At 33.4% G+C, this 62,825-nt stretch overlaps 3 protein-coding genes across 8 annotated transcripts; all 3 read right to left on the bottom strand.

Moving 5' to 3' along the window:
• Positions 1-13,389: 13,389 nt before the first annotated feature.
• On the bottom strand, positions 13,390-16,592 carry LOC109818102 (uncharacterized). 6 transcript variants are annotated; one of them, XM_020383501.3, is made up of 5 exons: positions 16,129-16,592; positions 14,741-14,844; positions 13,964-14,215; positions 13,791-13,817; positions 13,390-13,633 (listed from the first exon to the last, which is right to left on the bottom strand). In XM_020383501.3, the coding sequence occupies exons 2-5, from the start codon at positions 14,804-14,806 to the stop codon at positions 13,580-13,582; spliced, it is 399 nt and encodes a 132-aa protein (XP_020239090.1). In that variant the 5' UTR covers positions 14,807-14,844; positions 16,129-16,592; the 3' UTR covers positions 13,390-13,579. The 6 variants fall into 6 exon arrangements, 4 of the variants coding, with proteins under 4 accessions (XP_020239090.1, XP_020239093.1, XP_020239089.1 ...); XR_002241408.3 differs by lacking the exon at positions 14,741-14,844 and having other exon boundaries at positions 13,707-13,817; positions 16,129-16,591; XM_020383504.3 differs by lacking the exon at positions 14,741-14,844 and having other exon boundaries at positions 13,776-13,817; positions 16,129-16,591.
• An 11,416-nt stretch (positions 16,593-28,008) lies between these two features.
• On the bottom strand, positions 28,009-28,565 carry LOC145959160 (uncharacterized). The gene is made up of 2 exons (XM_083077733.1): positions 28,480-28,565; positions 28,009-28,357 (listed from the first exon to the last, which is right to left on the bottom strand). Exons 1-2 carry the CDS (start codon positions 28,563-28,565, stop codon positions 28,009-28,011), a joined length of 435 nt encoding a protein of 144 aa, XP_082933859.1.
• A 6,860-nt stretch (positions 28,566-35,425) lies between these two features.
• On the bottom strand, positions 35,426-42,201 carry LOC109818105 (putative terpene synthase 2). The gene is made up of 7 exons (XM_020383506.3): positions 41,931-42,201; positions 37,557-37,839; positions 37,060-37,432; positions 36,720-36,938; positions 36,477-36,618; positions 36,136-36,381; positions 35,426-36,037 (listed from the first exon to the last, which is right to left on the bottom strand). Exons 1-7 carry the CDS (start codon positions 42,066-42,068, stop codon positions 35,735-35,737), a joined length of 1,704 nt encoding a protein of 567 aa, XP_020239095.1. The 5' UTR covers positions 42,069-42,201; the 3' UTR covers positions 35,426-35,734.
• Between the last annotated feature and the right edge of the window lie 20,624 nt (positions 42,202-62,825).

Genomic DNA, 62,825 nt, shown 5'->3' with positions numbered 1-62,825 from the left:
TTAGTCCCTGCAAATATATATTCATTGATTTTCATCCCTTTTAAATTTGAAAGTATTATTTTAAATCCTTCAATTGAACCTAGATAAATCAGGGTCATTTTTGGGATTCCAAAAGAAAATAGATGCATCAAATATTAGATTAATTTTTAATTATTATATTTTATGAATTATCATTAATCAATTATTATGAATTATTTTTTAATGTATTAATATACTAAGCTATGGTCAATAATTATTTTAACACCTAATTATATGATGAATATTATATTGGACTTGTGCTCTAAATGACCTATGATAGGTTGAACTATTCAATTTATATTCAATGAGAAGTGTATACTCGCAAACGATAGGTTACTTAATCATTGTCCTATTAGACAATTAATATGAATTGATCTATTAACATTGTCCTATTAGACAATTAATATGATTTGATCTATTAATCGTGATTGAAGAAAATCTTCTCTCATTTTAGTTCTCCTCATATTTCATACAAAACTTAAATCTGGTGCACAATTCCTTATTTTCTATACTCATTAACAACATGTTGTGATTTGTATCTACTTGATTTCAAGGTTAATAAATTTTACCAATTGGTATCAAAGTCATAGAGATACATGTAACAATTGTTGTCTTTAATTTTATGATTATCTTTCGATTTGAATTAATAAAACAAAATATAAAATGATTCAATTTTTTTAAAAAATTTGTAGATTTCATTTATATATTAAAAACTTTCAATTCAACAATTGAATCATTAAAAGTTTATATAAATAATGGATTATTGAATAAAGTAAGTTTAGGTAAACTTACTCCTAAAATAAACGAATCCACGCACACACAGAAATAATTCAAAAATTGACATTTTAAAATATTATATATTCTGTTTACAAGTTATCAACTTGTACTATACGAGTAACATAATTTAAGAGCCAAATTAAACAATCGTTAAATACTCATATTCAATATTCATATGATAACCTAAATAATCAACAAAGAAATATGATTTATTCTTGTGCCAAATACTAAAATAACAAACATTTTATTTTAATTTTCCATATAAAACTTTTTTTTATTAAATAAAGTATTTCAATGATGATAATACTGTTAAGTGAATCCTACAAATTATAGTTATCGTATAGAACTGCTTAAATGACAATTTTATTTTTTGAGAAAATTAATAAAACTTTTTTATCTAAACTTTAAGTAATTTACAACGAAAAATGTAATCAAAGTTGACCTAATTAGTCTTCAGATTTAACTATTATTTAAACCAATCCTTTCGTTGAATTGACGTGTTCAATAAACAACAATATTCCTGCATTATTAAATTTAGGTCTTCTACTTTAAGTCATATGAACTCATAACTTATTTTAATTTATCAATTTTCATTATTCAAAATAAAAATAAAAATACTTTTAAACAAAATTGTCTCCTAGGCAAACCAAAGACCACTCCACTAGATCCATATTAACGTGCTCTCTCTCTCTCTCATTTTTTTTTTTTTTTTTATAACTTAGTAAGCCACTCCATCATATCCATGTCATTGATGTCAGTCTTCCATATTTGTATCTTGAACACCTTAGGACACTCCATATTATCCAGCTTGTTTAGGTCTCTATCTTCTTTGACTTGAACCGTAGGCCATTCTACTAAGTCTATGCCCACTTATGTAATAATTAATTAACCATAATTTTTCCTATTACAATTCTTGGTCCAAATTCCACCATCATCTGTAGTAAAATATTTATTCACTAAAAGCAAATTAGAGAGTCCTACAAAGTGTGGGAAGCTTTTTAAATTATATATTCATGATGGTCCATCGTACTTTTAGATCATAATTAATCTTTCCTTTTAAAAGTTTTCATCTAAATTTTATTTAAAAAATAAATTAGAGGGATTGTAAAAAAAGTGTGGAATGCTTTTAAATTATACATCTATAGTTTTAGCTATATGTCTGAATTATACTTTGTTTACTTATTATAATAATACTTTAAGAATAGTGATAGAAGAGAAGATAAACTATACAAAATTTTGAAATACCCAACTTATTAATATTAACAATTTTGTTGTATATTTTGTTTAGTCTTTATTATCATCACATGTAAAGTTTGTTGCTTTGTCTATTTTGAATTGAACTTTAACTTGAATAGTAAAAAAATGGCTTAATTACCCTTTCTATCTCAAAATTTCATTATTTTATGTAGAGATAAACATAATTAACTGTATTGAACTGAATTATCAGTTAACTATACTATATTGAACTAAAAATACTAAACTTTTAATTAAAAACCAAACTAAACTGGTTTACGGTTCAGTTTTTTAAAACTAAACTTCTAAAAATATAGTTAAGTGCATTGGAAACTAACTTAATGATAATTTGCTCTTTTTCACTTTGCTCGCTTCATATCAGTTGGCCCTATCTTTTTATTTTATTTTTTTTTTGCCTTCTCTGTCTCTCTTTTGTTTTTTTTTTTTGCCTTCTCTGTCTCTCTTTTTTTTTTTGTTTTTTTTGTTTTTTTTGAATTTCATTGTATGGTCTACACTGGTAACTTTATAATCCTAATGATAATATGCTTTTGTGGTTTATGATGCACCTTGCGAACATATTTTGTACCAGGATTATTAAAAAAGTTTATGCTTCTAGATGCCAAATTCATGTACTAATATTTGTTAATGTCGTGATTAAAATCAGCAAAGTAGAAATTCCAATTCTTGACAGTGATTTTGGAAGTGTTGAAAACTAAAAAGAATGTTTTTTTTTTTTTTTTGTTTAAAAAGTTTTTTGCAGTTATATTTAGAACCAGAATGCATATGCTTTTATTCATAATTAATTGTAGCATAGTGTAGTTCGGTAGGACTAAGAAAATTTCAGTTTAATTCGTATTTATGGAGAAAGATATAGAAAGTTTATTTCTAATCATAACTAAATCTTCTATTTTTGTATAGAGATTGAAGCAAAATAGCTCTTAAAAGATTATTTTAGTTTACTAGAGACATTAACATTTTTTTTAGCTCGACAAAATTTTTATTCTTTTCCTAAAGATTATCTTAAATAGAAATAGAGAACAAAGTAATTAGAAAAACCATAGATTGTTATAAAAGTGTTCTTCTATAGGGATAATCTAAAAAGCAAGGTGTTTAAAAAACATATTCATACAAAACAAAAAGGTTGACATAGATGTTATGTGTCAATTTTTTTCTCGTCTCGAAATTTCTTCCATAAAGGAGCCGAATGAAACAAAAGTTTTGAACTAATTTCCAATTCAGTTTAGTTTAGACAATTTTTTTTTTGGTTTAGTGTAGTTTAATTTTAATAGTTTAGTATAATACAATTCATTTTGCCTATCCCTAATTTTACGAATTTTGTTATGAAGTTTTCTTTATCACAAATTATGCTCTCAAACATTTAGATTTTGGTGATTTGTGTCATTTCATCAATTACGCGTTAAAATACTAATGAAATGCTCACATGACATAGACAAACTTATGATGTGACATGTTTGATCGAGGCTTAATTGCATTTTGTGTCCCAAACTTTTGATTTCTAGTGAATTTTGTCCCCAAGTAATTTTTTCGCAATTTATGTCCTCACTTTGTGCTCTATAGGAGAAATCTCATTTTGATATGTAACTTGTGAAATTGTGCTTCGTATGCTTTCTTTTCATTGGTAATTGTGTTATATATTCCATGAATTGTGAACTGTGAATTGATAGGATTATTTGTGAATCTGAGTGTCTATAATTCTAGTAGGAAACCATTGATTTATAAAACATAGTGAAGATTGACGTTAATTGCATGAATATGTGAAATTGATGTTTCATTTGAGTAATTAACAATATAATAGAGTAGTTTTAGCCATTGATTTATAATCTTACTGTTTGGTTTGGAGTTTTAGGGTTTGGGTTTTGTAATGCGTAGTTTTTGCACATTCTAAAGTTTTTTTTTTTGCAAACTAGTGTTGCGTTGGGCACAAATTTATGATGTTGGACATGATAATTCGTAGTGATCTATGTCTCCTTTGTGTTGGGCACAAATAGGCCTTAATGGACATTGTTTGACGTTGTTTCTATGTAAGATTCTTGTCGGAGGGTTCTAACCTCTCTGCATTAGGCACAAAAAATGTCTTACTAGGCATTATAAAGTCAACATTAGGTTTTGTGATCTTCATAAAAGTTGTATCCATGAATGTTAGCTTTCCAATGACATTGGAATCATACAAAAAGAATGTCTACAACTTAAGTTATGATGAACTTAATGAGCGAAGGTCAAACTATCAAATTTAGACTAAAATGTTGTGATTTTGTAATTTTTAAGCATAATAGATAGTAAAATCAACTCTTAAGAACAACACAAAAGTTGTAGATAATTGTCTTAACTTCTTTTTCTAACTTGCCCAAGTGATCCATTTTTTCAAATTTCTCTTTTCCAACAACCTTTCCTTCCTTTTCAACCATCGTGGCCAATTAAACCATTTCCTCCTTTTTTAGCCATATAGGACGACGTTCAAGCTAAAAAGCTCGAATAAATATCCTTATGTTGGGAATCGCAAACGCACTCACATGCACAATTGCAAGAGAGAAAGTAAATTAACAAGACATAGAGATTTACGTGGTTCGGTCAGAATAACCTACGTCCATGGCTGCACTAAATGGTATTTTCTATTTCATAATTAGGTTTACAATTACATGAGTATTTATAAAAAGGAAAGAAAGCAAATGGGCCAAGCCTAATAAATCCTTCAGACTCCATATACTCAACAATCTCCCACTTGGAGGTTGATCACATCAAATGCACTCCAAAGTAAAAATCTAGTAAACCTTAAAACCATAACACCTCCAAACTAGTGCAACGCCTTCTCAACAATTAACCATGAAGGTCAGTTGAAACTATGCAAAGTTTTAAGTTCTCAATAGTAACCACCTTGGTCAACATATCTGTAGGATTCTCTAACCCAAGGATCTTCTTCAAGAGCAAAGTACCATCATTGATTAGCCCTCTAATGAAATGGTATCTTAACTGAATGTGTTTTGTGTTCGCATGAAACATAGGATTCTTTGCAAGATGAATGGCGCTTTGATTATCACTATAAAGAGCACTATCACACTGTTTCTTGCCCAACTCTTCAAGAAAATTCTTCAACCAAATCATTTCTTTACTAGCTTTTGAAATAGCCATATACTTTACTTTTATGGTTGAAAGTGCAATATGTTTTTATGAAGTTGAGACATCCAACTAACTGTTGTGCCACCTATTGTGAAAAACAAATCCTGTAGTACTCTTCCTTGTGTCTAAACAACCTCCAAAATCTGCATCAAAATATCCTTCCAAAATAACATCATTCTTACTAAAACATAATGCAATCTTAGAAGTACCTTTCAAGTAGCGTAACAACCACTTAATAGCTTTCCAATGCTTCCTTCCTGGATTAGACATGAATCTGCTAACAACTCCCACTGCATGAGCAATGTTTGGTCTAGTGCATACCATTGCATACATTAAGCTACCAACTATAGATGCATAAGAAACCTTAGCCATTGTTGCCTTGTCTTCATCCGTCTTAGGTGAATGCTCCTTTGAGAGATTGAAGCGAACCCCCAAAGGTGTACTTACGATCTTGGCATCTTGCATTCTGAATTTCTCTAATAATTTCCCAATATACTTCTTTTGAGATAATATTAAGGAACCTTCAAATCTGTTTCTACTAATGTTCATGCACAAAATTTGCTTTGCAGCACCCAAATCCTTCATTTCAAACTCTTCAGACAGTTATGCCTTCAATCTATTGATTTCATCCATATTAGATCATGCAACTAACATGTCATGAACATATAATAGTAATATGATATAGGATGGAACAAAATTTTTCAAATAACAACACTGATCCATGGAACACTTCTTGTACCTCTTCCTAGTCATAAAGCTGTCAAACTTCAAGTACCACTGCCTTGGTGCTTGCTTCAGCCCATACAAGCTCTTAGTCAACTTACAGACCAAGTTCTCCTTTCTTGCTATTTGGAAACCCTCTGGTTGCACCATGTATATGTTCTCATCAAGGTCACCATGTAAGAATGTTGTCTTAACATCTAACTGCTCTATATATAAACCCTTTGCAGACACAATGCTCAACACAAGTCTAATATTAGTCATTTTAACTATAGGAGAGAAAATCTCATTATAGTCAATACCTTTTTTCTATTGAAAACCTTTTACCACTAACCTTGCCTTGTATCTCTTGTTGCCATCATGTTCTTCCTTGACCCTAAACACCCACTTGTTCTACAATGCCCTCTTTCCTGCTGGTAGGTTAGTTAAACACCAAGTTTTATTCTTCTCAAGTGACTTCATCTCCTCTTGCATGGCTAATTCCCATTAGGTTGTGTCATCCATCTGCGATGCCTCATGACAACATAGAGGTTCTCCATCATCAGTCAACAACAAATAATTTGCTGAAAGAGAGAATTTATGAAGAGGCCTAATAACTCTGCTAGATCTCCTCAACTATCCTATTTTTTGAGCTCTCACCTTTTCTTGCAATGTCATCTTTTGTGATGTCATCTAACACTGCCTCTTTTTTCTTTGTTGGTTTCTTTTCAGCTTGAACATTTTTCTCAAGTCTGTTCTTGTACACGACATTTTCATTGAAAGTAACATCTCTACTTCTAATGATCTTTCTATTTTGATCATCCCAAAAGCGATATCCCATATCATTTTCTCCATAGCCAATAAAAATGCACTTTCTTGCTTTTAGGTCAAGTTTGTCTTTGTCAACATCTCTAACACGAACATAAGAAACACAACCAAATACTTTCAAATGAGGTATGTTGCTATTCTCACTGCATCTGCCCATAATGTCTTCGGTAACCCTACATGAACTCTTATACTCTTTGCCCTCTCATTCAAGGTCCTGTTTATTTTTTCAGCAACACCACTTTACTAAGGTGTCTCAGGAATAGTTTTAAGCATTCTAATTCCATTCTCAGCACAGTAATTAATAAATTCAGTACTACTATATTCACCACCATTATCAGACTTTAAATATTTAACTTTTAATCCTATCTCATTCTCAACAAAGACTTTCCACTTCTTAAAGGTATTAAATACTTCTGATTTTTGTTTCAAAAAATAAACCCATACCTTTCTGGTGGAATCATCAATGAAAGTGACATAATATCATGATCTTCCCAATGATGAGACTGATGTTGGTCCGTACACATCTGTATGAACAATATCCAACTTCTCAACCTTGGGCATCCTCCCTGACTTGGAAAAAGTAACTCTCTTCTACTTTCCAAACGCACATGGTTCACAGAAACCAACTTCTACCTCTTTTAGTTCTGGAATCTTCCTCTTTGAGACTAGTATCTTCATACCCTTTTTGCTCATATGACCAAGTCTCTAGTGACAGAGTCGAAGAGTGACCAACATCATCACTAACTAAATTTGCTTCTTTTGCAGGAAATTCTACCATGTAAAGGGTTCCTTTCTTCTAGCCGCGAGCAACAACTAGATTACCCTTCACCACCTTCCACTGACCATCTTCAAATGTAACTCAATATCCCTAAACATCCAGCATACCCATAGAGATTAACATTCTCCAGTCCTGGAATATATCTAATGTCTTTCAGTGTTCATACTATACCCGTAGAAGTTCTAAGATTTATGTCTCCCATGCCTGGAATGTCTAAAGCTTCATCATCTACTAGACGAACTTTGCCAAAATTTCCAGTTTTGAAATTTTTCATCAAGTCCTTGTAAGGAGAAGCATGGAAAGATATACCATAATCCATGATCCAAGATTCAAACTTAGTCTCAACACAACAAATCAATGCATCATCAATGTCTTCTTGTGTTGCATTCACTGTGTTGTCATGCCTCTTTTCTCTAGGGGCAAAAGGAGCAGTACACTGGTTTCTAAAGTGGCTATTTTGCTTACAATTTCAACAGATTAGTTTCTTGTGAGGTTTGGACTATGCTCGCTTCTTGGATTTTGATCTATCACGCCTAGAACCTTGCCCCCTTTCAGGCCTTTTATCTCTACCTTCTATGCTCAATAAAGAACCTGCTGACTCTCCGGTGTTTATCCTATGAACATCCTCACCAAGGGTTAAATCCTTAATTCCTTCGAAGGTCAATTTCGTAGTCCCAGATGTATTAGCGACTGTTGTGACAATTTTTGACCAACTATCAAGCAATGAGGATAACAACAATAGGGCTTGTACTTCATCATCAAATTTAATATCCATTGATGCTAATCTCGACAGTAGAGAATTAAATTCATTCACATGATCTGTAACACTAGCACCTTCTCCCATCTTCGTATTAACTAGTTGATGAATAAGAAATACCTTGTTTGATGCTGATGGTTTCTCGTACATGTTTGATAATTCGTTTATCAAACCATATGTTGTCTTCTCATTGACAATGTTGTAGGCGACATTCTTTGCCTATGTCAATCTGACGACCCTTAGAGCTTGTCGATCTAGCAAATTCCAATCTTCCTGAGACATCATTTTTGGTTTATTCTCAGACAGAGGCTGGTATAGCTTCTTTGGATACAAATAATCTTCAATCTGCATCTTCCAAAATCTGAAATCACTCCCATCGAACTTGCCAATCTTCATTTTCCCGTCTTCTGCCATTACTCTCACTCGCGTGAAACCCTAGGCTCTTGATACCAGTTGTTGGGAATCGCAACCGCACTCACACGCACAATTGCAAGAGAGAAAGTAAATTAACAAGATACAAAGATTTACGTGGTTCAATTAGAATAACCTACTTCCACGACTGCACTAGATAGTATTTTCTATTACATAATTAGGTTTACAATTACATGAGTATTTATAAAAAAGAAAGAAAGCAAATGGGTCAAGCCCAATAAACCCTTCAGACACTACATACTCAACACCTTATTCATTTAATTCTTGTTTCGAGCCGATCCAACATTGACTCTCTTAATAAAAAAAACCTCTTTTATATTCCAACAAAAAGATTTCACTATACCTTCTTCCTCCTTAAAAATGTATGGATCATCAACCTTGAATGGTTTAGTTTGAGAAAAAATAGTGTTTTTCTAATTTGCATAATAAGCTCCAACTTCATAATGTTTTTGATCAGCATCAACTACCTTTAAATTTCCTTCTTCATTCCAAAAGAAAATTTTCTAATGAAGGGTTGAAGGTACACACTTGCAAAAATCACTTTTAAAATCATAATTTTAAGATTAGTTAAGACATAATTGATTTTAAAAGCGATATAGTGATAATTTTGTAAATAATGTCACTAATTTTAAAAATTGATTAAATTCTAACCAATTTTAAAAGTTCTTTTAAAATCAATTAACCTTTAAGATCGATTACTTTTAAGAACTAATTTATTATATAGTATACAAAACCGGTTCTTAAATACTCAATTTTAAAAGGTCTCTCTTAGTAATACTTTTAAGATTGATTATTTAAAAATCAATTTTGTAGATGATATATAAAATCAGTTCTTAGATAACTAATCTTAAATAACCTTTTGTAAAATATTGTCACCAATTTTAAAATCAATTAAAAGTTAATTAATTTTAAAAGTTCTTTTAAAATCAATTTTGTAAATAATATCATCACAAGATCATAAATAAGACAAATATGTGATTGTGAATTGAAACTGTGGTGAAAAAACAATTTTTTCATGGTCTTTTGTGTTTGATAAAAATAAAAATAAAATGCAATTAGTGAGGATAAATGTTAATCCTTGTAGTGTGCCAATAATTATATGTTTTCTTGTTGGTTGCTACTTGTTCATACTAAATATGATTATGTTACTAACTCTTTCTTTCTTTCGTTTATTTTGGGGCTGTGACATGTTAGAGATTTTATGAGCATGGAGAAGAGATGTAGGTGGCACAAGAAACTCCCTTAAAATCCTATATGGATATATTTGTTGTCGGGTGAGCATTCTTTGTTGCAAGTATCTTAATCTTGAGTAGAGAGGAGGGGTGATAAGAAGTTTGAAGGTGTCTTGAGGGTTGAGAATGCAACAAAATGCTAGAGATATATATTTACTACCTCATATTTTTTATGAGTTTTGTTCACGTGTTTTTGGAAAGTCGAAACTATGTCTTGTGCCATTAATTTGAGGATTAGAAGCTTATAGAGAAACTTAAAACAATTGAGAGGTTAAGATAGTAAAAGGAGCTTGTGAGGAGGGTAACTGTTGATAAATTAGAAGGTAAGTTGAGATTTGAAGGGTAAAGGGTATGATTAATTCTAAACTAAACTAAGAGAGCACTATATAGTAATGACAAAAAAAACCTATGTTAATGGAAGTGATTTGGAGTGTAAAGCTAATATCTTCACACTAAAAGAAAGTATTATATATTATAATCATATCATACCTAAATTAATGAATATAGATCACCAAAACAAAAACAAGCATGTTTCTGTTTCTAGTTAAACTATGAAATTTAGGTACCAAAACCATGACCCGAAAATGGTAAAAAGACCAACTTTACAACTGCACCATTTTCAACAGAGGTCTTGTTTTGAGACAAAACCTTTTTCTATAATTTTTATTGGTAAATCTTAACTCTATACAAGATTTTAAAGTCATTGCACTTTCGTAGCTCAATTCGGACCATATGTTCTTTTTTTCCAAAACTAGTCCTATATGGAACCCAAAAGCTCATCTTTTGACACAAGATGAATTTTGGAGTGAAACCCGTCCCTACTATCCTATTTTTAGGTGTATAAAGTCTGTTTTGAGGTCTTTTAAGGTTTCTCCCAATGGATTTTAAATGTATCCTTGAAAACCCCTTGTTTCTAAAGTTGTTTTTGACTTGAAACTTGAAACGTACGTTATATTTAATCCATTTAAGTTTTTTGAGTGAGACCAAAGCCCACAACTTTGGATTATTACCCTCCAAAATTCTTTTAAGGTCTCACATAAATTTGGAATGTGTAGCATGAGTTTGGTAGGAAAAACCCATTTTCTAGGATTGTGCATTTTACAATCTTCCAACGCATGCTATTTTCAAACTGCTTGACATTTTTAGTCAAACCAAACTTAATAAACCACATTTAGCCCATATGAAATTTGTTTTGAGGTTCGATAATGATTAGAGTTCGGTACTTTAATTTGTGTAGAAATTCTTGAAACTGTAAACCTTTGATGTGCATAACTTTCAAACCATAACTCCTTTTTTTTTGGGTGAAATCAAGGCTCAAAATCCTATTTTAGCCATACTAAATCTATTTTGAGAATTTAGGATTAGGGAGCATAGCTTGATAATATTGTTTCTTAAACCCACTTCTTATAGGGGTGCAAAATACAAGGGAACTTTAGTTAAATAACCCATTCTTGACCTTAAACTTATCCAAGTACTTGACCTTAACACTAATTCGGGGTTCGGGGTTTTAAGAATTACCCAAGTACTTGACCTTAACAGTAATTCTTATACCTAAACCCTAATAAATACAAAAATAAATAATAATTAAACTTTCGGGGTGTTATAGTTTGTGTTTGACTAACCAATTTGTATTCTTGCATTGTGAGTTAGAGCAAAATGTTTCTTACTCTTTTTTCTTTTGTGTTGTCTTTTGGTTTTTGTAGGTAATCATCAACATGATGCTGAGAATGTCGATGATGAGGCTTAGTCCTCAACATTGGATCTTGCTCTGATAGGACACCTAACACTGGAGAATTAGTTAGGATTTGAGTAGTTTAATTTTAATTCCTTCATAATTTAATACTTTCACTAAGTATAGTTTATGTTAAAATGTGATTCTCTCTACCCAAGTGAACTTTAAGTTTTATTTATTATATTGAGTTTATTCAATTTATTTTATATTATGACATGCGAGGTAGAGGGTGTCACATTTAGTATTAGTATCAGAGCCAGGTTGATTCAAACCAGATTGTGTGTTATGTCCTATGATTGTGTGTTCTATGTGTACTTTGATGTGTGATTTGGTATGTGTTGTGATATGTTTATTAGCTTTAACTTCTTTTTCGATTTTTTTTTGTTTGGATACATCTTGCTTATGTAAGAAATAGTGATTATTGGTATACCACTCATCTAGCTACTATAGGTTTGAGTGGTGATGGAGAATGCTTGCATGCTATCTTTGCAAGACTATTCAAAAAATCCTTTTTGTGTGATATCGAATCTTTTAGTTGTACTCCTTGACTTTTGTACAACTTATTTCTTCGTGTCACTTGTTTGTTCAAAATTCAATTGCTCGTCTTTTCTTAATTTCTTATCTAATGGATGCAAACTCTATCTAATGGTCTTGCTCATAATCCTCACTACTACAGGATGTATTATCTATATCGGTTCTGTAAAGTCATCTACATCAGTTCTAAAATCGATGTAAAATAAAATGACTTAGAAAATATATACACTTTTACATCGATTTTTAAACCGATGTAAATATATACCTAAATTTACATCGGTTATTAGGAAAATCAATGTAGATATATGTATAAATTTACATCGGTTATCAGGAAAACCGATGTAGAATGTATATCTTTATCTACATCTGTTCTCACTTCAACCGATGTAGATTGGTATTTAAAAAAAAAAAAGAAAGAAAAATCTTGTTTGTTTTTAGATTCTTTCTGATTTAATCTGTAATAAATGTATGTATAATTTTTAGACAAATTTTTCATCTATATAAAATGAAAAAATATCTTGTATCAAGATTAACTTGACCACCAAACCACAATAATAAAAATCACACTAACAAATTCAACATCCTCCCTAATGCCTTACCAACATGAACTAGCCCACTGTTGAATTAACAATAAATAGAAGCCAAGAAATATATATGGTCTATCTATTCTTGCAATTTGGGCAGCTAACATGTATATGATCACTCTCATTCTTTTATACTACTATAACTTTAAATAAAGTAAGAGAGACAATAATTCAACCAATACAACAATTCCAGCCCCTCATTTAAACCTACAATTTATGCAACTAGTAAAAAAAAAATCTGAAAAGCAATTGAATCATGCTAAGAAAAATATACATCATTGGGCTTACCATGCAAAGAACAAAATCAAATGGCAACATTATTTTTTAAGAATATTTCCTATGTACCGACTAATATAATTTTTTTAAGAATATTTCCTATGTATTTTACATTATAATTTTCTATACAACATCTAACATTGCTAAGAATAAGAGAAAAATACAGAAAGATTAGATATCATGGAAGTTTATCCCTAAACCAAACCGTCAAACAAAAATATTAATTAAAACTTTGGATAACACACTAACAGTATATTTTCTTTACCAATAAATTATAAAACCATATAAAAAAGTTGTTAATCAGATAAATGCTAACAACTCCTTTTTCTAACATTTTTTAAAAGTACAATAAATGATAAAGGACTCATACCGTATTATGCATATCTATATTTAATTATCAAGAAAGATATCAGCGGGGTTAAAAGTACAAAAGTAATGTGTAATTAACAATTTTCATATGTATAAAATTTTACACGAACATGTATTGCTATATATGGAGGAAGAAGTGTGAAGTACAATTGTTATCCTAGTGTGTTATCTTGATTAACTAGATATAGTCTTTAATTACTTTCCATTCTTTAAATAAAGCCCTTTTCTCGCTGATTCTGCACTAAAGAACTGCATGCATCAATAGAAATTTGTTAGCAAAAAAGGTAAAGATATATATTAATCGGATCCAATTAATATATACCAATTAGGACGTAAGCAACATGCATAAGCTTTATATAGAAGAACAAACAGAAAATTATTCGCTGCCAACCTAACTCGTAACCACCTTTGGTGTTTGGATCAAAGAACAAACCTATACAGAAAGATACGCAACATATAAATTTAAAATACATTTTACTTAATTTTTAAAAAATAAAAAAAAATATTTTTAAAAATTAGCTAATTAAAATACATAAATTTATGAAATAGAATTCATTCCTAGAAGACCAATAAACTTACCTTGACAACTTTATCTTCTGATGTACACACTTTAAGGGACCGGATAATGCATGAACTTAGGCCAGTAATTGAGTTGTTGAGAGAGAGTCTACAAATTGATACAGTTAGAAGATACCGAATCATTGGGATAGACATGTGGCTAAAGCAATAATTGAAAATCACAAGATGGGGATTTCCATAAATACACTTCTTGATGGATTTTATTGTACCAGTGTGCCCAACACTACAAATTGTATTAAGCCCATCAACAACCTGTTAATACCAACACATACAGTAACTTTCAAATCAAAATATGCTTACAAGTTATAACTTTCACTTAATTGCTAAATATATGAAATTAGCTAAAATAATAACAAATAAGCACAAATGTGAATCTTAGATCAACAAGAGAAATATCATAGAAAAAGAAGGTATAACTTGAGTAAAATTAATCAAGTTTCTACCAGCCTAATATAGCAATTTATTGAAGGATGAAAATCTGTTTTCCCATCCCTGCCAAAAGGTGATCAAACAATGATCAAGTCATTCTTATTTTTACTTTACTATTTATTCCCTCTCCTGACTCTCCCACTGGGACTATATCATTAGCAAAAGCATGCAATGAGGCACAAGCTCCTTCATATACTCAGTAAGTACATCCAATGCCAATGTAAACAGAGGATACAATTGACACAATGTCTGTAGGTCTTTGGAGCTTGGTTCAACAGAAATTTTCTCCCATTTGATAAGTTCATTTAACATTGAGTTTGTATATTCATGTATCTTAACTTCACCTACCCGATATCCAGTTGAATTTGAAGCATCCACATGCACACTATATATTCCACATGGTTGCTCTTCCATGTAACTTAGACATCCTATCCCATTATGAGCTTCATTATCTGAAGAAAATTAATATTAATAAGTCATACACACAAATTGTTCCAAATTTTAATTTACATATTCAAGAACTGACATAACTAACTACAGTCTTAAAACCTAGAGCAAGCCAGTAGATTTAAATGCGTTAAACCAGAAAAACCAAGGGTATTTTTTATAATTAAACCAGGACTATGATGCACCGATACGATACGCGTATCGGATATGAGACGTATCCGATACGGCGATACGATTATTTTAAAATATATAAGATACGATACTTGTAAGATACGTGTCATTATATATATCAATGTTCATATATTATAATAATTGTGTACATGTAATTATGATCAAATTCATAAACATTAAATATATAATTGCTATTTTGCAAATCCAAATTAAAAACATACTTATTGTACATTACTAAAAATAAATAAATTATAAATCATTTCATCATAGATTACTTTTTATTGTTTACAAATAGAAATAATATTACCAATTTCGTTCCTTTCTTAAAATTATCTATATAGAAGATAATTTTCATTTACAGTTCATCAAAGACAAATATTTCTATGTTTCTATATTAAACATGTTTATATATCTTATTTAGCTGTAATGTATATTTTATAATTTTTCAAAAATTTGAATACTTTATCGATACGTATCACTAATAAGTATTGGTGAAGTATCTGAGAGTATCGGAATTCAATAAAATTTTCATAATATTTTTAAAGGCTAGGATACTTCATTGACACGTATCGGTGAAGTATCCAAGAGTATCGGATACGGATACGTATCGGATACGGATACGTGAAGCAAATTGAAGTATCGGTGCTTCATAGAACCAGGACATTCAGTTTTTTGACTTTGTATTGCTTTTCTCATTCAATTAACAACGGCAATGCAAGCCTATCTTTCATCATCTTCCACATTTCAAAAACTTCATTTCCAAACTAAAAATCTCCACTGTTAGTAACGGTACCTTTAGATTCACAATTTTCCACCATCAACTATAAAGGCCTAGCACATTTACATTTATCCAAACAAACACAATGCAACCTCGACCCACACACATTCACAAAATGCCCCAACGTCTGAAATTTCAAATTCACACTATGTGAAGCACCATTAGTCAAAATCTTAAGCAGGGTATACCTCAAAGATACCATAGAAGAAAACGCTAAAGGAGAATCCTCAAGCAGGTGAGAACAACCAACAGCCATACCCAAATCATGATCGACTCAAACAAACCAAGACTCAAGAACAATACCATGGACAATAAACACTAACAACTTAAAATCACTAACCTTGTTACCAAGCGCTTCTTTTAGAACCCTTCTCACAAAGAAAGGCTCAGAATTGGTACTCATCACAACCACCTCGTCAGACCCATCAATCATGTCAGTATCCGCTTCTGCATCATCCAAAGTTAGAGGCTTTTCAACGGCGAGAATCGAAGGAGCATCGTCGGTGAGGCTCTCCGACAAGGCTTCGATGGTGGGTCTATCGCAACCCTAAACTTATGAATCCTCAAGTCTTCCCTTCGACGACGAACTCGTGAGCACCACCACGTTTCGGGAGAGCTTCTTCGGACTTCGGAGGGGTCTGTGGATTTGAAGCATTAACAACTGTGGATTTGGAGCATTACCAACTAGGGTTGTCGACGGTCAGGAGGAGAAGAGCCCGCGAGAGTGTCGAGAGTCTATCCAGAGGGTTTGCCCGCGTATGGTGAATTGCGCAAAAATTTGGCTTTCACAGTCAAAAATTTTGCTTGTTTATAATGTATTACTAGTACTTGTTCAAACTCTTTAATTAACTTGGTTTGTTTCCTCTTAGTCAACTAGACATAATCCTTAGTAAAGATTAATTATTTTTTAATCATGTTCAATTGCTTTGTCTTGATAAAGTGTTGTCCTTAATGAGAGTAAAAGTGTTTAGTTATGATTGTCAATCAAGTTATAAATTTTTTAATTGAAATATTCAAGTATACATTATTTTCTTTTCTTGAGACTTAAGAATACAATTGAGCTAAGTGACATCCCTTTAGTTAAAGAATTCTTAAATTTTTTTCTTTGAGGACATGTCTAGTTACCTTTTGCGAAGAAATGGAATTTATTTTATAGGTGGATTAAAATTATTCAATGGTGAAAGGTTAGGACTATGAATCATTACTAGAAGTCAAACTTGATATCATAACTCAACAAGGAAAGAGTTAAGTCTAGTATTGGAGATCTTGCATTCTTGGGAAAGAATTCTTGAACTAGAATTGGTTGACATATGACCGCATAAACTTACTCTATGTTTCCTTGATCCAATCCTACACTTGAAAAGGAGTTGGTGAAATTTTCTATCATGTAGCTTTGTTTCTTCCTCCACAAAGCATTCTTGTTGTTACTCCATGTCACTTTACTCAAAAGAATATATGTAGCTTTCTCTATCTATCTTTTCAACACGACCGAAGATTTCGAGGACAAAATTTCTTAAATGGAGGGAGAATTGTAACATTGCAAATTTTTTAATAATATAATAGTTTATTTATTATTTATTTTTATATTTATTAAGGTTATTTTCTTATAATTGTTTTAATTAATTAAATAGGTTTTATAAAATATTTTAGGAACTTTTAATAATTATGAGTGTTTTAATTAAATAATGAATATTCATGAAAATTATTTTGTTTAATATTTATTAGAGAAATATGTTTTTTATGATATTTTAAGATAATAAGTATTTGGAGAAAATATGTATTTTTATTGTTATTGTTTATATATTTTATTTTAATTATAATTGGGTTGGAAGAAAGAGATTTATTTTATATATTATATATTTGTTAATTATTAATTATTGTATTTTGTTATAATTATTTGGATTGGGAAAAATATGTTTATTGATATATTATTTATTTATTTATTTTTAAAAATTTTGGGGAAAGGAAAAGATAACTATAGTTAAAGTATTTTAACTAGATGGTTAAAAGGAGGTTAGGATTTTTAAAAGAAAAGTTTTCTTATCAAGCCCTTTTTACTTCTCTATTTTTATATATGTGCTTCAGAGCTCAAAGAATAAGAGTAGGAAGAAAATTAGTCCAGAGTCATGCATCCTTCATCTAGAGCTTGTCTAGGTAAATAAAGAAGTATGAAACTTCATTCTAGGTGTAGTTTGTATGTTGGATAATGAGATTAACCCTCAATCCCTTCTTTGTTGCTTGTATTGTATAAAAGTGGTTTCCTCGATTGATTTCATTGTGTTATTTGATCTTCCATATGATGTACTATAGTTCTATTTTATGTGGTGCGGTTGTATATGTTTCCAATTTTGTGATTAAACATATAATTGTGCACCCTAAATGGTTATTGTATGAATAGTTAATAGAGGTATATAATTAGAATGTGAAATTATTTTTATTTGAGTAATTGATGGCATAATAGAGTAGTATTAAGCTTAAATAATGATTTTTACTAATTGGATTAGAGAAGAGAGTTTGAATGTGAATTGTTTTAGATTCTGAAAACTCTAGTATGAACAGACCTTGGTATTTATTTGATTTCTCTGCATATGATTAATGAAATTGAGTTCTTATTTTTGGGTTAGAAAGTAGACATTTAGAGTTACAATTTAAACTCAAGAATCACATAAAAATGTTAAGGAATAACCAAGTTATGTGATTTAAAAGACGAATCTCATATTCTATGCGCGAAACATAACGTGCGTACATTGTAAACTTTTTGAGTAGACTTAAATGATAGAATTAGGTTTTTGGATCTTCATGAAAGTTTTAGCAATGGATGTCAGATTTCAAATTCCATTTGAATAAAATAAAAAGGAGGTATAGAACTCCAATTATGATCAAATTAGTGAGCAAAGGCCGATCTGTCAAATTTAGGCTAAAATATTGCAATTTTTTAATTATTTAAAATAATAGATGACATATTTAGCTCTTGAGGTCAGCATAGAAGTTAGAGATAATTGTATTAAATTGCTAATAAAGTTAAGAACAACTTGATATCATATATATATATATAGGATGTTTGGATTACACGATGCCTTACAAGGTTAAGTTGTGGAAATGTAGTTTGAAATCAAGATGATGAATAACTTTACCCTTTAAGTGTTTGATTTTATGAATGATTTGAGATACTTATATCAATGTTTAGGAAAGATGAATTATGGTAGAAAACAATTGTTAATAGGTTATGATGTAAGTTGATTATTAATGACTTGAGGTGTTATAATGATAGCGATATCTAAGGACTTCATGTGTGATAGTGATAAAGTTGCTAGAAATTCTTAGTGACATTGATCTTAGTAATTATGGTTAAGGTTCTAAAATATGATTAAACTATCTTATAATGATTCATACTTGAGGTCTATTAAATAATGTGTAATCATTGTATTATTTAATATTTGGTTATAATGTGTGAGTATGTAATTGATATGACATATTGTGAGCTTTATATGAATTGATTGATGTGCTTTAACATTGATGCATTTGATGTGTATGAATCCTATGAGGGTCACATGATGTGAAGTCTAAGCAAGGGTTAGCCATGATATAATATGATAAGATGTGTGATGTGTTATAATATAAGACCATGTGAATATAATATATGTATAGAGTCTGTTTGACATGCATCATATTTATAAAATGTTTTTAAAGGGTATGATATGGAATACACCACCAGGGAAGGTTTCTTGTGTAAAATATTTGGAACCAACCTTAGAGATAACTCAGTTTGGAAGTCTCAAGTTTTCCCTTGTGAGCATGGGATGTGTTTTGGGCGATTTAGCTATCCCTACTAGATCCTAGTAGTATGTCCTTCTAGTGAAAGTGCGTAAAGGGTGTGACCCGACATGTACTCCTAGACTACTCTATGTTCATTGCTAGCGACAATGTACAAGTGTGATGTGCGATGTTTTTACTGGCGCCACATGCATGATAACATGTAGTTCGTGTCCATTGCATATGCATTATAATCTTATTTGTTGTTGCTTACTATGTTATGATGATGTGTAATTGTGTATGTTATGTCATGTTTATGTATTATTTGTGTAACAACTCGGACACACCAGAATGAGAGGGATCCAAAGATTGTACAAGTATGAGATTATATGTTAAGGATAACTTAAAGGAATGAATTTGTACTATTTATACTAACAAGATGCATATACTTTTTGATAGCTTATTCCATAAGAACTCCATAGTTAAGCATGCTTGACTTGGAGTAATTCAAGGATGGGTGACCTTCTAGGAAGTTTTCCAGAAAGTGTGCGAGTGAGGAAAAATCACATTGAAAAGTCTTGTGTTGGTTTATGGGGTCAATCGTTGATCCTAAAAACATAAAAACATCTCAAAAAAGGCTACCTACAAAGGGTTTTGACTGATGAAGGGTTTTGACCAACGAGAAGTTGTGTGAAGTGTCATCGTGTGGAGTGTCATGGAATGGATCCGTTGAGATGTCAAATTTGAAGGAAGTTTCATTATTCACTCTAAATTGTGACACGTGTACATCACTAAATAAACCTCTACTAACTTTTGGTAACTTCTTTAACTCCTTTACTTCGATGCTCGAAAATCTCAATTGATAATTGCCTCACCTGAGTCTTTCTCCTTTCATCTTTGCTCTTCAAGTCTCTTGAAAATTTACATATAACAGTAACATTCACTAATGTGGTAGGGGCTTTTTATGTTGAGTGTTTTGGAATTCTATGTTGGTCCTGGACGTGACATATATCCTAACAACATAGAATGTCTAAACATTCTATGACAAGTCAACATGCAGTGTAAAATGTTCACTTTCAATGTTGAGTGGTTAACGCTTGTCATAGTATGGGTACCAAATGTGATGTTTTAATCACATTGACACCTAAATTCTATGATAGGTGTGACATTCTATGACAGGTGGTCATACCTATCATAGAATGTGAAGTTAGATGAAAACACATAGAAGGGGGGGGTTGAATATGTGCATGTGTGAACAAAGGAATTTTAAAAATATTTTCATAGAGAAGCTCTTTTTTGTCCAATAAAATATGAATTTAAATATTTGAAGACTGTGCAAGGTTTGCTTAGCAAAATATTTTGCATCTAAGAGTTTATCATCTGCTCAAGGAAAATGTTTCTTAAAATAATATGTCAAGTGCGTGCATTTTCCTTTTGAAGAAGGTTGCATTGAGAAATAAGTAGTAGACGAAACTTTCAGTATAATAAATTAGCTAAACAAAGTTTGCATCTGCACTTGAGAAATAAGTAAAGAAAATGTTCCTTAAAAGGAAAATGTTCTTTAAGATACGCAAGTATATTTTTTGTCTGAAGATGGTAAAAAAAATGATTAGTGGACGAAATGTTTAGTATGATATAACAACTAAATAAAATTTTGTCTGAAAATAGGTAAAGAGTGTAAAGTGTTTTATATTGATTCGCTCAGACTGAGCTACATCCAGTCTCATGTTCCACTAGATTTTCAATTAAGTACAAATAGTATTATCGAAGACTTCTAGCCCGCCAACTTCACTCATTACCGCTAGTATTCTTTGATCAGCCTTTTCAGGCTTATAATGAGTATTCTCAACCACTCCTGGTTGGCCAACTTCACTCATTGGTGTAGACGCCCAATTTCGTCTAGGCTCACAAAAGCAATGAAATAGACCTCTATTATCAAGGAAAGGAGCTCCCGAAGCATGGAAACAACAGGACATGACATCAGAAGACCTAAAGCCTAAATAAGCTGGTTTTGGTAGCCCAGAATTGGTGGTTCCAAGATTAGAACGGGCTGTTCCCAAAATAGAATGGCCCGTTCCAAAGCAAGTTGTTACAAGCAAGATTTAAACCCAGAACGGGACGTTTCACTTTAGGAACGGGCTGTTCCAGATTTTTATTTTACTCATAATAGACTTGCCCAGAACGGGCCGTTCTAAAAGTGGAACGGGCCGTTCCAAATCATCAAATGGGCCTAAAACCCTAGTTTGGAACATGCCGTTCCATAATAACTTATTGTAAGTAAAATTTGAACCTAGAATGAGCCGTCCCACTTTTGGAATGCACCGTTCCAGATTCTTATTTTACCCATAACGGATCAGCTCTCTCTCCTATTGTATTTCTTTCTTGAATTTCGGTGAGGCAATTGTAGTGTGAAAGGTTGTCACAAAGCACCTTGATTTTTCATATGTGAAGATCTAACAAAGCTTGTTACGAGGTATTTCAATCAATCTTCTTCTCTAACTTTTATTTCTTATGTTTATCTTCTTCTCTATCTTTTATTTTTCATCTTTAATAAACATTGTTATAACAAAAACAATCATGTAGATATTTTAGAGTCAATTGTTTAATTTAAATTTTAAGCATGTAAATTGTTCTTACCGGAAATCTGCTGTAGAAATGATCCGCCAGGTAAGATCGGTGAGCCTCCTTCACTGGTACGCTGGTGCTCCAAGATGGGGTGGTACCTGCAAAAGAGACTCTGATGATAAAGTTAGGATTTGTATGAGTATGAATCTAGTATATATAATGCACGTACCTTGATGTATATTAGGGTTGCGTTGGGCCTTGGGCCTGAGATTAGTTGTGATTTGATTAGGTAGGGAATCTCGCCTAGACCGAGATTTCCTGAGATTGGTTACGATCTATTTAAGTGCCAAGCTGACGCCACGTAGCGCGTGCCCGAGGTCAGCTCGCACTGTGGTACCGAGCTCGGAGCTCGGCCTCGGAGTACGGATAGTACACTAGTCCCCCGAGCTCCGAAGACCGTAGGTCGAGGAGTTAAGACCGAGCTTGTCAAGTGGGTGCGACCTTTCGCGTACGCCTGCTTGCTGAGATGCCACATGTCATAATTGGTCACTTCCAAAATGTGCAAGTGGCGCGTTAATGGAAGTGACAGTTATGTAATGATGGTTTTCCATTAATGTGTCGTCAGACGTGCCCCTTGGCTGACACGTGGCGTGACCGTTTTGAATTTGGGAGAAAACCTTCTTTTCTCTCACTTGCGCCTTTCACCTTTCACTTTACTCTTTTCGTTTTCTATCTCCCTTGGCTTCTTGCGCAAGCTGCTTTGTGCACTTTCGCTTCTGTCCAGTCTCCGTCGCTGTTTTCATAGTTTTCGTCGCCGTTTCTCGTAATCCCGTCATTATTAGGGTTGTTTTGTGAGGAAGAGTATCAGGTACTTCCTTTCTACAATACTCTTTTTTATTTTCCCCAAATCTTCTTTTTCTTCTTCCCAAATCTTCTTTTTCTTTAATGGTTGGTGGAAGTGGTGCCGATTCTTCTACGCCTGCTAGGGGCAAGGTGCGGGGCAAGGCGGTGGCTACCAGGAAAGTCGTTGTCGAGAAGAAGGACCCGCCTTCGCCCAAGGACCTAGAGCCAGGCATCCCTGGTTACGACTGGGTCAGGCGTGAGATGGCAGGGGTCCAGAGCGTTTTTTGGTCCTTTCTTGAAGTTAATGGGATCCCGAGGTCGTGTAGGGTTTGTGACCCTTCCATTTCCCAGATGATCCGGCTTGAACCCTGTCAGGCCGGTGAGGGCGTGTTCATGGGGAAGTCTACTGACCCTCCCCATTTCTATATGTACCACTATTTTTTTAGGGATTTAGGTGTCTGTCTTCCCTTCACTCAGTTCGAGTGTGATTTTTTGAACTTTGTCAACTCGGCTCCTTGCCAGTTGCACCCCAATAGTTGGGGTTTTTTGAGGGCTTTTCAAGTCTTGTGTACAGTTTTAGGGATAAAGGTGTCTCTTCCCGTTTTCCTTCATTTTTACCAGTTGAAGTTGGGCGTTCCACCATGTGGCATACTATCTTTGAGTGGGAGTAGGAATGGGGGTTTGTTTACTCTCTACTCCCAGTCGTACAAAAATTTCAAACGAGTTTTTCCGAGTCGCTCTTGTGAATGTCGACCCATTAGAAGATGGGGTGTTCTACTTCAGCGGGCTGCCGAAATTTCCCTTCTATTGGTGCCCCCGACCGTCTAGGTTTCTTGGGGTGGGCCAAGTGAAGTTGACGGCTTCGGAGGCGGCCGCCATCGAGAACCTCGCCGTGCTTCCTCGTCCGCTATTGCAAGCTCGTTCTGTCACTTGCGAACTCGGCGTATAGGTAGTGGGGCTTGGAGAGTGAGTATTTTGTGTTTTGGTGGTTTGTCGAAGTTTGGGTAAATTCCCTTTGTTGATGTGTTTTATTTCCTGCCTGTAGGTATCATGGGGAAGAACTTGTGGCGTGAGCTAAAGCATCGCTACAATGTTACCGAGCTCGAGGTCCCCGAGCCTCGAAAGGAAGATGCTTCCCCCCTGAAAGTTAACCGAAAGAGAAAGAGGGGAGCGAAGGAGGTCGGGGGGACCTCTGCCCCTCCGGACATCGAGGAGGTGACCTCCAAGGCTGCCGACGCTGGTGCGGTGGACCTTACAGAGAGTCCACCACCCAATGGGGCTCCTCAGGTGGCCTCTGAGGAGATGGCTCAGACTGTAGGTTGCTCAACCTGCTGAGGTAGTGAGTACCTTATCTCTTCTATTGTGCTTTTCTGTTTTCTGACCTAGGGTCGTCTTCCGCAGGTAGGAGATGTTGCTGAGGTGGCGACCCAAGCTTCTAGGCAAGCCGCCCAGGCTGCCGAGGTGGCGGCTCCAGCCACCGAGCAGGCTGCCCATGCTGTTGAGGTAAGTAGTGTTCCTTGATTTTCGTGATTTCCTGTATGTTGTCCTTTTTCTTTTCTGACATGGCGCTGGTTTCTGCAGGCGAGGTCGGAGGTTCCTATCGTGGACTTTCCAGTTGCCGAGCAGGGGATGCTGGCTTCCGCCTCTGTCGAGGCTCGTGGCAAAGGGCCGAGTCTTGAGGTTCCCGTGTCCACCCCTGCAGCTTCGGCGCCGCCGTCTGGTTCATCGCAGGGGGCTTCCCGGAGCCAATACGTAGCCCACCACTTCGGGAAAGGCCTTTCAAAGGTGCGATTGGACCGTGTGAGTGCCTCGGCTGACATGGACTCGTTGTGGAGCGCGGGGGTGACTGCCGAGAAGTTCTTACCTCAAGGCTCGCTGAGCTCCAAAGACCAGGGGCTGATAGACGAGGTCGGGCCCGTGGATAGTTTCGAAGCTGCTCAGGTCCTTCTGCAGAGGGCTATGGCAATTATGGGCCACTGGAAGCCTCGGTGGTCCAAGCAACAAGAGGACTTGGTCAGACTGAGGGGCCGAGTTCAACCCCTGAGGGATGAGAACAAGGTCCTGAAAGGGAGAATAAGATACTTAAGGAGGAGAATACGGTCCTGAATGCCGAGTTGCGAGCCGCGAGGGGGGATCTTGTTAGGGTGCAGAAGTCCCTGGAGATTGCTCTGCGCTCAAACGAGAACTATGCTTCTCAGGTGGGCGAGCTGCAAGGTTTGGCCTCCTCGTCTCGAAGTCGGGTGTGCTTCCTCGAATATGAGGTGACGTCTTCCCGTGGTCGGGTTCGCTCTTTGGAGGATGAAGTCACCTCTTTGAAGAGTGAATTGGTGACGGCGGCCGAGAGGCACCTTTGCGACGAGGTCGTGATTGGCGGCAAATAGGAGGAGGTTGCCGCCTTGAAGGCGGAGCTGGCGAGGTAGGAGGCAAAGAGGACGGTGCTGGAGAAGAAGCTAGAGGAAACTGAATGAGCCAATGTGGTTGAACATAGGCGGGGTTTCCTCAAGGCGACTCGCCAGGCAAGGCTTCTTGCCCCAGGGTTCAACTTCTCTGCCATGCACGTAGAGAAGGTAGTCCGCTTTGGGAAGCTGGTAAGGGAGGATGACCTTGAGGGTAGTTCTAGTGAGAACGCCTCTGCGTAGGCCACTTTTTGTTGTAGCTGAGTTAATATTTTTCTATTTTACTTTTTGTTTGGAATTCAAGTATAGAACTTTGGGATATTGCTTGAATATGTATGTATATTCTTCTTTGTCTTTTTGCGTTCTCGCTTTCTTTTGCCTTTTGCGCTTTTTGGACTCGGTTTTTGCCGTTTGCGCTGTGGGACATGTGTTTGACGTCTTGGTTTCGGGTTTTAAGTATGTCTCGTACGGGTTCGAGCTCGACTTTGGATTTTCATTATTTAACTCTTGTAAAGGTTCGAACTCGACCTTGGATAAGAGTGTTGAGGTTCGTATTCGACCTCAAATTTTAACGAGGTTCGGACTCGACCTCGGATTGGCGTGCTTAAGGTTCGTACTTGACCTTAAATTGGAGTAAAATGATTTTATTAAGGTTCGAACTCGACCTTGGATAAGAGTGTTGAGGTTCGTATTTGACCTCAAATTTTAACGAGGTTCAGACTCGACCTCGGATTAGCGTGTTGAGGTTCATTTTTGACCTTAAATTTTAACGAGGTTCGGACTCGACCTCGAATTAGTGTGCTTAAGGTTCTTACCCGACCTTAAATTGGAGTAAAATAATTTTATTAAGGTTCGAACTTGACCTTGGATAAGAGTGTTGAGGTTCGTATTCGACCTCAAATTTTAACGAGGTTCGGACTCGACCTCGGATTAGCGTGCTTAAGGTTCGTACTCGACCTTAAATTAGAGTAAAATGATTTTATTAAGGTTCAAACTCGACCTTGGATAAGAGTGTTGAGGTTCGTATTCGACCTCAAATTTTAACGAGGTTCGGACTCGACCTCGGATCAGCGTGCTTAAGGTTCGTACTCGACCTTAAATTGGAGTAAAATGATTTTATTAAGGTTCGAACTCGACCTTGGATAAGAGTGTTGAGGTTCGTTTTCAATCTCAAATTTTAACGAGGTTCGGACTTGACCTCGGATTAGCGTGCTTAAGGTTCGTACTCGACCTTAAATTGGAGTAAAATGATTTTATTAAGGTTCGAACTCGACCTTGGATAAGAGTGTTGAGGTTCGTATTCGACCTCAAATTTTAACGAGGTTCGGACTCGACCTCTATAAGAACATAAAATAAGAATATGGATTGAGCAAAAGTGAGTCATTTTATTGATTATGTCTGTGTGTCTCGTTAAAAACCCTCTCAGTCAAAGACTGATGCGGGAAAAGAGTGCACAACTTGTTCATACAAAATTAATTGAAATGGAACTTAAGGAGAACTACGGGGATCGGTCCTCGGGCCATGATCAGTGGCCTCCCTACGGGTGATGTGAGCTACAGTGGGGGATCTCCCTTGCTTTGCTTGCTTGACGAGGAGATCTTCAGACTCTCAGCGTAGCACTACCGAGTCGTCTTCTGATTTGCTTTGACAAAGATGATTTTACCGTCATTCCCTGGGAATTTCATGGTGAGGTGTGGGGTGGACACTACTGCTCCGAGTTGATTCAAGGTTGGTCTCCCGATGATTATGTTGTAGGAAGTATTGGCTTCCACGAGGAGGTACCGAACCATGACTCGTCTTGTGTCCGGAGGTACTCTGACGGTTGTCAATAGGTCTACGTACCCCCGAGTGTGAACTCGCTCTCCTGCAAAACTGACTAGGGGCTCTGTGTGAGGTTGGATGAGAGAATGGGGGACGTCTAACCTGAGGAACGTCGGCCAGTACTGGATGTCGGCTGAACTCCCTTGGTCAATGAGTGTCTTCTGTACCTCCCAGTTGGCGACTTCCATGACGATAACCATGGGATCATCTTGGTTAGGGCTGACACCAACGTAGTCCTCGTCCGAGAAAGAGATTGGCGATGAGCTCTGATGCGAGGCCGAGGTGGTAGAGTGGATGCAATTGATATTCCGTAGGTGTCTCTTCCGGGTCGAGCTGCTGGCTCCTCCTCTAGCGAAACTACCTGCGATTGTGTTAATCACTCCCCGTAAGGGGGCTGTCCTGGTCTCCTGGCTTATCTCGGCTTGTATTGCGCTGCCGGCATTTTGTTGGGAGCCAGAGGGTTGGTCCGTGCGAGCTCCCGAACCACGGCCTCTGCCTCGTCCCCGACCACCATAGCCCCCTCGGTGACCTTGCTGTCGCTGGACGTACTGGCCGAGGTGACCTGCCTGGATGAGCTCCTCGATACGGTCCCGGAGCGTGTGGCACTCCTCCGTGGTGTGACCGTGGTTCCTGTGGTACCGACAGTGCTTGGACTTGTCGGTGCTGTTGGGAGTATGACCTGGTGGTGGAAGGGCGAGTAGGTTGCTGTTGCTGGCTTCCTCTAGGATGTGGACTCTAGGTGCGTTCAAGGGAGTGTAGAAGTCATATCTCCCCCCTCTGTTTGCCCTAGTCGACTTCTTGAACTGGCTGTCATTGTTGACTTTGATTTTATCCTTGTGCCCTTATTCTGGCTTCCCTGGTCCTTTTCCGCGAACCTGGTCACAGAAAGCAGAGTGTTCCTCCATCTGGATGTAACCCGCAGCGAGAGCGCGAAGCTCGTCCATGTCACGAGGAGACTCATGACATAGGTTGTCGACGAATGCCCCAGGCTTGAGTGCCATAAGCATGGCATGTAAGGCGACCTCGGGGTTCAGATTTCTGATCTTGACTGAGGTGGCGGCAAATCGTTCCATGAACGCCCGGAATGGCTCGTCGTCGTTTTGCCTGAGACTGGCTAGGGCAGCTGAGGTGACATGGTGCGGTCGGATCGTCACATACTGCGCTGTGAACCTTCTAACTAGGGTGCCAAAGCTGTCAATGGACTCGACAAGCAGTTAGGTGTACCAGTTGAGCGCGGCCGCCTTGAGTGAGGTTGAAAAACCCTACACAAAATAGCGTCATTGTTAGTGTAGAGGTTCACCTGAGTCGTATACAGGTCGATGTCCTCATCTGGGTCCGTCGTGCCATCATAGCGATCGAGGTGGAGAGGTTTCCACCCGTGGGGGAGCAGTGTCTCCATGATGCCATCCACAAAGGAGTGGCGGCGGAAAGTTGCCTAGTCTCCTACGACATGGGTGGGGGTTTTGCTGACTTTGTGGGCCGACTTGTGCGTTGGTGCATGGGACCGATGCGTGGCAGGTCGTTGAGTCGGTGCCCTAGTCGCAGTCCGAGGTTGAGAGACTGAGTGCTCCTCCTTCTCATTGTGGTTGCTCGTATGAGGGGGATGATTAGAGTGCTGCCGAGGAAGTTAGGCGCGAATCCGTTCGTTTTTCGCGTGTAGTGCTGCTAGTTCAGCCTCATTAGTGGTCCGCATTGCAGCTAGGTCAGTCTCGTGCTTGGCACGCATGTTCTGTAGATCGGCGTCGTGTTGTTGCCGCATCTGTTTGACCTGGTCTATCAACCTTCTCAATTCTGCTTCGTTATCCATGGTAGATGGATGATCTAGGTCATCTGTTGCGCGTCTGCTATGGCTTCGGGTGTGAACCGTGGCCGATAAGAGCTGTCTTGATCGGGCCCACGATGGGTGCCAAATGTTCTTACCAGAAATTTGCTGTAGAGATGATCCGCCAGGTAAGATCAGTGAGCCTCCTTCACTGGTACGCTGGTGCTCCAAGATGGGAGTGGTACCTGCAAAAGAGACTCCGATGCTAAAGTTAGGGTTTGTATGAGTATGAATCTTGTATATATAATGCACGTACCTTGATGTATATTAGGGTTGCGTTGGGCCTTGGGCCTGAGATTAGTTGTGATTTGATTAGGTAGGGAATCTCGCCTAGACCGAGATTTCCTGAGATCGGTTATGATCTATTTAAGTGTCGAGCTGACGCCACGTAGCGCGTGTCCGAGGTCAGCTCGCGCTGTGGTACCGAGCTCGGAGCTCGGCCTCGGAGTACTGATAATACATAAGTAATTATCAATAAAAGAGGATTTAATATTTATATTATTATTTTTTATAATGTTAACTTCATCATAGGGTACCGATTAAGGGCGTTATAGGGGTGCTTAATACCTTCCTTACACGTAACCGACCCCAAACCCAATTCTGGTTATCAAGGCCATTATTGGACTTTAAAAAAACCTTTTCTTTTTCCAATGTTTTGAGTAAAACATTGGTGGCGACTCCTAAGAACCTGTTTTCAAAACCATTGATTAAGGATTAGTCTGGTCTCCAGGCATTTCTTAATTGATGAGACTTTTAAAAGGATGTCTAAACCATAGGTCGCAAGATCATAAATTTTTGGGTTGCGACAATTGGCTCTAGTATTCCTTAATCAGCCTCTTCAGGCTTGTAGTGAGTATTCTAAACCACCTAGGTCATGACCACTCCTGGTCCCAAGTATTATCAACCACTCTTGGTTGGCTAACTTCACTCATTAGCTCTAGTATTATTTAATCAGCCTCTTCAGGCTCGCATTGAGTATTTTAGACCACCCAAATCACGACCATTCTTGGTCCCAAGTATTATCAACCACTCCTGGTTGGCTAACTGCACTCATTAGCTCTAGTATTCTTTAATCAGCTTCTTCAAGCTCGTAGTGAGTATTCTAGACCACCCAGGTCACGACTACTCTCACTACAAGAAAATTTGCTATTTCAGATGACCAAAATCCGTGGGAAATTCAAAAAATCTGTGGGTAATAGTGCATTTTTGACGGATTACTGACGAACACCAATCCGTCTGTAAATTGCTCGTCTGAAATATTTACCGACAAATTTTTATCCGTGGGTAACTTTTCGACGGATTTTCCCACAGATTTATTCGTGGGAAATTACCCACGGATTAGTCCGTGGGAAATTACCCATGGGAAATTTCCGTGGGAAATTTTGTGGAAAATTATATTTTTTTAAAAAAATTCAAAATTGTATTAAATAATTATCCTATTTAAAGATATTAAATCAAACATAATTATGTAAATAAAAAAAAGCTCATTCATACAAAATAAAATGTCATACATAACAAATAAAATTTAGGAGTTCAAATTTAAAAATCACATAGTACGATCAGTAGAATTATAATATAATGTCTAATAATCAGAATATCCAGGTGAATTTTGTTGATGTTGGTCATTAGCTTGTTGATCCTCTGTTGGTTGTCGATTGTCTTGTTGTTGGTCTTGTTGGTGTCTGTTTGGTTGTTGAGGTTGATGTTGATGTTGTTGTTGCTATTGAAAAGTAGTTTGCATAATAGGTGGTAGGAATGGGAGTACAATATTGGGAAATGTGTTGAACTGAGTCTGATATTGGGAGGTCAAGGATTGAATCTTAGTTTGATACTGGGAGCACATTTGATGCATCTCTTCCTCATTAGATAAAACTAAGAAGTTGTTCATCTCATTGTGTGGATTGAGATAGTTGTGGTGCTCTGAGAGCCCAATTTGTTGAAAAACCCTCCTTGGGAAGTTGTCCCTTGGAGTGAATGTTGTGTTGTTCTCCTCTAGGACTTAGTTGATCCCGTGTGTGGGCAAGGTCGAGGCACACGTGTACAAAGCGACCACGGTATAGGGGTCAGGCCGAGCTATACTGATTACAAGGGGCTAGATATTTATTGTTGTAAAGTTGAAAAGCTGGGAACATATGGTGAATATATATGTCCTATGTTGAGATACATAGTACTAAGAAGATAAGTTGAAAGTTGTTTTAAAGTTGAATTCCTTAGTACTGTGTGGACGACATGGAAGTAGTCGATCCATGTCATGGTTGAATGACCAATTTGAGTAAGGTATCTAGTTAGAGATGTAGTCTTTGACTAGGTACTGAAGGGTGAGTGGTACTTGGAGGACAGTGGGTGGGCTAACTCCATATGTGGATTGGTGATGCTAGCCAAGGCCATGGTAGGCTCATACCCAAACCCTTCTGTCCTGATAGTAGTACTGGACCTCCGAGTCTAAGTGGCACACTTGAGCAATCGCCTATTGTTGTCTATACCTGGTTCTCTTCGGAGTTCCTAATGTTGTTCTATACCTGACCTGGTTGAGATAGATCAACGCTGGATTCGGTAGGGTTTATGCCACCTAGATTGCTCAATTCACTACAAGAAAAATGTAAATTTTCGACGGAAAATTTCCGACGGATTTATTTTTCCGTTGGAAATTTTTGACAGAATTTTCCGTCGGAAATTTTCTGTCAGAAATTTCCGACAGAAATATAAATCCGTCGGAAATCATTTTTAATTATTATATTTAATTATTATTTTTAATTTCTTTTTTTAATTTCTTATTTTTAATTTATTATTTTTAATTTCTTATATATATTTGTAGTATTAAAAATTTTATATATCTTTTAAAGGTATAAATACATATTATAATTATTTATTACAAGTTTTTTATATCTACGATTAGTATTAAAGATGTAAATAAATTAGGTCATACTATATTTTATTATAATTTACTTGGTTTGAACATAACTTTCTTTCAAAATATATATTTTAAGTATGACTTATTTATCTATCATAGACAATTTTTAAATGTTTGGGTAGAACTACAATCATAAAGACTTATTTTATAATAATTTAACACTATTAAAAATATAAAAATAAATATGTTAACTTTATAAAAATAAAGTTTAATTTATTTATGATATAAATATATTTTTAATATCTAATATATATTTTTAGATGATAATTTATTTTAAAATATATCTTATAATAACAATTCTAAATAGAATATAAATCTTATGATTTTTCTTATTTTGATTTTTTTAATCAATGTATACAATTTTACTATTTTGATTTTTTCAATCAACGTATACAATAAATAAAAAACACAAAAGATAAACATGCATACTACAAATTTTATTTTATCAAAAAATTATTTGTTTTAATATATTAATTATATATGTGAATATTAAGATATATATATATATATATATATATATATATATATATATATATATATATATATACAGGGACAGCTGCACGTTTAGAATAGTGAGGCAATTGCTCTCACTACTAATGAATTAATTATAATATATATATATATATATATATATATATATATATATATAATATAGGGGGTTATAATTATACCAGTGTAACTTTTACTGAGTATTATGCCGCTCTATAACTTTATATTAAATGTGAATTTTATAAATCCAACCGTTAAATTGAAAGTTCATATCACTTTATACGTGTATATCAAATTTTTTTAAAATTGAACAACAACTGGAAGATAATCCAAGTGTTCATATTTTAGTGTATTTTGAAATGAATATATTACATCAATTTTGTTTTATAAAAATGAAGTATCAAATCATCTTGGATTAATATAAAGTTTTGTATATATAATCTATAATCTATAAGAGATATTAATGGTTGATAATTTAAAAATAAAACATGGATAAATACATTTTTTGAATTTTATAAGTTTGATTTAAGATAACTTACAAAATAACTCTTGGTAAAGTTATTCCGCTCAATAACTCATGGTGTGTGTTGAACTTCATCGATCCAATTAATTGTTAAATTAAAAGTTATTAAATTTTACTAATAATTAATATAAAAAAATTAATTAGTTTTGGAATAAGTTATTTGCTAATTAACAATATAATTGAAAGATTAATTATTTTAAATTATTTAACTAAAATCTTATTGACAATTTACTATATGATCTTAATATTTTTTTATAACTAATATCTGATTTTAAATTTGATATGAAAATATTATATATAATTAGATAAGATTTTAAGTTAGTATTTTATTAATAGTTGATAATTAGAAAAAAAAAATAAGGACAAATACATTTTTTGAATTTATATGTTTGATTGAAGGTAAATAAATATATTAAATTAATTAATAATTTATTTAAAATATTAAAATTTAATTTATAAGTATGTAATAAATAAATATTTATAATTTTATAAATTATATTATCATTATAAATTTCAAAATTAAATAATTTAAATTATAATTTTAAATAAAAATTAGTAGATGTTAATTATAAAAGTAAGTACATATAAATAAAGAATAATTAAATATATTATTATTATTATTATTATTATTATTCGTAATATAAAATTATTATATATTATTATTATAGTACAAATATGAGATTGTATATTTGAGGATGACTTAAATGAATTAATTTGTACAAGTTATACTGACAACATACATAGACATTTCGATAGCTTACTCATCAGAACTTCACAGTTAAGCGTGCTTGTCTTGGGGTAGTACTAGGATGGGTGACCTTCTGGGAAGTCTCCCAGAAATTGCACAAGTAAGGATAAAACACGTTAAACAGTGAAATATTGTGAAATAGAACCTTGAGATGTCAAATATGAGAGTTGTTACATTAATAAATTTATTAAAATTAAAAAAAAAATTGTAATTTCTGACGGAATTTTCAGTCGGAAATTTTGACAGTAATTTCTGACGGATATTTCTGTCAGAAATTTCTGACAGAATTTTCCGACAGAAAATTCTGTCGAAAATTTTCGTCGGAAAAACTATTTCTGACGGATTTTTTTTTTCGACGCCACTTTTTCTGACGGATTAAAATCCGTCAGAAATCCGTCGGAAAATGAAAAATCCGTCAGAAATTTACCTATTTCCGTCGGAAATTTCCATCGGAAATCAACATTTTTCTTGTAGTGCAACCTCAGTTGTTGGAGATCTCCCAGTTGTACATGCGTGACGACATATTAAATATTAAGTTGTATATTGTTGTTGTTGTTGTTGTATTAAAGTTGCTTCTAAGTTGTATGAATGAGTTGGGTTTTTATGTTGAATTGTATGGTCGTTTGTGATGATGATTGATATGCATTAATATCTGTCATGAGATGCATTTATTGCATGATTGTTAATATGATGAAGTGTGTGGTGTTTGGCTTCATGATTGATAGTTGGATGATTGTGTGGTATAGACTATTGTCTGTACTTGTATGGTTGATTTTGAACTCTATCTTACATTTCTGTTTTCATGTGGTGGAACTGCGATGATCATACTTGGTATGGGAGCAGGTCAAGGCTAGCTTGGAGTTAAGGTGTCTGCTGCGAGACGGGAAGTTTTGATCCTTGAGTTAGAGTTACCATTTTGTGTAACGGTTTTGTCTATGCTTGACCAGCACTAGGAAATATTATTTTTTGGATGACTGTACATATATGGAGTTCTATTTTATAACTAGAAATAGTTATTTTCATTTTTTTATTTGTACATGTATTTATGAGTTATTTAACTTAATATTTCTCTTAGTTTCACTAGCAGTAGTGCGATTCCACTAAGTGTAGAGACCATGACGGGTCGTTACATAATACATTTTTGCACAAAGATAAATTTATACTAGTATTTTAATTTATACAATGTATAGACTAAATATTTATCATATATAGTTAAAATTTATAATAAATTATATATACAAATAAATATTATGTTTGAATATATAAATTATATTTAAAATTTATATAAAAAGATATTTCTAAATATATAATTCATAAATAATTATAGGGATATTGTTCCAAACACACAGTAAAATTGATTTTTTTCTTTTTTCTAATTTAGTCTTTTTTTTGTATTTTTCTATCTCACCTTTCTTCTAGACGTTTTAGTCTAAAATGGGTTTAAAACAACCCAATAAAACAAGAAAATGTTAATTGCTTAAATTTGTTCTGCTTAATTGATATAAAAAAAGGAAAATATTTAAAAGATATAAAATTAAAGACTATATAATAAATAAAAATAAAATAAAATTTGTTATAGTTATTGATGTGATTTTATTATCAATTTTTAATATCTTTTTTTAATATTTTATATTTTTCTGCTATTTTTTATATTATATCTAGATAAAATTGAGTTTTCACATGGTTCAAGTATTCAATACGGTGGTTGTGGCTTTGCCATGGAAACTTGGAGTGAGCAATTTTCTGACCTGTGATGAGATAGATCAATGAAATATTAAGAACTGAACAACAAATTATAACATTGATAAAAATTAAACAAGTACAAATTAATGTAGTTAAACATTATTAATAAGCAAGTGACATGACATATTATTATTGAGCAAATAACAATGTGCAAACAACATTTCTCTCAACTGGCACATTCAACATTTCACGTAGAATGAATCAACTTTTATACCAACAATTCACTCTTCTTTCATATTTAGTTATGCTTGATAGTATGCAACATTCTGGTATACATCATAAGATATTACAGGATATAAGCATAATGTCATTTATATGTGAAATGACTTCTCTTATTGTTGTTGATCGATGCACATCGGATCCAAAAGTAATGAAGAGACATAATCCTTTAATCCTCCATTTGTGAAGTTATCTTGGTGGTTTTCATAACAAACCTCAGAAACACGTGCATAATTAACTACACAATCCAGTACAGATTTTGGGATATCATTTGACCTGAGACACTCTTCATTAATAACCTTCCAATATTCTTCAACATCCTTGCGAATGAAGTTATAGGCCTCTCTATATGAAATGTCATATTGCTTCATGCAACATTCAACAGATGAGGCAACATGATCTCGTCTTTGCTCAAACTATCGATCAAAATTTCAAAAACTCAATAACAAATCTAATAATCACCAACATTTTTAACTAAGCCAAACACTTAGAATGAAATGAAATGAAATGGTACCTTGTGTGATGATGTGTCATTTAAGAGTCTTCCAATAAGTGATACAGCATTAATGATATTTGGATCACTAAAAATCCAATCAAGGACTTCTTCTGTTCCATATTCTCCCAGGCCAATAAATGATGACATCAAAAGAGTAAAAATAGAAGTTAAGACACCATTAACTTTATACTCTTCATATGTTGGAATAAGACCTTTATGGCACCATTTTGCTTCAATCATGTAGCCTTTTACTAATTTACTAACCTGCATGTAAAATAACCAATATACCCATAAGATAAATTGAATCAATCTTGTAAATAAGTACCAATAAAAAATAAAAGAAATTAAAATAGTCATACAGCTTGTTTAAAACGTGGAACCATAAAGCTTGATTTTCCACTCTCAGTTGTTTCCAATTCCATTTCTTCACACAGCTCAATAATTGCATCAAATACTGCTTTCATGCATTGTGGAAGAGATCCAATGGCAGTAATATCCCATCTAAAATTAAGAAAAAAGGACAAAATACTTTAATGTATACTATGAGATCATTAGCTAAAACTCGATCATGTTATTTTAAAGTGTTTTTCCATCATATTAACCTTTGAATTGCTTCTGTGAATATTTCAAGTTCTTGGAAAGTGCCATAAGCATCATAAGTATCATCTAGAATAGTTACTACAGCCATTAATTTCCCCTGAAACATTCTTGCTTTACTGTATTCAGGAATATCGGAAAAGGCCAACGACCAAACAAAGCTCTCAACCAACCTATCTCTTGCATAGGGGACCTTTTTCACCAAGTTTGATTTTTTCCACCACCTATGAAAAGAAATAAATACATAACACCTTAAATATTTAAATAAATTCCATCTTTATTTCTAATTTTTAGAACAATGACATATTTCAATATGAAAAAAGAAATTAAGGGTAAGGGACTTACTTGGTAATCATGCCAATTTCTTTTAGATACATTTTTTGAAGAATATGGAAATCTACATTTGCAAAGGTTATTAAAGTTTCCCTATGAGAAGGATCTTTTTCATAGAGACTCATGTGATACCGTGTCTCAAACCTAAGTACACTCTTGTTAAAAGGTTTCCTTAAGCAGTGATTAATTTGTGCAACAAGCGATCGACTTAGTTGGTTGGCCAAGGACATAAGTTGACCATTTGAGAAGTCAAATGCTTCTTCAAGTATATCATCTCCATGAGTTCTTAGTTGTGCAGCTTCATACAAACTACATAATCCTTGAATATCATTGGCAAGAGTTTTATTGAAGTTTCCTTGCTTATTTTTGAATTTGTTGAATACATCTGCTCAATTAATTGAATATGAAATAATAGATGTTTAGTGGATTTTGAGTTTTGACATATAAACTGATTGATATATAGTTTTTCTTTTTTACTTATATAAATATCAATGACAAACTATGCTTACTTGATGAAATTTGATATCCTTGTTGCCTAAGCAAACGAAAGAGTAGAGCAAGAAAATGGTGATTTTCATCTTCAATGATGATGTTGTTATTTTTGGTACAAGTGTTGTGAATTTGTTCCAATGCTTGGTTAATTTCCTTTTGGAAATGGTAGGATATGCCGAAACGTTGGATAGAGTCAATGAAGTTTAATTTTTGCATGATGCTTTGATTTAATGATTGAAACATCATTTTCACCTCTTCTTTTAGGTTTTGAGCTTGCTGCTTCGCATTGTAACTTACTCCCTGGCATTGCAAATATAGCTTCATTCAATGAGCATCAAATAAAAGTTATTGAATTTATATTAATTGGTAACTAAAGTAAAAAAAATTGTATGACAATACATGTTAACTTCCTTTGTTGTTTCTACAAAATTGCTTAACCCTTGTTGTCTCAAGCTAGCTCAATGGATTAAGTTGTTAGATAAAAAATCAAATAATATATATTTTTAAACATTCAAAATATTTTAGAATATTGATTTTAGTCTCTATAAAAATTTGATGTGTTAAATCAGAGACAATCTTGGATCTCTCAAGATTTGAAATTTTAATGTTAACAAATGAAATGTTTTTATAAAAGAAAATGTCTTAAAAAATGATTATCAAATGAAGAGTAAGATGAAAATCGTCTATAAGATAATGTGAATCAAACGAAACATACAATTTGTCTCATTTACATTAAATATTCATCATTTATTTAGACTAACGACGAAATTCATTTAAATATTTAATTCCTTAACAAATCGAACTAGAAAGTCATCTTGTAAATAAAAAATTTGTTATAGAGAAGGCAAACACATTATGAAAACAAATTCAATAAGTTATTATCTCGCCTTAACATTGATCTTAGCTTTGACGAGGAGGATAACTAGACTTGGCCTAGCTTTTATTGGTGCCAAAAGGGGGAGTGATTACATTTTTTTTATATTTCAAATTTTTAAAATTTCTAAATAATGTTACAATTTCTTTGCTCTATTTTATTAAGAGGAGTGATATTTAAAGTCTTACATTAAACATATTATCTGTTTTATATTATTCAGATCATGCATGTTTTCAGAGGGAGTCTCCTATGCATTACATATAGCACCTAAGTTATATATACATGTTATATTACTCGTATGATCTAATATACATAATAAGAAAGAGATAAGTCAAGCATGTTCTGTCATATATAAAATCCTTTCTATATGTTTTGCTTTAGCTCTAAAAATCTCTGAGATGCTAAGACTAGAACTCATATATATGATCTAAATGCAAACCTAGTCTAACATGCTCCATGAATAAAAATTGAATTTCACTCTTGTTTTTGTTTTATTATCCGTAAAAATCAATTTGCTTGAGTGATCTTACAACATCTTAGATGTGTGCCTTACAACGCTTTGATAAAATGATCCCAATTTGCTTTTGCACTAGTTAGGAAAAATATTCTATGCAAAATTGAAAAACATTTCAAAAGTTAAAAGTCAAAATGCCTTTTAAGAAAAATATCTTTTGAAAGATAAAAACATTTCAAAAAGTCGAAAGTCTTTACTGAAAATTGAAAAATCATTTCATCTTACCAAAAAATTTATTTTCTAAGACAGAAAAACAAACAGTTCAAAAATTCAAAAACTTGTGTTTGTCATCATCAAAAAAGGGAAGATTGTTAAGTTAAAAGATAATCTTCGATCCCTCAAGATTTGGAATTTTAATAATAACAAATGAAACATTTTTACAAGAGAAAATGTCTTCGAAAATGATTATTAAACGAAGTGTAAGATGTAGATCATCTATTAAAGAGAACAAGATCATACTTTTTGTCAAAACCAAGGATGAAAATCCCAAAAATCACAAAGAAAACTAGATAAAAGCAATGTTGTTGATGCATTGTGCTAGCATTGCTTCTACAAACTCTACTTGATATGGAAAGTTAATAAGTAGTTTTCTTGATCAGATAAGAGGTACCATTTGGTGAATGTAGTTAATGTTTGTATTAAATGAGTCAATGGTTACTTCTCATTACAAGGAAAGATGTTGAAGACATATGAAGCAAACTTGTGAGATAGACTCAAAGTGTTGCAACGATCATCTTTCTAAAGCTACTATATAAGAAGATTTGAAGTTCAAAAAGAATGAGCAACTAAAAAGCATTGTTGTAAGGTTGAGCTTAGAAGAACTTGTCTATAAAAGAGTACTCGATTGTTAAGTTGAGAAAGGGTTGTTATGGAAAAAAATATACTTGGATAATTACTTAGAGAGACAAGTAAAAAAATACTTAGGATTGAGCCAGAAGTGACTTTTTAAAAAAAATATTTGTATCTATGTTGGAAGATAGTAGAACTCAATCTTAGATTAAGAATTAGATGTAGTCTTGATGGTTGAAATGAACCAGCATAAAAATATTCAATATTTCATCTGACTTCTCTTCGCACTTTATTTGACTAGTATTATTACTTCACTACAAAAAAAAGAATGATTTTTTGATACACATTATTCAACCCCTTATATTTTTTACCATTCCTCCATAGTGCCTTTTTAGTCTTTATATTTATTAAAAAGTGGTGTGGGTTTTAGTCCCTTGTTAAAGACTAAAAATTTAGTTTATTTAGATAAATGCATAAACTAAAGCGTATTATTAAATTTTTACATTTTTTAATTTTATAGAAAAATATTTTATTTGTACTTCAAAACAATAATATATTTTCATTTTTGAAAATAATAAATAATATTAAAAAATAATAAAATAATATGCATTAAAGCATTTTTTATTTTATTATTTAAAATAAGCACTTAATAATAATATAAAAACATGGATAAAAATTGTTATCAATCTAAAAAGTAATTTGAAAATGATGGATTCCACATATTTAAAATAAACTAATGTATGTTTTTAGCGACATTAAAAAAATATTGTCATATTATGAGTACATGTGTTGCTAATATATTTTTGTGATAATTATTATCAATTATAAGATAAAGTCTGTATTTAGTAAAGACTTTTAATAATATTTTACATATTAATGACAAAATTTTTAAAAATGTTACCAGAGTAGTATTTTGCAATATTTTAATAATATTTCTTATTTTTTAATTTTATAGAAAAATATTTTATTTGTACTTCAAAACAATAATATATTTTCATTTTTGAAAATAATAAATAATATTAAAAAATAATAAAATAATATGCATTAAAGCATTTTTTATTTTATTATTTAAAATAAGCACTTAATAATAATATAAAAACATGGATAAAAATTGTTATCAATCTAAAAAGTAATTTGAAAATGATGGATTCCACATATTTAAAATAAACTAATGTATGTTTTTAGCGACATTAAAAAAATATTGTCATATTATGAGTACATGTGTTGCTAATATATTTTTGTGATAATTATTATCAATTATAAGATAAAGTCTGTATTTAGTAAAGACTTTTAATAATATTTTACATATTAATGACAAAATTTTTAAAAATGTTACCAGAGTAGTATTTTGCAATATTTTAATAATATTTCTTATTTTTTAAACTTTATAAAATGATAATTAATATTAATATAGATTGTACTACCACTTATATTTAATGGTTCATATTTACATGTTTTTTAAGGTTGAAGATATCTTAATTTTTATTATTTTTACAAGAAAAGATATCTTAAGTTAGTCATCAATAAATCCATGTCACATATCAAAAGTTATTTATCTTAAGTTTATATATATACACACACCTTTTATGTGTTATTATTTTACTTGATGTGAGATTTTAATTTTAAGAAATAATTAAATATTTGAGAAATATATTTTTCATATATCATTATTTTATTCAATGTGAAATTTAATTTTGAAAAATAATTAAAAATAATAATATTGAGATAAAAAAAATGTCACTTGATCTATAATGACATTTTATGAAAAAAAATTATTACAATAACTTATAAACATAATCTATAATAACATTTTAATAAATATAAGTAGCTAAATATTGTTAAAGATATTAAATGTAGTAATGATTTAAGGTGAGCGTTGTGAGTGTCAATAGAAAATTTCCATATTAAAATTAACTCAAGTAATTTGTTATTTAATCGGAATTTCACATTTCCTTCCGCTAGACCAAGCTTGAAGCAGAAAAGTTGAATCTGTTACAAAAAAACACACAAGAAAGAAGCAAATATGTTGGCAAAAATGACAACAACATTATATAAATCCTTAGCTGAGCATAAAATTTCTGTTTTCTTGATTTATGGACTTCGTCCCCCAATTTGATCTCTATCATGTTTGAAAAGAGAGAAGTGGAACACTATAAAGAGAAAAAGAAAGAAATACACAGATTATGTCTACACGCGTAAATATGAATATAATACCACAGATTCAGAAGCATATTGAAGGAAAGTATCTCCCCATATGTTAGGAGGAAAACTTGCACAAGGTCGCTTGACATCAGATACTGCATGTTGGGTTGAAGCAAATGTTGAAGCTGGAAGGGACATCTTTTGATTCATACAAAGCGCTTTTTAATTTCTATGGAAAAGGGTGCGTAGGTTATTGATACTCTTCAAGCATCTAGCTACATATTTATACTCTTAAACCAGCTTGCTTGTGTTGTTGCTTTTTGACACTAATTGATCATGTCTATTAGTTAATTAAGTGAATGATTAAGAACAACATCGATCCGTTAATTTAAAAATAATGCTCTATATTTTCCACTTTGAGGATTGTAAATGAGAGAAAATTCATGGAAGTTGCTGCACGAGGTGGATTTAGTCAACAAAATTTTATTTAGATATTTCATCTGCTGTGGGAGATACGTGGTCGTTTTCTCCTCCTCAAAGTAGTATTAATTAAAATACATAAATTGCCAAAATAATTAAAAAAAAACTAATTTATTACTACAAAAAATTGAATTTATAACATTGGAGTTTAAGCCACTCTTAATGTAACAGCCCGATTTTCACAGATTGTACGAAGACCCAAAGCCCAATAAGGGTGATATAGTAGCCCAGAACGGAATGTTCCCAAACTGGAACGGGCGGTTCCAAACTACTAAAATTGCCTACAAATCTTAGTTGGGAACGGGGCATTCTCAAGTCGGGAACGGGGCGTTCCCAAATTGGAACGGGGCGTTCCCAAATTGGAACGGGACGTTCCCAAATTGGAACGGGACGTTCTAATTTACCAAAATGGCCTATAACCCTAGTTGGGAACGGGTCGTTCCAAATATGAGAACGGGTCGTTCCAGAAATGGCTGTTGTGGGTTAAATTGCAACCCCAGAACGGGTCGTTCTAGTTTTAGAATGGATCGTTCTGGTTTTAGAACGGGCCGTTCTAGATATGAAATTTTACACATGACAAAGAGTCCAGAACGGGTCGTTCTAAATTTGAAACGGGTCGTTCCGGCCACTACTGATACCTATAAATAGAGTGCTTTGGCACTCTCAAAAAGCACACTTTTCAGTTCTGACTTCTTTCAGTTCTGACTTCTTTCAGTTCTGACTTCTTTCTTCTACATTTTCTTCTTTTCCTTCTACACTTTTTGAAGATCGAGGGGCACTCAGAGGAGGAGATCAAGGAGATCTCTATTTTAGTTTCAACTACTACTTATCGAGGTACGGGGAAAAAGGGAATTATTCGCATATGCAGAGTCACATGATGAGGGAATTGGGTAGAGAAAGAGTCCCTTAGAATTATGGGTAATTTTAGAATTATTTATGTTTGAGAAATTTTCTATGCAGAGTCACATGAGGGAATTGGGTAGAGAAAGAGTCCCTTAGAATTATGGATAATTTTATAATTATTTCTATTTGAGGAATTGATGATCCCATTAGATTATGTATGTATAGAGGATTAGAAATATATATTTAATTTGTAAAAATGATGATCTGGGAGAGAGAACAAAATTGTAGAAAAGTGTCTGTGAGTTAGATTTTGGAAAAATTGGGAGTTTTACAATTTGATTTAATATTGTACTAAATTGGTGAATTAATTGGGTTTCAAATTAATTTATGAATATTATTGTTACATTATTTGGTAAAATTGATGATCTAGACATGGAATGTGGTGTGCTGCCTTCGTACAAATGTATACATTATATCTAATATTTTAATATTGAATTGATAACATGATGTGACGAATGGTATGTTAGGACTTAATTGTTCAATTAATTATGATGTGAGTATGTTGACATGAAATGAGATGTTGATGTGATATGATTGTGGTTCCTCACACTAATGACCAGGGATGAGACGACCCTTGGGTAAGTGATGCTATAGGGAGGGCGTGCCCCTGGCATGGTGTGGGATGAGTGAGGCAATTAACACGTATCACTTATGTCAGATGTGACGTGACCTTGACAAAGGGTTAATTACAAGATTTGTGTGAATTGTGATGTGATTGTGGTTCCTCACACTAATGACCAGGGATGAGACGGCCCCTGGGTAAGTGATGCTATAAGGAGGGCGTGCCCCTAGCATGGTGTGGGATGAGTGAGGCAATTAACCCATATCACTTCTGTCAGTTTTGGCGTGGCCTTGGCATAGTGTTAATTGTAAGATTTGTGTTGATTATGAATGTAATGTGATTGTGGTTCCTCACATTGGGAGACAATTAACACGTATGTCAAGGGAGGCGCAACCATGGCATAGTGATAATCGCAAGATTTGTGATGGATTGGTATGATTGTGAATTATGATGTAAATATACTGCATGATTGATAGAATTAGGATATATATATATATATATATATATATATATATATATATAAATGGTTGTGAATATCTCATTAAGTAATGAGTTATGATGAGATTATGTTGTGTTTTTCCTTGTGTACTTTACATATAGATGTTTTCTTTTCTCACAGTACAATTTATGGATGTTTTAGGTGAGGAAGATTTGGCTTTGAGTGGTACCTAAAATGCCAACAGTTGGATTATGGGTATGCTCTAATATTATGACATCGAGGCAGAAGATTTCTAGGACATGGATTTGTATATGGATTTGGTGTTGCATTTATTATTTTGAAAATATTTTGTAACCTCTTATGTTTTATTTTTCAAGTTTCAATTATCTTGAATATTGAGGAACAACAATTGGAGGTTTTATGTGAACCCTTTTATCAATGTTGAAAATTTTATTCTCTAGTTTATTACAGTTTTACAATATATATATATATATATATATATATATATATATATATATATATATATATGTTAGGGTAGTAAGGGTGTCACATTTAGTGGTATCAGAGCAGGTCGATCCAATTGGCCGTGAGTTATGAGTGTACTATGCTTGTTTGGTAGATGAATGATGGAATGAATTGATTATGCAACTTATTGATATGCTAGTATGATGATTGATTATGTTTGTTGTTATTTAATTGTGTGTACTCTAACAATGTTTTGCTTTATGATGTGGATAATGATAATGATGATGATGTTTCTCTTGTGTTGTTAGTGTTGTGCTTACTTGTGTATTATTTTCTCAGAATTTGGCTGAAAGGCATGATATAGCTTAGTTGATGCTATTCATGATTGCTTATTTGTTTTGATACTTCTTGCTTATGTAAGAAGTAGTGGTTGAGTGGTATCGCTCGTGTTGCAAGCATATGTGCCAGTAGTAGTGGACGAAGCCTTGTGCTAACCAACTAGAACTATTAGAACCTTGAATGTGGGTGAGACATTGATTTGTTGAGTGTATTAAGAGTTTACGATTGGTGGAGTTTCTGAAACCTATAGTTGTAGCGATTGAATCCAAGGAGGTTGTATGTTGAGAATTGGAGTTTTGGTATTCTTAAGGAGAGATTGAAGTGTTGATGATTTCTGGAGTTTGATTCTTGCATGTTGACTTTTTATGGTTCAGGATTTTATTTCGATTTCTAAGTCATTTGTGCTAAATATGTGAGTCATTTTGGTTTAGGATTGTAGTAGGAAGCTTGTATATGAGTTTGAAGTGAAAAGAGTGAATTTGGAAGGGTTGAGGTATTTTTGTGGCCTTAGATGTTGATACACTATTGTTGTCTGGTGTAGGAGATGTTTTCGCTGCAGTTTTGTTGTGCCAGTATGAATACTGTATGGACATAATTAGATTTAGTCTTCAGCAAAGTGGAATTGGAATTAGGAAAAATGGAGGTCTAGAACTCCAATTATAGTTACTTGGGTGATCAAAGGTCTAGCTATAAGTGTTGAATATATCTGTTGTGGTTTTTGAATATTTAGCTAAGAAGATGATCTTTATAGAATCTCATGTCTTCATAAGAGTTGTAGCTTATTCTCTTAGTTTTCTTTTGTGATAGGTTTGAGATCATTTGGATGAGTATAATTCTCTATGTATCATTTTCTTTGATAGTTATTGAAGGGATATGTATGCTATCATGATGTTTTTGAGTTATTAGGCAATGCAAGGATAAAAATGATTTTGTTATGATGTTCTGAGATGTTGTCATGTGGATTGAAAGGTTATTCAAGGTTGTATGATGTTATGTGGTACAGTTAGTTCATGCACATGCTATATGGTGTAAAATAGTGATAGATTCATATATATGCTTGGGAAGGATATATATGAAAGTTTAAATAGGTATTCCAATATGATTTGATATACATGTATGTTGATATGAGGACCTTATGGCTTAATTAGTGGATGTTTATGTGTTTAGTAAGGTTGACCTCGAGGTGTGATATCATCATATTGGAGTTGAGAGTGAGGTTATATCCAAGACAGATTTAGGCTAAATTATCTAAGTATGATTTTGATTGTATGAAGTGATTTTTCTAGGTCCTGTAATTTTTAGTGGAGGTATAATGTAAATTTATCTAAGGTAGCAGTTCTACTTAAGTGGGAGATACCAAGATCAGTTAGTGAGATTATGAGTTTTCTTGGATTAGCTTATTATTATAGGAGCTTTATTGAGTAAATTTTTAAGATAGCAGTTCACGGTTTAGGCTGCTCGCATTTCACTCGCCGCTACTATGGGAATCACTTTTGCTTTCTTTTCCTCTGGCTACTAAGATGTTTCAATTCACCAGGTTGTCTCTTTCCTACCCATGGATTCAGTAGTAGTTTGAAAGGTTAATCTATATCGGGAATTCCTGGACCTATGCTTATTTTCAACTCCCCAAAGCATTTCGTTGCTTACTTCTCTAGGTCGCTTACTATTACCTTTGACTGGATTGACTAGGAAAGAGTTGCCTTTGTATGGGATAACAAATGTGAGAGTAGTTTCCAAACTCTTAAGGAAAGATTGACTAGTGTTAATACTAGCGAATTTTAGTAAGCCTTTTGTGGTATATAGTTGTGCTTCTAAGATGGGTCTGGGTGGATTGTTGATGCAAGAAGGAAATGTATTAGCTTATGTTTCTAGGCAATTGAAAATCCATGAAAGGAATTACCTTACCCATGACCTTAAGTTAGCAGTTGTAATATTTACACTAAGATTTGGAGACACTACCTATATGATTCTAAGCTTGAGGTATTTAGTGATCATAAGAGCCTTAAATATCTTTTGACCAAAGGAGTTGAATATGAGACAAAAGAGATAGTTGGAATTTCTTAAGGAATAAGATTTTGATCTTATTTGTTATTTGGCCAAAGCCATTGTGGTGATCGATGTTTTGAGTAGGAAACCTTTATATTTATCTTCCCTTATGATTAGAGAGATGAATCTTTGGACTCAAATTAAGGATTTGAGTTTCCCTTGTGAGATTACTCCTAGTAGTGTAAAACTAGGTATGACTTGAGTAACGAGTGGATTGTTGAAGGATATTAGAGAAACATAATTAGTTGATTCATTTTAGTGGCAAGATATGAGGCTATAGGATAAGATAATGGACGAGAAATTTGCCTTGGTTGTAGGGGAGTGGTGAGATTTAGAATCAAGTATGTACACCTAGTGAACTTACGCTTAGGCACTTGATCTTTGGAGAGGGTCATAGAAATAAAGCTAATATTATGATAGATGCCTTGAGTAGGATGACTATTCACCTATTATTTTTGATGATTTAAGGGTTGGATTTGATTGAAGAATTTAGAGACTTAAGCTTGGTGAGTGAGCTTACCTTAAGAGCATGGAATTAGGTATATTGAAAGTGATTAGTGAGTTAATGGATGAGATTAGAGAAGCCAAGAGTTAGATCCTTTCTTAGTGAACCAAGTAGAGAAGATTGGTAGGGGTATAAATAACTTTTCTAAGTAGGAATTGACATTGTTTTGAAGTGCAAGAACAAAATTTGGGTGCCTAGTAATCTCGAATTAAGGAAGATGATCTTAGAAGAAGGACATAAGAGTACTCTTAGCATTCATTTAGGAGCTACTAAGATGTATCAGAGTGGCGCAGCGAAAGCATAGTGGCTTAAGGTGAAGAGAGGAGTAGAGTAATTCATGTACTCATGTCTAGTATGCTAGAAGTCCTTAGGAATTTTGCAGCCTTTAAACGTTTCATTTTAGAAGTAAGACTCTGTATCTATGAACTTAGTTGTAGTTTTGCCTTAAGATGCTTAAGAAATTTGATTCTTTTTGGGTTATAGTGGATAAACTCACCAAGGTGGCTCACCTTACCCGTATTGATAGAGATGTACATCAGAGAGGTAGTGAGGTTATATGAATTTTCCTACTAGTAGAGTTTTCGAAAGGGGATTGGAGAGACTATGACTTATGAATTAGCAAGCAAGATGCGAGGAGCCTACCCATTTCTATTTTCAGGTGAATTTCGGGGATGAAATTTCTAAAAGGATGGGAGAATTGTAACAACCCGATTTTCACAGATTGTACGAAGGCCCAAAGCCCAATAACGGTGATTTAGTAGCCCAGAACGGACCATTCCCAAACTGGAACGCACCGTTCCAAACTACTAAAATTGCCTACAAATCTTAGTTGGGAACGGGGCGTTCCAATTTACCAAAATGGCCTATAACCCTAGTTGGGAACGGGACATTCTAGAAATGGCCGTTGTGGGTTAAATTGCAACCCCAGAACGGGCCATTCTGGTTTTAGAACGGGCCAGTCTGGATGTGAAATTTTACACATGACAAAGAGTCCAGAATGGGCAGTTCCAGATTTGCAACGAGTCGTTCCAGCCACTACTGATGCCTATAAATAGAGTGCTTTGGCACTCTCAAAAAACACACTTTTCAGTTTTGACTTCTTTCAGTTCTGACTTCTTTATTCTACATTCTCTTCTTTTCCTTCTACACTTTTTGAAGACCGAGGGGCACTCAGAGGAGGAGATCAAGGAGATCTTTGTTTTAGTTTTAGCAACTACTTATCAAGGTACGGAGGAAAATGGAATTATTCGTATGCAGAGTCACATAAGGGAATTGGGTAGAGAAAAAGTCCCTTATAATTATGGGTAATTTTATAATTATTTTATGTTTGAGAAATTTTGTATGCATTGTCACATATAGGAATTGGGTAGAGAAAGAGTCCCTTAAAATTATGGGTAATTTTATAATTATTTTTGTTTGAGGAATTGATAATCCCATTAGATTCTATATGCATTGAGGATTAGAAATATATATTTAATTTGTAAAACTGATGATTTGGAAGAGAGAACGAAATTGTAGAAAAGTTCCTGTGAGTTAGATTTTGGAAAATTGGGGGTTTTACTATTTGATTTAATATTGTATTAAATTGGTGAATTAATTGGGTTTTAAATTAATTTATAAATATTATTGTTACAGTATTTGGTAAAATTGATGATCTAGACATGGAATGTGGTGTGCTATCTTCATACAAATGTATACATTATATCTAATATTTTAGTATTGAATTAATAACAAGATGTGATGAATGGTATGTTATGACTTAATTGTTCAATTAATTATGATGTGAGTATGATGACATGAAATGAGATGTTGATATGATATGATTGTGGTTCCTCACACTAATAATGACCAGGGATGAGACGGCCCCTAGGTAAGTGATGTTACAGGGAGGGCGTGCCCCTGACATGGTGTGGGATGAGTGAGGCAATTAACATGTATCACTTATGTCAGATGTTGTGTGGCCTTGGCATAGGGTTAATTGCAAGATTTGTGTGAATTGTGATGTGATTGTGATTCCTCACACTAATGACCAGGGATGAGACGGCCCCTGGGTAAGTGATGCTACAGGGAGGGCGTGCGCTTGGCATGGTGTGGGATGAGTGAGGCAATTAACCCGTTTCACTTATCTCGGTTGTGGCATGACCTTCGATAATGTTAATTGTAAGATTTGTGTTGATTATGAATGTAATGTCATTGTGGTTCCTCACATTGGGAGGCAATTAACACGTATGTCAAGGGAGGCGCGACCGTGGCATAGTGTTAATAGCAAGATTTGTGATGGATTGGTATGATTGTGAATTGTGATGTAAATATGCAGCATGATTGATAGAATTAGGATATATATATATATATATATATATATGTATGTATGTATGGTTGTGAATATCTCATTAAGTAATGAGTTATGATGAGATTATGTTGTGTTTTTCCTTATGTACTTTACATATAGATGTTTTCTTTTTTCACTGTACAATTTGTGGATGTTTTAGGTGAGGAAGATTTGACTTTGAGTGGTACCTAAAATGCCAACATTTGGATTATGGGTATGCTCTGATATTGTGACATTGGGGCAGAGGATTTCTAGGACATGGATTTTGTATATGGATTTGGAGTTGCATTTATTATTTTGAAAATATTTTGTAACCTCTTATGTTTTATTTTTCGAGTTTCAATTATCTTGAACATTGAGGAACAACAATTGAAGGTTTTATGTGAACCCTTTTACCAATGTTAAAAATTTTATTCTCTATTTTATTACATTTTTACAATATATATATATATATGTTGGGGTAGTAAGGATGTCACACTTAACCCTTTATCTTTGATCTGGATAACTGTTTTGAAACCCTTTTTCAAGGACAAAGTTGTGATGATACAACGATTGTCAAAGCAGACAGTACCTCAAACTTGGTGATCCTAACAATGTCTATAGACATATGATTAGAATATTGGCGTTAGAAGGAGAACTTAAGTTACTCTTGTTCCTTAGTTTCATTTAGGAGAAATGCTCTAAGACGTCTTTTTAAGGTCGGCAAAATTGTGACGGGGCAATGAGTGTCAAATAATGTCTTAGACGTGATGATCCTAACAATGACAACGAACTTACAATTGAAGAACTTTTGTTTTAAAGATATTTGAATTTTTCAATATTTGAAAAATTCATTTAATTATTACAAAACTATACTAAGGATAATTTATGTGTTTTCTTCTTCTTTTATCGATAAGAAATTATTCATTGTCATTTTTCTTTTTGCATGGAGACATAAATATAATGAGGTAAAAAATATCGTAAGTTATACAATTTAACTAATAGATTGCTAAATAATTGATCAAATATTTTTTAGTAACTAAATAAATTGAATTTCATAAAATAATTGTTGATATAACTTTATGTTCAATAATTTTTTTTTCCAAATTTCTTCTTAAGTAAAATTATTTTTATAGTGTAAACTGATAGATATTTATATTTATTATTTTATTTTATAAATTAAGGTATATAATAGTATGGTTAATTTTTTTAAAACTATTACAATCAAATTATTAATTATACTAGAAGAAATAACGTAATATATAATCCACATGACTATATGAATAAAATTCTTAAATAAAGGTTAAAAAAACATCTGATAATATGCTATCACACTATCATGGATCCTAGTGAAAATATACTCAAATCAGAAACTCTATCAACAAGAAAGATTATAACAATAACATTGAGATCGAATGTAAATTCTTACGTATTTACCACAACTCTTTACACCAAGGCAGAAGAATAATATCAGACCAAATTAAAAATTCATATCCAATAAATTAAAATAAAATATCTATTTTATAAGCCCTAATTTGATTTCAAATTTTTTTCTAAATTAATTAATTAAAATTATCGAAGTGGGGTAATGTGTATTGTTGTGTCTCTTTTCCAACTTCTACTTGTACGGGAATCTACCACCTATTTTCTAAAGCATGCTATCAATATGTTTGATATCAAAGAAATGACAAAAAAAAAAAAAAATAGGTGGAGAGAAGAAATAGGTGAAAAGTAAAAAATGGAGGGTTACTTTTCTTAATAATAAAATTGTAGATAAGGAACATTTGTGTGTTGATAGCCTAAGGTTAATTCGTGACTTAAGTAACAATTGTGTATTTTTGATGGCAGGGTACCCCATGTATTTAGATGTAGGTGTGCATTGTATTATATTTCTAAGTGTGTGTTTGTGGATCGTCTGTTTGTGGATGATTAATGTTGTTATTACAGTTGGAAGTGTGAATTGTGATTATTATGGTTTGAAATATGAATTGTGATTATTATAGTTGTTTATCGTGAAGGGATAGAATGTTGAGGGTTGCGAACCATTTCCTAAGAGTGAGATTGTTCTCACTTCTTGTTTGTTGTTGGTGTGTTTTTTGTGTAACATCCTAGTTTTCAAAGATGATAATATTTTTATATTATTATATTTTGGTCAAAAATATTTTTATAGAGGGAAAATTATTTTATATTATATTATATATATATATATATAATTATTTTGGGAAAAAGAGAAACAGGTCGAGAAGAGAAGGAAAATAGGTTGGGTTGACCTGTTAAGAAAGGGGTCTGGTAGAGTTAACTTATCTGCCTCATTTTGCGTTCTAAAGAGTTAGGAGAGAAAGAGAAGAGAAAATAAGAGCTTTGAGGAGGAGTGCTCAGGGGAAATCCCAAACTACATCAAAATTATTCCTATCAATACAACAAGGTACGGGGAAAAGGGAGTGTTTCATATACGTGGTTAAAGGAGGAAATGGGTAGAGGGAGAAGTCCCGAAAATTTTTAGGATTTTCTAGTTCATTGTTGTTTATGATTTTGATAATTTAATTAATTTATGTGTAAATGTATGGTTATAATTTTGGTACAAATTGATGTTTTGTTTGATAATTTAATCCTTTTGAAATGCCCCTTGGATTAGGGTTGATGAGGGATTGAGATTTTGTTGATTGCTATGTTATTTTGTGAAATTGATAATTCAATTGGATTTTATATTGATTTATGAATGTGTTTGTGATATTGTTTGGTAAAATTGATGATTTAGATGATAATTGAATTTATTGGGATGTGCTATGTAACTTAGGGTTCTTGTAAATTGATCACTACCCTTAATTATATGAATTAATGAGTAATTGAGAGATTTTACTTATGGATGTACCTTAGTATTTTTGTAATATCTTTCTATGTGATTAACCAAATAAATTTCATTTGTTGGGTTAGAAAATAAACACTTGGGGCTATAATTTAGACTCTAGAATCATGTAAAACTGTTAATAAATGATTGGGTTATGCGAGTGATAAGTTCAATCTCCATCCTAGTGAGAGAAATATTTTGTGTTGTTAGTCATGCGAAGTGACCTTAACAACAATTTTAGGCTTTGGGTTCTCCTTAAAAGTTATATATCCTTGGGTGCTATCTTTCTAATGGCATTTGAATCACTCAAAAAGGATGTGTATAACTCAAGTTATGGTCAAAATAGTGAGTAGAGGTCAAGCTATCAAGATTTATAGTGCTTGGTGCAGGTATTCTATTTCAGTTTATGTTTTCTACCTTTTGGGACCCTTTTTGGCATGTTTGTGATACTTTATGATTTCTTAGTGATGCTTTATAATACTTATGATATGATATATTGATGGATTTTGATGATGGTTGTGAATCTTATGATGTCTAGTAATGACTTTATATGAGTAGATATAAATAGTGTGTATTTGGCTGAGTATATTTGAGTATGAATTGTTTTTATTTTAATGAGTGATATATAAATGTGGTTGTATGCGAATAGTTAATAAATGTGCATTAGCATGAATGAAGATGAGGAATGGTTTTGGTGGTATGGATTGACCATCGATAGACGCATCTACATTACCCTAGCGTATGTGGTGATTAATAGGGAATGTATAATATATATATATATATATATATATATATATATATATATATGTATAAATGCCTTGGCCTATGTGGTGATTAACAGGGTAGTGCATTACATTGGCTTGTGTGGTGATTAATAAGGGATGCATGTTATACTTAAATATCCATTATTGGTTTGTGTGGTGTTTAATAGTGGGGAAGTGTGTGGTGGTGCCTGAGGGGATTGATAAGATTCGTCCATTGTGCAATGCTTTGAGTCAATGCTTCTTAGGAGGTTGTAGTGCATGAGCATTGATGTGAGTATGTTCATGGTGAATAATTATGTTGGGATGTGATGATAGACTTGGATGGCATTGGAATAATATGATGTGAGATTGGCTTATATGTTAAATTGTATATTTTTGGATTGAGTTATAATGGATGAAATTTCTTCTTGTAACTTGGATGTGAAAGCTAGCTTTTCTCGCCATACTATTTGTGGTTGTTTTAGATGAGGATGAACTAGATATGGGTGGCATTGAAGGTGCCAAAAGTTGAAGTATGGGTTGCTCTGATAGTGTGACACTGGGGCAATGGGCTAGATTTGGAGTTTATTTTATTTGGACATTATGTTTCTTTGTTAGATACAATTGTAAAGTTTCTATTTTATAAATTTTGTTTCAAATTGGTTGGATGTTTAGCAGTGTTTTATATGTGAACTATTTTACTCAAGTTATAAATACTTTTCTTCTTTATTAGATTTGTATTATATGTTGGGATAGAACAAATGTCTCATTTTGTATGTTTTGCAGATAATAAGGATCCTCAATCTTGAGAGGAACAAGGAGAGGTCTAGGTTTGTGTGGAACTTTGATGCCAATGTGACACTGGAAATTTAGAGTAGTTTAGGGATTATATAACTTATTTGTCATTTTAGTATTTTTTTAATTACAATTTGTTACTACTACTCTGTTTAGTTATCTTTCCAATGAACTGGATTATTCTATTTATGATTTCTATCATGAGGATGTAATTTGATATTTTTATGAGTTTAATTGGTATCATACTTAAGGGTAGTTGGGAGGATATTAAAGTCAATTACTTGTAGAGAGACAATTATTTGTCAAAAACAATTGTTTGTTTTACTTTTTTTATTTGTTATATTTATTTTATTAAATCTTATAGTATTACAAATTCAGATTTTTCTGTGAAATCCATAAAATTCTTTAAAATATTATAATATAAATTCATCAAAATTCATTCAAATTTGAATTATAAAGTCTTGATTAAAATTGAAATTTTAAAAGTTTCTTTAAAAAAATTTTAATAGTCATGACATTCTTACAAAATCTTTTAAAATTAATTAAAATCCACAAAACTTTTTCATGTTAAAATTGTCCTTCAAAATCTCAATCCAATACACCGCTCTTAAATAAGTATGTTTAAGTGCAAACATGTTCACTACAATTCAGGTGTGTTTACAATTCAGGTGTATTCCTATCAAAGCCATGACTGAGATTAATACTATGGTAATGGCAAAGTTATCTCATGGAGAGTGAATTACTTCCGTGAGGAAATTTTGCGAATCCACTTATAAAGAGAGAAAAAATTATGTGTCAGCACATATTAAATTGTTGAGGGGAATAGGATTAAAGCTCATTAATTAGTCACAAAAATGACTATTTTTTAAACTACAACAATTATAAAATTGAGCTATTCAAATATTTATAGTTATTGGGTTAAAATTAAAATACCTCTCAATGAACTTGACGACAATAATATTCGGGGTGTAACACCCTAGTTTTCATACTTTTTTATGGAGGGTAATTTAATAAATTTCATAAGATTTTATTGATGGTGATTTAGTAGCCTAGAACTGGTAGTTCCCAAATTAGAAAGGATCGTTCCAAACTACTAAAATAAGGGTGATTTAGTAGCCTAGAACGAGTCGTTCCCAAACTGGAACAAGTTGTTCCAGACTACTAAAAAGGCCTGATACCCTAGTTAAGAACGAGTTGTTCCAAACATAGCCATTGTGGGTTAAAATGAAATCCTAGAATAGGCCGTTCTAATTTAGAAACGTGTCGTTCTAGATGTGAATTTTACACATGACGAATGAATCCAGAACAGGCCATTCCGGATTCAAAACGAGTCGTTCTGGCCACTCCTAAAGTCTATAAATAGCAGACTCTGGCACTACTTCTGGACACACTCTTTGAAGACCAAGGAGAAACAAGAGAAGGAGATCAACCAGATTTTGCTCTAGCTTTGTGTTCTGCTTATCTAGGTAAGGGAGAGTGAGGAACCTCACTTGGGGGTGTGGGAATAATTATTGGGTAGTAGGATTGACCATTTATCCCTTGTCTGGTGCATGCTTCTAGGAACAGGAAAAATATGAATGTTTATGTTTTGCTTTCTGATTGCTCTATTGTGTTTCTTGTTGGATGTGATGTGTGGATATGTGATTAATTTTGAGAATAAATATGTTTTGATATAAATTAGAGTACTCTATGGGTTCCTGGGATAACCTTATGAGAAACAGACAAAATATGAATGATTTTTGTTTTTCTTTCTGATTCTTATGTTGTATTCCTTCTTGAATGAGATGTAGGAATATGTAATTAATTTTGAAAATAGACAAGTTTTGATATGAATTAAAGTGCTCTATGGGTTCTTGTGAGAAACCCTATGTAGTAAAATTAGGAATATAATCTTTGGATGATTTTGAGGCAGTATATGTAAAATTGATGATGGCTTGATGTTTTTGATAATTTCTTGGTATGATTTATGTACTATTTTGACATATATGACTATGAGAAGTTCCTTGTATGAGACTATGCGAATATGACGTGAGAATGTGAAAGTGAATATATAATCTGTGATATGATATTGTGAAATGATGTGACATGAGATATGATGAGGTGTGATAAGTGAAATGTTGAGTCAATGAAATTGTGAATGTGTGACATGCATCATTTGCATTTATGAGCTAACCAAGTGTACCTTGGGTCACCACGTGATGTAACAAGCTAACTAGGTGTACCTTGTGTCACCAAGTGATGTAACAAGCTAATCAGGTGTACCTTGTGTCACCAAATGATGTAACAAGCTAACCAGGTGTACCTTGTGTCACCAAGTGATGGAACAAGCTAACAAGGTGTACCTTGGGTCACTAGTGATGAAATGATGAGAATTGTGATTATGAGACATGTGACTGGCGCCACATGCATTTATGAGTCGAGTTCATGAGATCATTGCATGATGAATGACTGTGCATGTGTTACTGTTGTATGTATAATTTGAATTTGCATATGAATAATCTGTAGTTATGACTGTGATTGTTATGATTCGTGTGTGTGTTGCCTAATTGTTATTTCTACACCTGGAATTGAGTGAGATTTTTCTCACTCCCTTATTTTTCTTTGTATATGTTTAAATTGTGTTGTAGATGATCATCAACATGAGGATGTTGGTGACAAGGCTTAGGCTTCAGTTGGACATGCTCTGATAGGATATGTGACATCGGGGCATAGCTAGATTTAGTTTAGGATTTCCTTATTGTTATTATGTTTTGGGAAAGATTCATTTTGCTATAAATTCCGCATTTGACAATGTTTGAAGTTTACAAATGTGAATTCTCTACTCTTATGTCACTAGTGGAAAATAAGGCTATTATGTCACCTTTTTTACGTCGAACATACCCTCATACAACGTTAAAAATACGCGGTGGCACTTTTGTAATTAAAAGGTGGCACTTTCGTAATTAACAATGCACTAATTTACGTCGGATATGTATGGTCCGACGTAAATTAGGGATTCTACGTCGCACTTCTATGGTGTTCGACGTGGAAATCATAATTTACGTCGAACCATACATATCCGACGTAAATTAGTGTTTATATCATCACCTTTTCGGATTCTATTCGCGCGCGCCTTAGTTCATTTGAGAGAAAAAATAGTATTCTTCTACGTACAAAGGGTAATCTGCATTCGAGAATGTAAAAAGAGTCTTCTGCACCTCAGTTTTGCATTGGGGCTGGACGTTTGAGGTTAGTTTCAAAAATCGTCACTTGCATTTAGCTTTTGTGTTAATTGTTCATCTGGAACGGCCCGTTCTACAACTAGAACGGGCCGTTCTACTTGAATTTAATGTTTGTTAATTGTTGATGTGGAACGAGCCGTTCTGAAACCAGAACGGGCCATTCCAGATTAACAATTAATACAAAATAATGCATCTAGAACAGGTCGTTCTATTTTCACAAAGGGCCATTCTAGACGCATTATCTTTGTTCTAATTGTTAATCTAGAATGGCTGGTTTTGGTTTCAGAACGGGCCGTTCCAGATGCATTATAGAAGGAGAATTTAATTTAGTTTTTTTATTAGTTGTTTTGTTGCTATATTGTTATTATCTTTTTTACTTTATTTGTCTATTCAGTTAATTCGTTGTTTTAATAATGAGAGTTTAATTTTTTCAGGATTATGACAGATTCAGGATCTGGCAATGGAAGGAGGGAAGGTAGATCTGTCACCCGATTGTCTAGGTTGACAGCTGGACGCATTGCCAAGGAGAGGACACCGGTTGAGGTGGATCCTTGTTCTGGCAAGGCGTCAGGCCCAAATGCTGCTAAGTTTAGGAGCTATTTGGGAGTCCTAGCTTGACGTCATGTTTCTATTATCATTCCATCATGGGATGACGTTGAGGAGGCTGACAAGAACCTCATGTGGTAGAATATTCAGGTATATACTTTCACATCCCTTCAATATTATATAACTTAAATACGTTATTTATTATTTGTTGTTATTTTGATAGAAAAATTTTGACATTCCCAACACTGAGGTCATGAGGAGGAAGATGTTATCTGCCCTTGCCACCAGGTGGAGAGACTTCAAGTCTTTCTTGACACTGGAGTATGTATTTGGAGAGCGACAAAATGAGACTCCCTGTCTAAAGTACCAAATTATTGATGAGGAGTGGATGCAATTTCGTGGCACTTGATTGGACCCTTCTTGGCAGGTTAGTTATTGATAATTCTTACATTGACACAAATACTTAAGGTATATTTTAATTAATCTCATTTTCTTATTTGTATTATTGTAGGCCATAAGAGTAGCTGCCCAAGAACGACAGAGCAAGAATGATACACCCCATCTATTGTCAAGAGGGGGATATGAATTAAAAAATGATGAAGGCTAGGGCAGAGGCATTAGGGGTTGAGTCTGCTGACCGTGTGGAGTCACCTCCCCGCTATGAGATGTGGATAGCAGCCCAAACAAAATCAGATGGGCAAATGACTTCTAAGTCTGCAAGGGTAGTTGCTGATAAAATAATAAGTAAAAATATACAAACTAAGACTCTTCATTTCAACTCATTTAATTCATAAGTGTAGTTTAGGGTATACTTATTGTTAATATGTTTCAGGAGGGTTTAGTTGAGCAGACCACCCAGGGCTCATTTGTTCTCCATGGTCGGGATGATATCCTCACAACGGCCATAGGAAGGCTAGAGCACGCAGGGCGTGTGCGTGGTGTTGGTGGTTCTTGGAGTCACCGAGATTACTTTGGTACACCACCATCAAGGAGCAGTATTGTTGACTCTTGCATGCAAAGAATGGAGATGCAGTTTGAAGAGAAATTGAAGAACATTCGAGAAGAATTTGAACAGAAGTTTGAACTTTTGGCTCGTTCTCAGCAACAAACTACAGTTGTTCATGATGGTGTTCGAGTCAGCACTAAAGGGAGTTGTGCTGCTCCAGATCCCTTAAGGGAACACACTCACACTGATGTACCAAACCAGTGTGAGTTATATGTTGAGGATGACCCCCTACGGTTAGTGGCTATTGGCCGAGTATTTGAGGGTGGCTCAACCATCCATGGTGTCCCTCTACCGCTAGACTGGACACGGGTTATGGTTGACCAAGTTCAAGATGCTGTTGCTTCAATGCCTTTGCTCAATACAGAGGTTCAACTAGTGGGGCAGGCAACCGACACATTCTTAGCTTGGCCAAAACATTTGGTGATGCCGCTTTCAGCACGGGCAAAGGTAATTCTATTATTGCTCTTTTATATTCTTATAATTCTATCATTGTTTAACTTATTTTGATTGTTTCTTCAGGATTTTATCCATCATGGTAAGGAGGTCATGAGAGAATGTTGATGATGTTGATATCGCAGAAGCTGAGGATGATCCCATATCTAGGCTTCTAACCATATTGCCACGATTAAAGAAGAAACCAATTCAATTGCAATGGGACATTAGAGTTTTTGGAGTTGATAGCTCTGATGTTCCACTATACATATCCCTGCCCGACGCATTAGAGATTGTTGGGGGAAACTCCATGTGAAATATATCTATCATACAGTTGTGGGCCATGTAAGTGATATTTTCTTTTATGAGTCTAAATTTACAATAATTACATTTAACTTATAATAATTAATTGTGTTAGGTACATGGACAAATTGAGTAATGATCAAGCACAAGCACAAGTATATGAATTTATTGAGACTCAATCCATCCAAAAATTAGGAAACACTCAGGTCCAGATCCAGTAATATATGCAAACATGGATGAATGAATCAGGAAGAGATATATACATGGCTCCATATATTGACGGGTTAGTTTTTTTAATTGGTTTTTTAATCCTGGTAATTTTATAACTAATTTGTTTGTCATATAATGTAGGTCCCATTGGCAGTTAATGGTAATCATTCCTAAGGAATACACCGTGGTGTGATTTTGTTCACTACATCGAAAACTAAGCCACGAAATTAAATGTCAATTTCAAGGGTAACTAAAATATTTCATTATGTTTTAAAACTGTAATTATATATATTGGATAACATCTGTTTTTATTTCAATTAATTAGAATCGTGTCTAGAGCTAATATTTTAAGTGGAAGAGGCATATCAAAGACAATGCACTTCATATACCCTAAGGTTAGCAAATTAATTAATAGAGACAATAATATTTAAATTTATCGACTTTGGAAATAATAGTTGTTTGTTTCTCATTTTATTGTAATAAGCAACAAGACTCGTTTGAATGTGGCTATTACATCATGTATTGGATGAGAGTCATAGTTTCTACGGGTATTACTAATTCTTGGGCGCAGGTAATTCATATCAAAATTTATTTAAGTATATTTACCTTTACGATAATTAACATTGCATATTAATGACACTTAAATTAATGTTTAAGGTCTTTCAAGATTCATCTCCATTGCCCGAAGATGAGATCATTAAGATAAGAGAACAATGGGCAACTTTTTTTCTTCAAAATATATAGTAGTTAGGTTTCTAAGTTTAGTTAGTTAGATATTATGTTTCTAGTTTGATAGCATTGACAAACATATGTTTTATAGCTTTTTTATAATAATAGGATTTACGTTGTCATAATTTATGCTTTTTAAGATTTATATATTATTTTCTTTTTGTCATTCAATTTTGAAATATAATTTGAATTTGTATTTTGGACTGCCTGGGTTAGGTTTTGTATTTTGGATTGTATGCAGTTTTGGGTATATCAAAAAACAATAAAAATTTAAAAAAAATGCCAGAATTTACGTCGGACATACCATATATATCCGATGTAAATTTACATCAGACCAAGCACTTGCCGACGTAAATTCCTGTGTGTATTTTTTAAGCCTTTTGACGTCGGTCCTAGGGCATGTTAGACGTAAATTTACGTCATCTATCACAGCCGACGTAAATTTACGTCTCCCGCATTAATGTCAGAGCCATTTCCGATGTAAAATCTTGAAATATCCGACGTTAAAGACACCTTTTGTACATGTTAATGGATTCATTATTTTAATTATAAAGATTTTATTTAAACCAAGAATATGTTTTTATATGTATGTTGGGGTAGAGGGTGTCACAGGGGGTGAAGGTCACAGGTCACCCTTTGAGAGATTTACTTGGTCTGTGTGATGATGTGATCGCTACTGTGTGATGTGAGAAAATATCTGAGTAATACTTACAAAACAAGATACCCACATAAGGTTGTAACATGAACCATTGATTAGAATTCAAAATGAATATGTATATTATTTGTGTTATGTTCCAAAACCTAGTTAAAAGAGATATGACTCAAGATGTAATACCCCAATTTTCATAAAATTATATTAATAATATGGTAGTATTTATTTTAATGTTTTTAATGTGTTTATTAGAAGGATTTTTAATATTATTTAGATATTTGCTATGAGCTTTATTTTTTATATAACACATATATTATTTTTATAAAAAAGGGGAGAAGTATATTTTATATTTATCTATTTTATATGAGCTCAATTTTAATATAAAGCATGATTTTTAATTAATATTTGATTATTTGATATGAGACAGGTTTTTATGAAATGTATTTTATTAAAGGCTAAACATATATATGTTATTTTTAATTAAAAAGACAAAGTATATTTTGATTGTTTTTAATGTATTTATTTTGAAAATTTTGATATTATTTAATTAATTATATGAGCTCTATTTTATTTATGAGACATCATTTGTAATTACTATTTTAATTAGTGATATAGGATGTAATTTATAAAATGTATTTTTATTAATAAATATGCTTATATTATTTGATTAAAAGTGAAAGTTGTATTTTAATTATATTAATTAATTTATAAGAGGGAAGGAAGGACATCTTGGATATTTATTAAATTGTATTTTATTATTATTTTTTAATTTATTAATTGAGAAGGAGTGGTTAGTACAAGGGAGTTAAATCAATTTTTACGTAAACCATCACCATCTTCTAACTGACTAACTCTCTTTTTTTTCTCTCTTACACTATGAAGAACAAGGAGACCTTGAAAAAGAAGACTAACTAGATTCTACTCGTGTTTTGTCCTCTACTCATCAGATAAGGAGGGAGTGAGAGATCTCACTTGAGAGTGTGGGAATATATGTTGGGTAATCGGATTAGCCTCCCAATCCTTTGCCTGATGTATGCCTATGGATACAGACATTTTATGAATATTTTATGTTTTTCTTTTTGACTATTCTATTACATTCCTTGTATGATTCTGAGTTAAATCAATTGAGAAGGAGTGGTTAGTACAAGGGAGTTAAATCAATTTTTACGTAAACCATCACCATCTCCTAACTGACTAAATCTCTTTTTTTTTTCTCTCTTACACTATGAAGAACAAGGAGACCTCGAAAAAGAAGAACAACTAGATTATGCTCGTGTTTTGTCCTCTACTCATCAGATAAGGAGGGAGTGAGAGATCTCACTTGAGGGTGTGGGAATATATGTTGGGTAATCGGATTGGCCTCCCAATCCTTTGCCTGATGTATGCCTATGGAAACAGACATTTTATGAATATTTTCTATTTTTCTTTTTGACTA

The sequence above is a fragment of the Cajanus cajan genome, chromosome 1 (assembly GCF_000230855.2).
Source record: "Cajanus cajan strain Asha chromosome 1, NIPB_CcT2T_4, whole genome shotgun sequence".
Lineage (NCBI taxonomy): Eukaryota > Viridiplantae > Streptophyta > Magnoliopsida > Fabales > Fabaceae > Cajanus > Cajanus cajan.
The sequence above is the reverse complement of the archived record's forward strand: the minus strand, read 5'-3'. Positions and strand labels throughout refer to the sequence as shown.

What these genes read in the sequence shown, in the direction of transcription:
- LOC109818102 (XM_020383500.3), bottom strand. Translation starts at nt 16,221, where the DNA reads ATGATTGATGGGTCTGACGAGGTGGTTGTGATGAGTACCAATTCTGAG. An exon ending in CAGAAGATAAAGTTGTCAAG is followed by an intron (nt 13,818 to 13,963) that starts GTAAGTTTATTG and finishes CTTTCTGTATAG; the next exon opens with GTTTGTTCTTTGATCCAAAC. An exon ending in CTTTGATCCAAACACCAAAG is followed by an intron (nt 13,634 to 13,790) that starts GTGGTTACGAGT and finishes TGATGCATGCAG; the next exon opens with TTCTTTAGTGCAGAATCAGC.
- LOC145959160 (XM_083077733.1), bottom strand. Translation starts at nt 28,565, where the DNA reads ATGGAGACACTGCTCCCCCACGGGTGGAAACCTCTCCACCTCGATCGC. An exon ending in CCAGATGAGGACATCGACCT is followed by an intron (nt 28,358 to 28,479) that starts GTATACGACTCA and finishes GTCCATTGACAG; the next exon opens with CTTTGGCACCCTAGTTAGAA.
- LOC109818105 (XM_020383506.3), bottom strand. Translation starts at nt 42,068, where the DNA reads ATGAATCAAAAGATGTCCCTTCCAGCTTCAACATTTGCTTCAACCCAA. An exon ending in GAAATTGGCATGATTACCAA is followed by an intron (nt 36,939 to 37,059) that starts GTAAGTCCCTTA and finishes TTCTTTTCATAG; the next exon opens with GTGGTGGAAAAAATCAAACT. An exon ending in ATGACACATCATCACACAAG is followed by an intron (nt 36,038 to 36,135) that starts GTACCATTTCAT and finishes TTTGATCGATAG; the next exon opens with TTTGAGCAAAGACGAGATCA.